The 72,089-nt window shown below is 39.8% G+C and overlaps 1 protein-coding gene across 1 annotated transcript; it reads right to left on the minus strand.

Moving 5' to 3' along the window:
* Window positions 1–5,844: 5,844 nt before the first annotated feature.
* On the minus strand, window positions 5,845–29,833 carry epb41a (erythrocyte membrane protein band 4.1a). Its single transcript, XM_028432900.1, has 19 exons — window positions 29,681–29,833; window positions 29,144–29,248; window positions 28,949–28,991; window positions 28,792–28,867; window positions 27,784–28,002; window positions 27,370–27,457; window positions 26,658–26,810; window positions 26,430–26,527; window positions 26,169–26,344; window positions 25,686–25,933; window positions 25,360–25,434; window positions 24,841–24,885; window positions 23,656–23,718; window positions 21,358–21,534; window positions 9,756–9,884; window positions 7,518–7,619; window positions 7,160–7,240; window positions 6,755–6,865; window positions 5,845–6,532 (listed from the first exon to the last, which is right to left on the minus strand). The coding sequence occupies exons 1-18, from the start codon at window positions 29,732–29,734 to the stop codon at window positions 6,770–6,772; spliced, it is 2,028 nt and encodes a 675-aa protein (XP_028288701.1). The 5' UTR covers window positions 29,735–29,833; the 3' UTR covers window positions 5,845–6,532; window positions 6,755–6,769.
* Between the last annotated feature and the right edge of the window lie 42,256 nt (window positions 29,834–72,089).

Raw genomic sequence — 72,089 nt, forward strand, 5'->3', positions numbered from 1 at the left:
CATAATAAAATCTCTGGAGAATCCAACTGCTGTGTAAGGTAAAGGGATGAGAGGATGAAAATCTGCTATGTGTAACAAAAATATATAAGACTGTAAATTGGGACTGTGAGAAAGCTCACCTGTCTGTAGTGAAAAGATGTCATTTGACATTAGATCCTGACTGATACTGTACCATACTGGAAGCAATTAATGAAGTTCTCACTGTTTTGCCCTGGGATTAAGTACAGAAAACCTTCTCAGGGTCAAACACAAAATGCCATTTAGGGTAAAGCTAGAGTATCAATAGGGAAGACTAGGCACGAACCAAGCAAACAAAAGAGCACAATCGGGGTTTGTTTCATTAAGGAGGTTCAACAAACTGAGTTTAAATGTGAACTCTGAGTTTACCCTGAGATGAAAAATGAAGGTCCTGGTTTCAGTACAGCTGATTTACATTAGTTCAATCAACTCTGACTCTTTCAGGCACATACACTTCAACATAAAAAAACCATCATCAATGGAGCCCCCAATACCATGATTCACCATGGCAACAGATGCAGAAACAAAGAGGCCTGCCTACTTTTCTCCTAAAATACAGTCATAAAGTGAGTTTGAACCACCGGTTAGCAGCTGTTTTACAAACACATAATGAGGGGAGAGAGAGATGGTGAGGGAGCACTTTTCTGTTCCTCTGAAAAATACCACAGGAAAAATACCACAGGTGAAAACAGGTGAAATATTGAACTTAAAATTAATTTTTTTATGTACATGCAGTTCCTGCAGGTGAAAGACAGACGTGAAGGAGCTGAAAGTGAAATATAAAAATTAAAAAGTAAATGTCACACATAATTGTCCTCATATATTATATTATAGATAAAGAAATTAATGAAAAAATGTTTTTGTACAAAAAAAACAAATCCAGTGGCAGCCTCAAATCTTAATGTGACATAAATGTGAACAAATTCAGCCTCTGCATTACAGTCTTTGATAAAAGAACATGTCAGCTGATCATTTCTCCATCAGACAGTCTCCATGAAATGTGTCCAAGTATATACTGAGAACTGAATGAATGAATGAATGAATGAGTGAAACAGTCTGTAAAGTGGAGGGGTCAGAGAGAAACTGAGGGTTTCGTGAAGAAAACCTGCTCCTGACCAGGTTACCGTGGTAACAGACTAAGTTTTAGTTACCCTGCCTAATGAAATGGGCTTATCATATTCCTCTATCTCTGCTTTAACTTACCTCCCTTATTAAAACAGCTGACATAAGGTTTCCCTCATTTCAGGTTTAATGTATTCAGAGTTTCCAATCAACCTGCTTTATGAAACAGGCCCCAGATAAGAACAAAGGGGACAATTATGAATTAGAAACAGGTCTGTACACGGCTCACAGGGTTAGGGATGAATGGGTTAACCTTCGGGCAGCTTGAGAAGCCCAGACAGGTGTAAGTGGCCACAACCAGGCCACTGGGCCTGCAGGCTTTTTAAACAGGCTTGCCCTGTGTGGTAACTCACGGAAGACTTCTTGTTGAACAGGGCAAGATTCATTTTAACCCCAGTGACACACGTCTCTTTTCAGCACACAACGCAGTGACTCTCAAGGAATGACTCGCTTCAGTTCTTCTTCTGTTTTGTTTACACCCAACAACTCTACCAAACGCCACCTAGTGGACAGGCAGGAAACTATACAGTTCTCCCAATTTCCACAGTTACTACACCCTATGTGACATTATTCACCAAGTTCTCTTTCATAGCATTCATTTCGTTTCTCACTATGGGAGAATGGCCCCTGCTTGATCCCGACAGAAGCTTTAATTACACTACACCAGGTATCAGTGACGTCTATGATCAGAGGGACCGGGACCCTCCCCCTATATAATAGGCTGACATAGCTTCAGTCGCTATTCATACACCTCTTCTCGCTTCTCACAGAAGCCTGATGACAACTGTGTTACTGGGTGCTAAGTTAAACTGTCCATTGATTCGAGTGCAAACACGGTCACCGGTCCCACACAACACGGTTGCTTCACAGCATAGAATAGTTAAAAAAACTCTATTCCACGCTATCATCGGTGAAAGTAGAAATACTCTTGCCTCAAGTAGCAATACTTGTCACAGCCAAAGTAGCGATACTTCTGCTAACAGCAGTTACGTTAGCATCATCTGTAGGTAGCAACACCACTATACAGCTCAAGCTATTAATACCTACAGCAGGTGCTGCGACAAAAAAAAAAAAACGCATGGTTCATGCGCACACACGGTCCTACCACGGCCTGAACGGACTCTGTATATTACGAGGCACCACCTAGTGGTTTGGAGGACCGCAAACAAGCAGGACTAAGCCGCAGACACATGTGATAGCCAGATTTGAAAATAGGTCTGAACGTATCCAGCTTAAAGGCTGGAAAAATCTGGATTCAATCCTACTCTAGCTAGATTGACTTTCTCTAGAGTGAACGGGGCCATAGACGACTGGCCTGTCACAGCCTCTACATCTGTGTGGCCCACCACCTCCTCCTTTTGTATTTGATGTCTTTGTCTACCAGCTTTCCCTGCCAATGCGTCTTGTGAGCTTGTGTATTAGCCTAGTATTGCTCTTTGCCTTTTGGATACTGTTGCCTTTAAACTTGCCTTCCTAGTTTTTTGACCAAGTTCTGGACTGGACCAGTTTTTGAATAACTCTTTGGTACTTTTGCCTGTCTTGGACTGACTACTGTGTAACAAACCTTTTTGTCAAATATTTGAGTCCAAGACTTTTGCAAACCTGACAAATTGTTGTTAATTTTTGCAACTAAAATAGTTTAAAGTCTCTTGTGGAACAGTAGTAACCAGCTATGCTCTCAGTGGAAGGGGGATATGCTGCCTATAAAATATAAAAAATTAATAAAAAAACAAATGATTTGGAAACATCTGTATTTTGTACTTGGAGTGAACCAGTTTATGTCTCAGTGTCATCATGAGTTTGATGGACCATCATCCCATTCCAAGCAAGCAGAGATCTTCTTCAGTATAGCTTGTCACATTCTTATCAGTTCCACATGCATGGATAACTGCAGAAACATGAGACCAGTGGGCCGAAACATACCTTCAGTCTACAATAAAGACCAAACTCAAATTCAAAATTTACATTTAATTATTTTATGTTTCTCCTTAACCCAATTAGGAGCATAATGTAATTAAACAAATGCCCTAATGGTTTTGAAAGCACAAATTACCACAAGCAATGAAGATCAACAGGAGTTTTTTAAACTGGTTGCACAGCAGGGACACAATAGATTGGAGCCTGTGCATGTGCAGGAGGTGGAGCGGTACCGACTACAGGTAGTCAGGCTTACCTCCTCACACAGCTTAGGCTCTGAAACCCAACTTCTTGAGGGAACTGAACTAACTTTATCGTCAGCGGCATGCAGTTTATACACTTACTTACCAGTTGCTCCAAGCAGTGGCGTTCAGAGCGACTTCATTGATATTTTACCAGCTTCTTTCTCTGCACTCTTCTGGGTGGCCCAACCAACATTCTACCTCACTACTACCCCTGCAAATTAAGAGTGTACTGCATCCTCAAACCCATGCTCATATAAAAATGATATATACGTATTCAAACACAATCATAAATCAGAAAGTTTAGATTAACAATCAAGCTGATCATTTTGTTATAAACACAAAAAATCTATTGAATAGCAGCTTTGTTTGACTTTATCCACTGCAGTAATACTGACAAAACAAATTATTAAGTTATTATAAGTTTAATTAAAATATAAAGAGGAACATGAGAAGAACATGGAACAAGGAAAAAATACATCTGTTTTAGTGTTTATTTTGTGCAGAGTGCTCTTTACATGTCTTCTTGTATTGTTCACAATTAAGAGAGAAGTTGGAAATGTAAGCTGTAGTTGGGGTAAACAGGGTGTCTGGTGATTCAGGTGGTAAACAGGAGTTTGTGTAATAATAATAATAATGTTAATAATAATTAAAAAAAACCCAGCACAAGCTTCAGCAGATGCAGAATTTTGAAGTCTGACTGCAAAATCACATGAAGAATGATACATAAATGACCCATTAACAACAAAATGCACATTTTCCAAATGAGTTTGTCCCTTTAGCATTATTCCAAATGCTAATAATTACGTAACAGTTAAAACGAGAAAAAGAATAGCACCCCCAGTCCTAAGAAAGCTAAACATTTTGGTAGTTGAATGGCTTTATAGTACAAAGTAAGCAGGAAGAAAAATAAATCAATAACAGGATACAGACCAAATAATTTATATAAAAAAAATTAATACAGAGATTATATTTGATTTGTTTTGAAGGAGCCTCCCTGGCCAACTTTCCATCATGAAGCCTTTAAAACATTCTGAATTTAGTTTCTCAGACTGTTCCAACAGATATCACAATTATTCATTTTTACTGGGGAACAAATACAAACAAAAAACCTTTATACACCATAATACTCAAAAATGCATTAATAAGGGGACAGGCTGCTAGTAAATAACAGATTTTCATGATGTATTTTGCTTACACGTCACAGCTTAAGTGGCAATAACTGATTCTAAACACAAATGCAGAGTGCAGAGTATTACTTTGTACAACTTAATAGGATAAATTGTTCAGCATGGAATTAAAGAATATTTTTAAATGTGCTAAAATGAGGCAATTCTATGTATGCAGACAATAACTAAAGCACTCAAATATAGCTATTTTGTAGAGGAAATAAAACAGACTGTTAGCTTAATTAAAAGAAGGATAATTCATTTAAAAACTAACAACATGATATGATCAGCGAGGCAAGTAAAAAATGTACCGTGGCATCTTTATCTGGGAGACGGTGAAGTCACCAGGTTGGTGGGTGTGGAAGTCTGATAGTAGGTGGAATTAGCTAGCAGCAGTGACAAACACAGGTTTGTACTGCCAGTGGATGTAGAAGTAAACTAGGACAGAAACTAGAACCATAGTTTGCCATAATGCTTGCGTTTGTAGTGACCACTGCGTAAAGTGAAATAATGTAATGTTTGCTAACTGTAGTCAGTGTTTTATTTCCTCTTAAAGGACCAAAAAATATGAAGACCTGTTGATAATTCTTTGTAGGACAGTTCAGTGAGCATATTTCACAGCTCAAAGTACTGTAGTAAATGCAACACACGCTGTGTTTGTTTTGCTATTGGCATATTTTTTTTTAATTTTAGGAATTGTGTGTTATTCTTAAGTTACTCTATTTTATAGCACTGCAAACAATATTTTGACCTGATTATGACAAATCATAACAAAGTTTAATTGGTGATAGATGGACAGACAGTTCAGGTTCACACTCACTGTAGGATCCATGTGTGACACACTACATTAACCAGATGATTGAGTGTGATTCATGTTTTAATTACAACCCTAACTCGGTTAGAATGAAATGACTAGTGTGAATGTTAAAAACTCGGATAGAGAGAGGCAGTGAATTCACAGCTTTTGCAGTTCAGTGAGGCAGCTATCAACCTGTACTTATCTGTTTACATTTAACACCCTCAGTATCAATCAGGCAGATGGCAACCTCAAGTGTCTGCAGTGTTTGTGAATCCCCTGCTGATACTCTTGAGTACATATTGCCCATTTGGTATAAAAGTAGAAATATAACACATTATGCAAGAATACTGTAGATGCTAATGTCATGCTCAGAGTCTGATGACTGAATGCTCCCAATACAAAAACATCATGTCACTGATACTGGTTATATCTAAAATGCATATGCACAAAAAGAAAACCAAGGTGGAAATAAATAAAGAACAATCATTTTCATACACCGTTACACAGCTAAAACAATCAAAAGATATGAAGATCACACAACAGAACATTAAATATAACGAAAGGATGAAATCCCGCCCCCTCAATAAATCAATCTTTTTTTTTCTACATATTGTTTTTATAAAATCACATTGACAGGGAAAATAAAATATTTACTGTACAAGAAATGTCACCAAACTGGTAAGGGAGGAGTTCCCGCATGTACAATCCCATGAAAAATTACCCACAATCCCTTTGTCGGTGCTGTTTGAAACAAACTGTTAAAAAACACTTGATTTCAAGTTATTAATAACCAATTCTAATGTTAGGAAAAGCTATAGAAAAATAAAGTACCAGTAATCTCAAGATTAAAAGACCACATGCCATTGTTGTTGTTTTTTCTTCTTCTTAAAATCTCCACACAAACTGGAGAGGAATAAATCCACAAATTCTGTACTTTATTTCCTTTTTCTTTTTTTTATCTTTAAAAACATTTGTCATTCTCTCCAGTAGTAGCTGCTGTTTTGGCAGCAAATAGAACAAGAAGGGGATTGTGGGGAATGCTGGGAGGGTTCTTGTGAATTTTCTGGTGACTCTCCTTCAGGCCAAATGGAGGTTTAGGGTCATGTTCTTACTGAAGCGTGTTCCCTCTGACGAGGTCTGGTGGTTCATGTTGAGGGTAGTGCAAGCTGGGTGTGACGCTGTGTTGCTGAGGTAAAGGGGTGTGATGCAGACACGAGTAAGAAAGGGGCACCTGAGAGGGCTGGTGTGAAGGAAAGATTGGCAGACTAACATAATAAAGAGATGGACAGAGAGACAAAGAAAGAGAGACATTTCATTGTGGAACAAAACTCCACATACACACCATATCATATGTGTAGCCTATATCACATAATTGTTAGATCACAGAGGAAGAACTAAACCACATAAATGTAACAAGGCCATCAAAAATAATCACACAAAAAATGCTAAGAATTATGGTATAGACCAGAGTCAAGGTGATCACTTACCTTAAGTGTGTTGTACTATGGGCTTATCTCTGTTTCCTGGTGCACAACCACTTTGGTAACAGACATATCTGGGTGCTGCTCTTTTGCCTCTTTAATAGCCTGAGCCAAAGCCTGAAGAGTGAACCAGAGAAAATAATCCAGGCATGGTCAAGAGAATTGATTTACTTGATAAACAGTATTGCTATGTGATGAAAATTAGCCTAAAAATGTCAAATATCTGGAACATAGAATAGAATAAGCTTTTATTGACACTGTAACATGCCACATGTACAACGAAATATGCATTTCAGACAGAAATTGATGATAATGCGTAAGTCAACACACGCTGAGCTCTGAAGAAAATGTTATTTGGTATCAAGACAGTAAAAGACTAATCCTCTCCTTTTCTTCATTGGTATTATTTACCTTGTCATGATCAATTTCTGTGTCTCCTGTGATGACAATTCTCTTCTCAATGCGGGTCTCAGAGATTCCTCCCTTCACCGTCTACAGACAGAGACACAAACTATAACTCAAGCTGGAAAAAACATCCTCTCTCACAGTGCACATTAGCAGGACGTCAGAGTTCAAAGACCAACTTGTAATACTGGTGTGGTGCCCCTTCTCTTACAGAGAGTTAAAAAGGTGGATCTTTGCAAAAATTTAGGAAATTGATATATGCTTTACTTTGAAACATGTGAGTAGCATTGGCCATGATGAAACATAAACACTGCTGTGTAAATGTATGCCTGTCAACTGTCAACTGTATCATGAGTGCACAGACCTTGGTTATCTGTGTTGTGGTGGTAGTGCTGATGGTCTCGGAGGTGATGGTCTGGGCACTCAACAGCACTCCAGAGTCCTTCTCTACCAGGCTGTCCACTGGCTGTGGAAAAAACACCTTCTAAGTATTACACAAGAATTTGTTAATACATTTAATCCTATTCAGTTCACTCCAATTGAACTTTTATTTACTGTATATTATTTGATGGTATTGTCAATATCATTTTAAGTGTTTTTTTTTCTTCATCAATCTACTTTTAACATCAAGTGAAAACATGTTATTGATTAAAAACTAAAATCTCTCATTTACAGGCCCCTGGCTGTGGCACAGGTGCATCCCATTATATCTGGTTTTGAGTCAATCTGTGGATAATTGTTTTGATATAATTTAAAGAAGCAAACACTCTGTGTCCAAAATCTGCACTACCCACAAGTCCAGAAAAACCAAGTCACACCCAGGTAAAGAACTGCCAAAGTTTTGAGTGTTCTTGCAGTTATTTCACCCATAACCCAAAATACAATGATAACAGGGGGAGGATCGGAGTTAAAAAAAAAAGGTAATCTGGTCTGATTAGACAAAAATCTTTGGGCAGAACTTAAAGTATTGTCTTGCAATCATGAGTTAGTGGTCACCACCTAAAAGCACCCCATGGTAGCAGCATAATGCAACAAGGGTAATAGTCAAGTACAGAAGTGTCTTTGAAAAAAATCAGTTCAAGACTGACCTGACACCATGGCAACAGTTTGAAACACAACAGGTGTAGGTCTTGTATCAACGGTTGTGTTCATAGTTTTTATGGACAGAATTCCTAGGCACAGTGATCCGGTTTAAAAAGGTGGCTTGTTCTCTCCAGGTTGGAGGAGAGCTCCTGCCCCAAGTGGAGGAGTCTGTGTATCTCAGGGTCTTGTTCACGAGTGAGGGAAGGATGAAACAGCAGGTTGACGAGGGGCTTCTGCAGTAATGCGGTTGATGTACCGGTCTGTTGTGGTGAAGAAGGAGCTGAGCCGAAAGGCAAAGCTCTGAATTAACCAGTCAATCTATGGTCCCACTCTCACCTATGGTCATGAGCTGTGGGTCATGACCAAAAGGACAGAATGTCGGATACAAGTGGCCTAAATGAGTTGCTGGTCCTTCATTCTAAGAGGAGCCAGCTGTTTTGCTTACCCCCTGGGCGCCTCCCTGGGGAAGTTTTCTGGTCATGTCCTATCAGGAGGACCTGAGTAAGACCTAAGACATGATGGAGAGACTGTCTCTCAGCTGGCCTGGGAAGAGCTGAGGAAAGTGTGAAAAGAGAGCAAAGTCTGGGTGTCCCTGCTTAGACTGCTGCCCCTTGCCGCCTGGCCCCGGATAAGTGGTTTGAAAATGGATGGATAGATGGATGAAGTTGCTTTAGGCAATGCCAATGAAACGGACACAGTAAAAAGCAAGAAAAACATCGATAACATAAAAAGATGATAAGTCAAGACACAGACTGAAGGAAAACAAGTCAATGAGATGCAAGTAACATGCACTCGCGGGCAGGCAATCACAAAGGTAGAAAACACTTGAAGACAACATAGAGTACTACAACAAGATGACAGGTGAGCACATAATAAAATAAGACATTCAAAAAACCAATACATGACAACACATGACATAAGGAGCCTTTGAGCACTGCAGTGACCTGAAACATACACACCAGAGTGAACAAGCTCCAACTAAAGCCTAGATCTGCATAATATCTGAGAAGAGGTATGAAGATGTGAGGTCAGCTTCCTCCAAATGGGAAATTATAACATCTGCCAAAGGAGCACAACATTTAATACTATGGTGAATGAGAGATTTTAGTTTCTTGATTAATAACGATGAATACACTCTACAATGAGGGATGCAATTTGTAGTTACTGCATCGTTATCTTAGGATTTGGCACTTATACTTATTTCCTGTTTATTAGCTATCCCTTTAAGTGAAGCAGCAAATCATTGTTATTATCTTTTCAATTATTTCCTCAACAGTACGTATTCAAATTACATACACCATGTTAACAATTTAAAGATCATAGTTTTGTAGTTTGTTACTAGATTTTGGGCTAACTTCCAATTCTACTTGAAAGCAGAGATGGATATTGAAACTGCTTTGTAGAAAGCTGTCATTTTTCTTTTTTTTTAATTATTTTTCCAAATTTTCTTCTCTGCAAATGTTTTGCAATAAATAAATAAATAAAAAAAATAGCGTGCAGTCCCCTGAACTCCCCTCACCTGTGCTGACTCATATGTGATGGTCTTGGTTTCAGTGTGAACTAAAGGGATGTCCTTGTAGGTCACAGTTCCTCTTAGGGAGTTGGTGACATCTGAAATGGTGATTGTCTGGGTCTTTAGCACAGGAGACTGCAAGGATCAGATGAAGAGCAACAAACGGTCTCAGGGCTTTATCAAGAACAAAAATCACATCTTAACCATCATGCATTATTTAAAAAAAGCTCACAGATGTATATGCTGACACTGTGTGTGTGTATAAAACATCTCAAAGGTCCTTTCCACCATTCTGTCTGTGTCAAAATACAATCTGCCAATGTGAGGAGGTAGATGAATGTTTGAAAAAAACTAGCACTGACTGAATCAACACATACGTTGTATGTGTACCTTACAAGAGTTTGAAACGGTAAGATAAAATCTGTTGTGTAGTTCAGAAATCAGATTGTTCAGTGGATGCTCAGCCTAAAAGAAACATCTGACAGCCTCACAAGATTATGTTTAAAATGTATGCTTCCATTATTATTTAAGGTAACAGGAGCTTTATGCCTCCCTGTATTATGCCACTGTATTGTTAGTACAGAGGTTATGACCTGTGTTAACACTGCTGGGCCAGCTTATCACATATATTGGATCTCAAGTAAAATACATAAGATGCTGTGTACATGTAAGTGTTAATGTAATATTCTAAAAAGGGAAACCCTGCAATCCACCTCCTGCATTCAGAAGATGGTCTTGTTGTTGTGACTGATGTCTTGCAAAGTGGGCAGGATAGTGTGTCTTACAGTATTAGTTGGAGTATTATCATGTCCAGTTTTGTTTCAGTTTCCTATTTTTTTTTGGTGCTACAAATGTTATTATTCTATTTTCAGTGTAAACGTCATATATAATTCAAAACAAAATAATTTAATGAACATGTCATTTTCATTTACGGTAAAGATGCAATGATATGACTGTGCAAGGTTTTTTATTGTTAAAACTGTAACAGAGAATATGTATAGCTAACAGGACCATACCAGATTGTAGCTTCTTACTAAGTGGTATGTGTTGTCCATCAGCAGGTCAAAGAAAGGAAACAACACAATAGCAAACAGCATGGAGTAGGACTAACATTTAACTGTACAATGCACAGAGCGAAAAAGGACACACACAACATTAAATATGAAATTGCACATTTAAAAAATGTGTCAAATTAAAGGAAGTTATGAAGACCGATAAGAAAAGATAAAGATAGTGTAGTGTAGTTTTAAAAGTAGGGAGAAGGCTTCAAGCGGTGGTAGTTTCATTTCACCGTTAGCCTGTGACATTTGGCAATCATGCAGTCTGCTCTGTGGTAGATGTCTGAAAGGATTCAGGATTCAATATTGACTCTTGGGCGTGGTGTTGCCTGATATTCATTTTTTCAGGTAAGCCACCAGCCAATCAAAGACCTTCACGAGTACAGATATCAAGGCAACAGGTCACTGTATGCATTTACATGCACATGAGCATTCCAATAGCTGTCTTAGGACTTTAGGACTTCTGATTCTAGCAATAAACTAGCAAAATAAAGTCTCTCCTGATTGAAATATCTTTAATGTTGTAAAATCATCTGATCAAAAAAATGTAACAAAAAACAAAGGAAATAGATGTTGGGAGACACAAACCCCAGCCCAGATGTGCTGTCCCAGCCACCCAGGGTAACTGTAACTATCTGTTGTTTCTGGGGTGGATGACTATTGACCAAATATGCCTTTGGTTTGTGTGGATGTGTTAGGAGTTCATAGGGTTTCAACAGCTGCCATCTCTCATGGTAGCTCATGATCACTTGGACTTTCCCACAGACAGGAGTTAGAGAATGAGGGAGGGAGAGGTTGAAGGGGGATGTCCACGGGTTCTTCTTTCCTGGCTGTGTGAGATGCTTTGGACCTAGTAAGTGCTGACAAGAGAATGCAGCAGCTGCCACGTCCCAGTCTTGTGGTACCTACCTTTTGCCCGTGTTGGTACAGTAATCTTATTCTCAAAGTCATTCCAGCTCAAGTTTCTCTCTGATTGTACTCAATGAAATTGCCATGCAACTGGTCATTGGGCTTGCTATGTGCATTTTTATGTTGTTTTGCCCACAGTCACTACATCAAAACTGCAAACCCCATACACACAATCCTTACAGAGTAGATTAGAACATGAAAATGCAATATATAAAAACAACTCTAAAGTAATTCAAACATGAAAAAAATAGAAACTTCAAGGAAGAGAAGGCTGCCATGTTGGGCTAACACTCACTGCTGCTTTGGATTTTGATGGACATAGAAGATAACACGACAACAAGCAAAATACCGAACTCATGTGCTCCATCATGTGACCTTGACACATTTTGTCTAAAGAGAATGACAGAATGAACAAGCAAAGTGATGGCCAAATGTCAGGCCTGTAAGGAATGTCAGGCTTTACCAAGCCTGATCCTTAACAGGCTAACTTAAACAGTGCAGCATAAAGATGTGTATTTTAATATAACTTAAAGCTAAAACAAACAGATTTCCCTGAGCTGAAAAGCTCTTTTGTGGATATGCCAGCTGGGACTCAGTCAGATCTCAGTCATTTTGGAGCATCCCAAAAGGAAGAATGAGATAAAAAGCACATACTGGTTGTTCTTTCTCTTCATATCTTCAAAGTGAAATTTCAAGGTGTTTACTACTGTTTCTGTTTTCTAAGTATCAAGTTAATTGGATTTTTTTTACACTTGATAGTAGTTGGCCACTTGAGGGCAGCAAAGTCGAATGTCACAGGAGCTCTGCACAAAATTCATGAACACTGATCACTGCAAACCTCTCTACAATAGTGACTCCATCACTGAATTTGAAACGGCTGCCCTGCTAATGTTCCTATGGCGCAGTCGTTGGACAGTCTATGTGTTTTGTTCATTTAAACAAAATACAGCAGCTCCCCTTCAAAGTTTAATAAGACAAATGCAATAAGTATAGTTTAAAAAGACCTATAATGTTATATACCCTTATGTTTACCTGTACTGGTTTAGAAGACCTGCCTAGGACATGAAAATGCCTTCACTATAAACCAGCTGGAACATCTACCTTCCAGGACCCTTAGGCAACAGAACCATCTGCCCATCATCAATCAGATGGACTGCTCTGTGATTGGATTCACCTGCCAGATTCATGTTTCCTGCAGTGTGAGCAGTGATGATTTTTATACGCTATAGCAAACATTCACAGTATCTTTGTGTAAAATCACTCCTAATATAAATTGGTATTTATCTTAGCTCTCCTCATAAACTCAAAGAGGAAAGAGTTAAATGAGCTCTGATGACAACGCCTGTGCCATCGGTAGGCTACATGTTATGTCTGAACATATCTGCTGTAGAGTACTGTGGCACTCTCAGGGTTTTCTATGGCTGCATTCACATTACAAGCCACAGTCAACATTTATGTGACATGACCAGAAGTCAGATATGATTTTGTGGCAACAATGTTTTAATAAGTTTATTAACTACGGTATGAATATTTGAAGATGTCTGAAATCAGCACAATGGTCAAAGAATCCTCACTGTCTAATAAATGATGTTAATAAAAATGTTTACTTTACAAAGCTGTATCCACCACAACCACATAGCTCAGCACAAGAACCAACACATTACAGAGTTATGTTTAGGTCATAAACATACTGTTGCTATTTGCCAAAGGATTATTATGTTTACTGTTGATGGTCCCTTGTTGATTTAAATCCCATATTTTTTTTTACTCTGTCTACACAAAGAGCTCCACAAATGCACACAAACCCTGCTCTATAATTCAGTCAGCTGTTGTTGGTCTGGGTTTTCTGGTGCATGCAGCTAAGGCCCCTGTGAACATATCCTCTGGACACAAAAAAAACTGGTTGGTCATCCATGTTCTTGATGAGATGATGATTCCTTTGAATCACTATGCACTCAGGAATGCTGAAAGTATAAACTTGCATGATGCACATGGCATGTTTTTTTGCTTCTTGTGTTTAGAACTGGTTAATGATAAAAGTTGGGCCTATTTCCTGACACTGAGCCACAGCTCTGTCATACTGCACTTACACAATACAGTCTGCCATCTGCCCATAATTCTGGAGAATATACTGCCCAAAAAATAAGGGGAACACAAACAACACAATGTAACTCCAAGTCAGTCACACTTCTATGAAATCAGCCTGTCCAGTTAGGATCAACACTGATTGTGAATCAGTTTCAGCTGCTGTTGTGCAAATGGAACAGACAACAGGTGGAAATGAGGCAATAATCAAGACAGCCCTATAAAGGAGAGGTTCTGCAGGTGCTGACCACAGACCATTTCTCTGCTCTCATCCTTTCTGCCTGATGTTTTGCTCACTTTTGCATTTTGTCAGTGCTCTCACCCCTAGAGGTAGCATGAGGCGGTGTCTGCAACCCACACAAGCTGCTCAGGTAGTGCAGCTCATCCAGGATGGCACATCAATGAGAGCTGTGGCAAGAAGGTTTGCTGTGTCTGTCAGCACAGTGTCCAGAGCATGAAGGAGATACCAGGAGACAGGCCAGTGCACCAGGAGATGTGGAGGGGGGCCGTAGGGAGGCAACAATCCAGCAGCAGGACCGCTACCTCCTCCTTTGTGCAAGGAGGAACAGGAGGAGCACTGCCAGAGCCCTGCAACATGACCTCCAGCAGGTCACTAATATGCATGTTTCTGCCCAAACTATCAGAAACAGACTCCATGAGGGTGGTGTGAGGGCCCAACGTTCACAAGTGGGGATTGTGCTTACAGCCCAACACCATGCAGGGTGATTGGCATTTGCCAGAGAACACCAATATTGGCAGATTCACCATTGGCGCCCTGTGCTCCTTATGGATGAGAGCAGGTTCACACTGAGCACAGGTTTTCAATGTATTCTACTATGTAATGAATGAAGATTTTCAACTGGAATATTTCATTCATTGAGATCTAGGATGTGTCATTTTAGTGTTCCCTTTATTTTTTGAGCAGTGTATATTTGTTTGACTTGATTCACCAAAATTGTTTGTGTTATTACACAGAATGCGCCTTATGATTTTATCCCAATATGCCAGTGCTGCAACTTCATCTTAACATCATTGGATCATCAATGGATCAATTGTAAATTGATATTTGTTGCACTATGTGTTGCTGTAAAAAGTATAAAACTATAAAAAAAAGGCAATACTGAGTCATTTATTTATTTATTAATTACACTTGGCCCTGATTGTCTGTTCTTACTTGGTCCAATATAAATACATCGTTAATGGTTGTCAGTCACAGCACTCTGCTCAGCTGCATACATTCTTAGTGTGAGAACTTTGCTTGACTAACTATAAATGTTTTTGTCACATAACTAAATGTTGACCGAAGGGCAGTGCTACTAAATTGTGTATGTTCTATGTATATTTTGCAAATTACAAAAAAACACACAATATTTCTACAATAAACCTTTTGAACAGCAGAAAAATGCAAATTCCAGCATACACAGTACACACATATATATGCTACGATCTACAGTGCCAGCAGAATGCTGTTTCATGCAGACTCCCAACATCAATATGTTTGCTTTATCATTTATTCATTCATTTTATGTATGAGAATGTGTAGAAACAAACCTTTTTCTAAAAAAAAATGTTGTTGTGACACCATTTTAGCATATACTGTAAGGCATGATTCTGATAAGCTGATGGGATAAATAAAGGAATTCTAAAATAAATAAAGGAATTCGGGTCTCAATAATGAATGACCACTGACATATTATATTGTAGCAGCCTGTGAAACATACTGTCTAAATATGTTTAATGTTTTGTATGTGTGCAATGCTTCTACTAAATGTGGTTGAAAGCTGAACAGGTGAGTGTGGAACATGCAGATCTAGCTTCACGTTTTATTATTATTATTATACATTATGTATGTATGTAGGCAAGTACACTGCCCATCCCCTGAGTTTTTTTATTTTTTCAGATTTGATATTCAACAACATTTAATTAATCTCCATCATAATTCTTCCTAAAAAATTTACCACTATCCTTCCATGTTTTTTTAAACCATTGTACAGTTGTTAGCTCACTTTAGTCATTTAACTTAGTTTTCTTTGCTTGATGCAGGCCAATAATTTGACCCTTCTGAAACAGTAACCACAACCACAGGGTGTGTATACACACGGTTGAGAATCTACTCACTGCATTGTAGATTCTCAAATAACATGTTGCCAGCTGAAACATATCAATCTCTTTCCGCTGGCTACACACTGGCTACCCCCCCAACCCTCTCAAGTGTTATAAAATTATTTTACTGCTTTGCCTCCCCAGTGTTAAATCAAATGTCAAATGTGCAAACTTGTATATTTACGACTCGCCGTTACCAATAAGACCAAGCGACCAGAAAGTGTCAACTACCAGATGCTGTGATTGCACAGCTCACAATCACAGCAGTGAACAAAAACAAAGCACAAAGATTACACAATCAGAGCCAGCTGACCATGTCAATCATCCTCCGTATCTGTCACATTTGATCATAAGAGTTTCTATGAGTCTATCAATGCAATTTCCCCATTGTGGGACTAATAAAGGTTTCTTGATCTTGATCATGTTTGGCAGAATAACCTCTTAGATGTGCACAGTCAGAGGATTGTTATGTTCAAAATCAGCCAAAACTGTGTTTATGTTATTAGATTATTATTTATTATTATTAAGGTCTGCTACCTTATTAAAATCAGTTAAGAGCGTGAAATGTATAGCGTGTAGCTAGCCTTTGTTAAATCAAGGTTTTTTCCATCAAAAGACAGCCAATCCTACAGTTCTCCTTAAAAAATATGCCACTGTCATTTTTATAAAGAGCCTGATTTAAGGAGCATCACTGACTAAGTGGGAGGGGGGGCTTGGTGAAGATCAGCTGTCACTCGCATGTGTCTTGCCTTTACAGGTTGAACTGAGGTGCGTGGTGGATCATTTTATGAATACAAGAGAGGCTACCACTGCAGTCCATGTAGAGAGACATAAATGGCACTTAAACCGAGCAGTCTCTGGGCTTCTTGGAGAATTGATTGTCCACGGATCTCTTTTTAAATGAAGACCAGCCACAGCATGGTGAGGGTAATTAGCAAAAGCCCTGACAGAAAAAAAGACATCTGGGATTGCCTGGCTGGATACAGCTCACATGGCTCAACAAAGATCCCCTCTTCTGGCTCACCGATAGCCACCTTAAGAGTATGACGATGTGTTTTTTCTTCTTCATACTCCTCCTCACCACTGCCATCTTCATCCACCCACTCAATCTCACTGGCCTTCCCATCTTCCAGTAGGCAGTCATGTTTGTATAGCGTTGCTCCCCCTGGTGCTGGGGAACAACTATTGGCTCTTACCTTGTGTCCAAATACAGACTTCCTCCCTCGCTGTGCTCAGCAGCAGCAGACCAGGAGAGACAGATAATAATGAAAAGACAAGTGGAATATGGTTCAACTGACAGGAGGAGAAAAGGTGGATAGGAAAAGAAAATGAAAGAAGGAAATATGTCTGTGGATGCTCTCATTCATCCAGGTCATATTATATCCAAGAGTTTAAATTGAGGCACTTGGATTTAGCTTTTTCTAAAGCCTGCCTCTTGCTTCTTTAGATCTGCTTCTGTGCCGGTGGGGACTAGAAACAAACAAAATCCCCTCTCTGAACAGAGGAGGAGGGCTGAGACATCAGCTCTCACCTGTCTACAACTGATCCCCAGCTCCTCTTCCTAGGAGGTTTCATTCCAGTTCAGAGTAGCGGTTTTAGGTCGTTAGCCAACTATTTACCAATAATAAGGACTTAGATTATGACGAGTTTCGCTAGGAATCAACCCACAGAGGTCTTAAGCAAATAAAAACATAGAATTCCCACTTGGGGGATTGGCAAAATGTCTTCAGAAAAAGTCCAGTTGCCCCATTTTAAACTCTTGGACAAGGAGGGGAATAGTGAATAGCAGGCTCAGCAAAAGGAAGCTGTGGAGAGCATGGAAGCCATGCAATTAACCTTCTACAACAATTCAAGCTTCAGATGCTGGACAGGCTACTGTCATATATCCCATAATTTCTTCTGTTTTTATAATAACTTAAGTACTCCAATTGAATTGATTATAAAATTGTGTTTTTCTGTCTTTATTGTCTTTTCATCGCCAGTGACAAAAGAATATAATTTCCTCCTAGAACAGCCACTGACATCGGCACAATTGGTTTTCTATTTACAGTGATGAAAGTTTTTATCATCTGCATTAATATAACCAGAAACAGGAGGTTACTGGATACAGTGTTTCCCCTATGTTTACAGCTCTGGCTAGCTTAGTGTAGTGTAGTCGATGGGGTTCAGTCTATCCAACAAGCATGTCATGAGCAACAGTGAGTAAAACGACACACGCTCTCTATCCGCTGGTGGGAGTGTGCTCACCTGTATGTTCGCACATAGTGTGTTTGTGTGCGCATGTGTCTGAGTCAGACTCAGACACATGTATTTGGTACAGGAACAGTATTTGGTGCCCAGTGATCAGTCTGTCATCAGTCATCAGTAAGTCAGCAATTGAGAGACTATTTTGATGCCTGTAAGTGACAAAAGTGATCTAATCGCACTGCACCTTTGACAAAGCAGCACCAGGTGAGAAGAAAGGAAAGGAAGAGGTGCAGAGGAGCGATGGGCATAGGAATGCACGAATGTGGGAATTTAACTAGCAGGCGATGATGCAACTAATGGCTATTTTTACCATTTTAAGTTTTTCATTGTATGTGTCAGCACAATTCAGGTGTTAGTAAAACTATCATATGCGCTTTCAGCAAAAAAAAAGTGCTGTGGCTAGATTTGTTAGAGAGGGAAAGGATCGTATCTGAGACTGAAACCGTCTTCAACTCGTGGGTAGCAGAGAGCAGAAGGCCTGATGCAAACACTAGAGGTCAATGGATTGAATGTCTTTTTGTGAACACACAGGATCGAATGGCTGAAGGTGTGGGGTAGATGATGGGATGGATGGGGATTTGACTAGGGAGGTAAGCCCAGTCTTCACAGGGAGACATAGAAAAACACACAAAAGACATGAAGACATCCAGGAGGGGTAGATACAGGAAGAAGAATTTGAGGGTGAGACAAAAGTCCTGTGCCTCAAAAATCATTGGTGTTTATCTACTGTTCCTGTGCTCTGTAGCTCCAAGTGTTACTGTTCATAGTACTATGAATCATGCAAATACATTCTTAGTGTTAAACCTGTCATGCAGTTAATTGGCAGATTGAGCAGGTTAACAAAGCTTGCAGGTGGAAGGCAGTGGTAACAAAACGGACACCAATATGCTTCAAACCTAGCAGTGAAAGATAAAGAAAAGACGAGTGAAGCCTACTCCCAAAGCACCAAGACTGAGCCAAAAATCATAGAACGAAGCAAAGACAAGTGAGAAGCCAAGACAATGGCTACATAGAAATACTCTACTGTAGCACTGCACTCAGTTTCACTCCGGAGGAAGAGCAAAAGGACCAACAGCAGCACGCAATATTTTGAAAAGAGCAAGTGAGTGGCATCGAACAGCTACACCAGGCAACATCTGCAAAGCTCTGGTTAAGTACACCTGCTGTGACATGTCGGGCTCCAACTGATCCCTGTAAGAGGATGAGTTCTAAAATTCTTCTGTAATATTGCCAGCTTTTACATTATAAATGAGGTTTATCACATGTATGCAGGCTTAAGTGCACATTATTCCCCAGTATGTTTCAGGATCCTCACGGTACCTTGTGTAGTCTATTCAAACGTTCCTGAGAATACTGAGGGTTCCCAGCTAGATCTCTTTTTGACAAAGATTCTATATCTTAAAGGGGGAAAAATTACCTTTTCCCATCATCATATTTATGATTGATCAGCACCAGCATTAGACAGCAGATTGATTATTGAAAAGCAAAGTATCCAGGGATAAAATTCCTGTTTCAATACAGTGAGCAAATTATTCAAACATTTTTTGTATATATATATATATATATATATTAAGTTAAATATCATAGGTACCGAATACCTAATGAATATTTAATTATTTTTTGGGCAAACTGGTTTGAAGCATGCTGATTTTTTTTGCAGCCAAGCACAGTATGGTGAAGCTGATTGGCCAGTGCCATAGCATTTAGGTGCCACTCCTATTCTTACAGAAAAATACTGGATAACATCTGCCAGAAAGCACAAGCTCATATAACATTGACCGTAACTCAAACACACCCCATGCTGCACACCCACACACCCACACACACATACTACTTTATTTCAGCAAATGTAAAGAAATCCTAAAGTGTCTCTATGACTGCAGTTACAGTCATGCTAAGCAGTGGAATGACATGGAGAAAATCAACACCACCACCAAGTGGAGCATCAGTGTTCTGCTCTACATTTTCTACATCTACTGTTTGACAGTAATTTATCACATTCCTCAACATGTATGTGACCATATTTAACTGCACATCTTGTTAAAATGATTAATTCAGACAAGCCATCTATTATTCTCAACATTGACATTAGTGAGTATGGTACAACTCCTCTAACATGTAGAGACTTGTGTTTGTGATGGTTGCTGTTGTGCATTCTACTGGCTAAATGCCTGACTGAAACCCAGTACAAGCTGTCCGTGCCACAGAATTTACTCTCCCTTGGAGATGGTGTGCAGGGTGGAGCAGCTCTTTCACACACATGCACTACAGCAGCAGCATGTGTCAGTATGTGTGTGTGTGATGAAATTAAACATACAAAAGTATAGTTACACTTAAATCACACTTATGCTGACAATGCTTGTCATAAGTCGAAGCACATGGCAATAAAGTAAACGTAGCCTCCTCTACAATGGGAGAGATAGGCCTTAACTTCAAAAGAGGTAAGCTAATTTGTATAATGTTTGTTATGTTTACATTGGTATGTTTTATCAGATGGAGGGCAAAACCAGCTACATCTGCTACAATAAACATATATCGGCCATCAGCTGCCCTGATTTCTAAAAATCTGCATCGGCCATAGAAAAATCCATGTCGCTCAAATTTTATTTTCTATTTTTGTATTTTAAAGCTTCAGTGCAGAACATTTTATAGATCCAAGCTAAGCTCTGCTAAATGAGTTTACATGATGCTGATAAAGCCCAACAGTGAGTTTTAAATCTGTGGTGCCATTCCTCTGCCATGGTGGCAAAAACTGGGTGGGGTAAACAAGTATGTATGTATGGCAGAGTGGCTGACTGTGCCCACATTTTCTCTTGTTAAAGGAGAGTTGTTCCTTGCCACTGTCACTTAAACTGTTAGCTGAGGGGTTAGGCATTCAAGTTCTGTAAAAGCATCTATTTATACAATTTATACAGCAAAACACCTTAATATCAAAGCTTGCTGAGACATGAGACTGATCTGAGGCATGTTCACCTACATACATATGTGTCAACAGGGTGTAAATAATACATTAACTGCTAGAGGGTGGAGACCAAAGTTCTGCACTGTAGCTTTAATGTCAGATCCCCTAAATCATTGTAGATTTATACCTGCATCTCCTAGAGCTAGACTATAAAGGGATGCGTTTCCTTTTTTTAACTCTACTTATAAATGTAATAAAATATAACACTGGGTGCCCCTGTTGAGGCATTTCTTGTCCTGATCACAAGACTTACCGCTGGTTGCATCCGATCATTGATGTTCATGCGGAAAGGCGAGTTGGTGGAGAGACGTTTGTCCCACTCACTGGGCTGAGGATCTGGGACTGACTCCATGAAGCTTCTCTTAAGCTCACTGATGCTCGTGTGATGACGCATGATCTCAGTTTGGGTCTTATCCACATCCTTTAAAAAGAATATTAAAGTCAGAAAAGATGAGCAGAAGCAGTATGAGAGGCAATAAAACCATTAAAATAAAAACCATTAAGATATGAAAAGAAGAAGCAAGGGTTGAAATGATGAAATGCAGTTTGAATTGAGCCTGCCTATTCTCAGTTGTTATGGTATTAGGGTGAATATTGTGGATCTTTTCCCACACAAACCACCCTGCAAGGAGTCCATATTTTAGAAATTAGAAGCCACTAAGTTTTAGTGTTTTGTTCTAGTCAGCTGTTCAATAAAAGCACCTCCTTTATCAGTTACTGCCTTGTTTCTTATGCAGCCAGTCACATCATAGAGGGAAATCTGATCATAAACTGTAATTTTATTCTATGTATATGTCATATCTGTATGTTGATAACGTGTTAGATATATGTACACATGTTAATAATACTCCTGTTCACCTCATATTTCCTCAACTTTTATATCCATCCCTGTTACTGAGAGCAATGTAAAACCATCTGATTTACTCTGCAATGTCCTAAACAGAGGTAATTTACAGTTTTATCTTTTATCTGACTTGAAGTGTGCTGAAAATGGACCTTGCAGAACATACTGGCAACTCCCTAATGAAACATGTCACTCTGGTCCAACAAGTCTGTAAATTTGTCACGTCCCTAATGCTTTTTGAAAAAGGTGCCAAAAGTCAACTGAAAGCTCAACAATGTTGAGAAATAGTTAATATAAAATTAGTATTTAAAATTTTTAAGGCAGGTGAAATTCAGAAAAGGCACACAGATAAGTACAAAACAGATGCATGATGTGATGGACATATTTGGACAAGTAATCATTTGGATCCAATAAAGGATCAAATGATTGAAACGTGAAAAAAGCAGGAACACAACGATCATAAGCTGCAAAGCACACGAAAGAGTCAAGCTAATAATTCTTTTAAATCCATTGAGAGTCCTCCAGGTGAGAAGTTCTGTGTCTATTACTTTCACACAGCAGACTTATCATTAGACATTTTATTATTAGTCACCATTTTAATAAGTTTATGGTTTGGGTTACTAGATCAGATATTTTCACAACGTTACATAACAAAAATGTCCTCTGCTTATTCACTCAACCACTGAAGACCGGTGATGTAAACATCAGATATTTACAGTCACAAACCACTGATGTTTTTCTGGTGAAGGTGGTTCTCGATGTCAGAGGTGTGAATGCGTATGATTTTATGTTGTGAGAGATTCCTACAAAATACCAGAATTAATGGTTTGAGTGCATCACCATAATTAATAGAATTGCTTGTCCAAAAACACTCACTAAAACCAAATAAGAACTGACTTTTTCCTAAATATAATGTACAGACACATAAAGAGAGATGTCACATAACCTGCAAGCTCAAGTTTTACTTTTTTACTTTACTCTCAGTGGCATGGGCACTGAGAAATGTCGCCTAATGTTCTCACCTAATGAGAACAATAACAGCAAAGTCCACAGTTTGTTAGTGACATCAGTGAGTCATACATATGGTTGGGATGGCGTTTTGCAGAGTCAAAGCAGGAAAAGCAAAGCATAGTTATTAACAGTAATAATACTGCATATATGAGCCAGTTTTAGCGCTATAGGGATATTGTGCTTATCCCCTGTCATGGCTTGCCGGGATTCATTCTTGATGGTATGTTTAAGGCATTTCCTGCTTTGCCAAAGGGTTTATATGAACATGGTCAATAAAAGAGATACAGCCATTGTAAAAATGTAATATTAGTATGTAATAGTAGTAGTATTTCCTTCATTTTGAGACCTGCTAAGGCCTAGATCCTTTTTATTATGTCCTAATACATAAAACCATCAAAGGGTGTACTTATTTTTTACTGTGACTGTATGAGTCATGAAATTAAACTCAGAAAGTGCAGACAATGACAAAGTGAAGTGCAGCTACTTGCATGAGAATCACAGAGAAAAATGGTGCATGCCAGCCCTTTAGGGTTAAGCTAAAGCAAAGCAAGAAAGAGGTAACAGGTGTCAAAGAAAAAAATAATTTTTACATAATGTTCATGCAGGCAAACAAATATAATAATAATAATTTTAAAAAAAATGGCGGCAAACAACCAGAAGAGACATTCAAAGGCTGAAAATACAAACCTCCAACATTAAATTGCTATGTCTGATATAAATAGTTTCACCCTCGAGTTTCTTTGCTCTTTTCTGTAAAAAAAAATGAGGAAAGGGAAAGCTGGTTGGAAATAATCCAGAGAGATCTGAATTTCATTTACACTGGTGTCCAGCAGCACTGAACTTGGCATGGTATGAATCACAAAACAGAAAAGAGCTGTAGTGCTTTTGGGAACACGGTGCAAGTTATAGCTGCCAGTATGCCGGCACAGTGTGGGAATGATAAGGAGCACACATGCACCAGTCCATGTCCAGAAGCCAGGCAGACGCACATTCAGCGATCACATGCTGTGCATGCAAAGGAGCGGCACTGCCTGTCAGCTCGATAACTTCTACAACTTGTAAATAAATAATAAACAAAAAACATTTATTTAACATTATTTGAACATGTCAGTGTTCTGGATTGATGTAAATTATTGACGAGTATTGAGAGTTTTTGCACACCTCAACTGTCACCAGAGGAACTGGAGTGCTACTGACTTACAGCATTATATCAAAATACTAAGTTTACAAGTGTAGCATAGGTAATGCTACCAAACATTACCATATACTCTATTTTTGGAAACTTAAAAAAAACAAACAAGGGCAGGCTGCTTTCTCCATAATGCTGTTTATCCATCTATCTTCTGAACCCATTTTGTCCTGTAGGGTCATGGGAGCTGAAGCCAATGCTGTTTATTTATTCTGATTTTACATTTCATTAGCATAGACATCCCTGGTCAGCTGAACGAGCTGTTCCTAATGCAGCATGCTCTGTGTTTTTACCATAGTATCTGCGACGAAAGCATAAGTGGCACAACCCTCTTCTGGAAAGTGGATGTAGTCAGCAGCTCAGTTGCATTTAAAGCTACAGACAATGACAGTCTCACAATGTGCTATTGATTGAGTGAAAGCTCATTCTGAAACACTACCATGCCAAAAGGTGTAGTTGCATAAAATAAAAGAGCTGCAAGAAATGACAGGGACCAAACACATTTGATCCAACAGACAGAAAGTCCCTGTACAAACCTTCACAGAAAGATAAACAGCCAGAAACGGTAAAACAATAAAGAGATTAAAGCACTGTGTTCATTTGCAATATAAAATAACATAAAAAGCCTCCTGATGTGCAACTGATGTAGGGATGGAAATTCAGCAACCCAGACACATGCTAACCTTCCTCCCTCGCACCATCTCCGTCTTTTTGTCCTGTAGTGAGAGCTGCTCTCCATCAGAGGAAAGACAGGAAAAGATCTCATTTCTATCTGAACAACACATCATTTTGAATACAGTAAAAATACTCCTTATTCACTAGTTTACTTGAAATACTCTTGCTTTAGTATCCCTGCCTGTAGTAGTTAATTGTTGGCAAGACCGCTAAACAAACTTAGCAAAAGATGTGGGCAATCTCATGTTTTAATATTAATATAATAATGTTGAGGTTTCACATATTAAATTAGTTGGATTTGTCAAAAGGTGATAACTAACTACATTTTTTAGGTTGTTTTGCATTTGAGTTTCAATTTCATCATATATGTGGCTCTTAATAACCTAAAAAACAGTATTTCTTTTTCTTTATTTTTTAAAATTTCTTACTATGTGGATTCAAACATTTCAACTTTTGCATTTTCACATACAACTGGGTTAACTTCAGGTGTAGTAGGTTCAGTCTGATCATGCACCAAGCAGACAAACCTGGTTCTTTGTCTGCCTTTCCCCATTGGTGAGGGCCATGGAGGGGGAGTGCCTCCTCTCTCTCCTGTCCACTGTCTGGTAGCACAGACACATATTGAGGCAAAAACATGGCTGCAATTTTTATAGGCATAATAAAATTGCTTTCCTTCTTGTCAAAATTTTTACCTTTTATTGCAATTTGCGTACAATAAAAGCACTGACATATCTCTGGAGTACCTCACAAATTTTATTTGACTGACTAAATAGCTCTCTGGTGTTACCACTAATTTCTAACAATGTTTCACTTTCTCTTCAATGATGAATGAAGTATTTTAGAAGAGTACTACCTTGATTTCTGGGGTGACCTGCGGTTTGGGGCTGTGGCTCTTAGTGCGCTCAGCTCGCTGACTTTCCCCCTTTAATCCTGCCTTCCTGTCTGCGGTGCGGTGACCTTTGGGGGTGGAGCCATCACGGTGGGCAGAGCAAGGCAGGGTGGGAAGTAAGGGAGATGGGGTTGCATCCCCGGGAGACACTGGTGACATAACAGGGGCGCTGACCGGACGAGTGGATTTGCTGTCAGGAGTGGAAGCCATTGCTGGAGTGGACAGAGAGAGACGCATAGATAATTCTGTTGCTGTCTGATAATGCTGCATTTATGTATTAAACTTAAAAAACAGCTGGAAGCAGCAGACAACAGCAACTCATGTTTAGTCAACATCAACTGCCTTGACAGAGAACAACACTGTTGTCACGGCAGTGGGTGCTTTTTCCCTAGTGAAAGCGCACCAATTTAGTAGAACACAGTAAAATAGTGTGTGTGAGTGACATACCTCCATCCAGACTGCGTGAGTTCCTTTTGCTGGAGGAGCGTTGGAACAGAGGAGCTGGTCTGTCAATCAGAGAGCTTGCCTGTCTGGTCTGAGCCTGAGTCCGCCCACTGTACCGAAACTTAGAGCCCAGTGCTAAGAACTTCCTCGGAGTGGTGACCATCTCAGAGGAGGTCAGCCTGCACACAAAGAATACAGGTATTGATCTGCTGATCTGAGGCTGGATCAGGAAGATAGCAAGGAAGAGGAGGAACAACACCCAACCTGAAAAAGGTGTGATGTTCTACACACACTTTCCACAGCTTCTTGGCTGCCTTGTAATTGGGTAGTTTGAAGCCAATTGCACTTTCGTACTGTTCCACCTGATTGTGAAAAAGTAAAGGCACAACAAAGGTCAGAAAGTCAATGGAAACGAACTGTTTTTTTCTTTATTTGTTAGAGTAAGGTCAGTGTTAAACATTGTGTTAAACCAACTATCATATAGGTGTGTACCTCAGATGGTCTTATCTTTATGAAGAAGCTGCTGCGCTTGTATGACACCTTCAAGACTTTGGGCCAGGGAAAACGGTTGATCCTCAGTTTATCTTTATAAACCATCAAACCACTGGAACAAACCCCCAGCATGATGTCCACACCATCAAGATCCTGACAGAGAAATCCAGAATGACAGAAAGGCCTCAATTAACCATTGACAAAAGCTGCAGATTAAAAAAGCTAAGAGTGATTGTTAACAATCAGTTTAGTCTTAGCTTTTTTAGTAAAGAAAAGCTCCTTTATAAGTGACAAGTGAACTAAAACTCCAAATAGGTTTTTACAGTTACTGTTATTGTACAATACAATACAATACTTGATGTGTTTTTTCAAACATGTTTATATAATTTGAAGGTGTACTCCCCACTATCATCCACAGGAGGGCACTATAATCTTGAATATATTCCTCCTTTAATAAGTATTCAAAATCCCTACTCTGACCCAATTTTTGATAATTGAAAAAAAAAATCTGAGTCATAAGGTCTTCCAGCTGTTTGGCCAAGTAATGTCATCACATTAAAAACACATGGGCATGTTGTCATACATCACATTCAGAACCACATTAACTATATTTTTATTTAATACTATTTATTTATTACTTAATATTTAATCACTTATTCAAGGGACAGCTGACCAGCAGAACACTGCAGATGAAGTGATCTCCCATGCTCACCTTGGCCTGGTGGAGGTCCACTCCATACATGGAGAGCTTCTTTGCATTCTCCAGGAACATCAGGTCAGATTGGGCTGGACTCATTGACCTGCATACAAATACGCATTGCTTAAAACTGCACATGGATCAAAGTTCATATGCACACCTGCTGATTCAAGGATTTTTTAAATTGTAACTACTTTCATAGAACAATACTGAACTTAATGGGTTTGAGGAAAATCAGTGCAGTGTTAATATACATGTATTCATTATGATTACAAAACTCTAGACCCATCCAAGGACCTGAGACCAAACCCAAAACCTTTCTCTTCAGCCTTGCCTGAGAATTGCTTTTCAGCATTATTCATCTTTAACTGTTGTCGAACCTCATTGATACCTTAACTTAGCTTATAAATTAAAAGCTTGTAGTCTAACCTGTATGTGTGGTGCAGCTCCATCATTTTATCCTCCAGCTCTTTGGTCTGACCCTGGACCATCTTCAAGTCCTTAACATATTCATTGCCATGTACCTCAGGGTCATACTCGCCCAGCTCTGACTGTAGGGCATAGGATCCTAGAAGAGCCAGGGTGACAAAGGAACAGGGAAGGCGGCCCTGCAGAATGTCCTTCCGCAGCTGCAGACACAGGTAGTACCTACACAAGACAACCAGCATTTACTTTGTTACTCGAATGTTTCTGCTAGACTTTATGTTTCTTCTGACACACACACACACACACACATTAGTGATGTTCACCCGGCTTAAAAAGGGTTAAAAACAACATTTGCACCTCTTCCTTATTACAACAACGTGAAATGGAAGGCATTTACTTACTGTATTGGTAAAAGGAAAGTCTAATTCTTATCATTTCAGGCACAGCTTGATTCAGGGTTCCTACACATTTCTTATTTAAAATTTCCAGATCCAAATTAAATGGACATCAGACCTTATTTGATATTAAATGCAATTATGTGGATGTTTATTATGTAAATAAATGTTTAAAACCCCAATTATTATCATATGCAAGTAAGTTTACAAGCAAGAAAACTAACAGGTTACCCTTGTACACATGTCTTGTACACATGTCTACATCTGAATTGTGAGTTACAGTGATAATTCAGTTGAATGAGGCTAATGCATATGATCAAGTTATCACTGTGCACGCGCAATTGACAGAATGATCCTTGTGTGTGTGAGCATCCAAGTAAAATTTGGAAACTGAACTATAGATATTTCTAGTTTTTTGTACATATTTGTTTAGACCAGGGATTTATTGCAGTCAAATGCTATACTTTTTCATACTGCTTATAAAAACTAAATTATAGATCCAATGTAAAACAAATGAATGAATGAATAACAGAAGATATTCTGCTCATACTTTATTTTTTTTAACAGGAATAGAATTATATGTAGTGACAAAAATGCTTGAAAACCATGGTTTTACCTGGTTATGTCTTCTGACAGCTGGGCTGGGTCCGGTGGATAGAATTTCACATTGAATGTGAAATTATAGTTAACACCTTCAGGAAGAAAAGAAGCAAGTGATAATTATATATTAAAGGGCGTTTGGAACAGAAAAAGAGGTGGATTTGTGAGCTTACCTTGTACCTGTCTGCGGATCTCCTTGGTCAGGTCCATCCAAGTCTGATCGAGAGAATGAAGGGAATAGGATCATCATTTAGCATATTTATAAACATTTAGCTGTGTTCTTCTTGTCTTTAAGAAAGATTGAGCTAGTGATTGTAAATTCATTTGGGATTAGATAGTAAAAGTTGACCATTTGAATGTTAGCGAACCTTCATGGTCGGTGTCTCCCAGATGGCCAGGCCATAGTAGTCTTTCTCCAGGAGGTTGAGGTGGTCACACACCCCCATAAACAGGTCTTGGCCTTTAGCATGTTTCTAACACACACACAAAGGGCACAAAACAAGAGTAATAAAATATAAACCTGCTATGCACTTCCTTTTCATTGAATAAGCCGAACATGAGCAGACAGCAAGAACAGTGTAGAAGCTCTGAAAGAGCAGTAACCTCAACCAAAGGACTGCAGCAGGGACTCAGAAGAAAAGAAAAGGTTGGCTCTGGATTGACTGGGGCCACTGTGGCCTTTCTTTTCAATATAGCTTTGTCTACTGGCTGGCTATTTGTGTAAATAGTTTTTCTAGCAGGATGGTTAGAAAATTCCACACAGAGTGCACAGACCAAGGAGTAGCTAAGAACTGTGTAAAGTCCTAGTATGGGTATGCATAAACAATTGCATGAACTCATTGAGCATTAACCAACAGTATACAGTAACTTGCATGATATATAAAAAAGCGAAAAGATGCTCTTACTTCTAACTCACACTCAAACAGAGTGTCATCCAGCAGGGTGACTTTGACCTGCATAGTCTTGGGTCGACGTGGAGCTCTGGGAGCTTTGGCCTCGTCCTCTGTTGTCTTTTCCTCCTTTTCTCCCTTACTCTCTCTATCAGGGCCAGACTCCTCTTTCTCCTCTTTCTCCTCCTTCTCCTCTTTCTCATCTTCCTCTTCCTGCTCCTCCTCCTTCTTCTCCTTGTCCTGTTCCTTCTCCAGGGCAACCTCCTCTCCTTTCTCCTCGTTCTCCTTTTCCTCCACAGCTCCTTTCTTCTCTACCTGGACACACTGAGAAGAGATCCCTTTTAATGATGACGAGTTAACACTTTCCTAATAATCTGCAACTTTCTGACAGTTGACTCACAGCAGGCACATGAATGTGTTTACAATAAGGTTACTCGCCAAGTGGCATGGGAGGCATTGTGAAAAATCACATTCATAAATGTATGTACTCAGACCCTTTGTGTTGTTGTTTACCATAGGGCTATGCTTCAAGGAACAGTTCCATTTCAAAATGATTGATGCCCCTCTGCTTCTAACTGATGTACCAGTTGATTTGTTTTTCATAGAACAATCCGGAAAGCTGCACTTAGAGACTGTTTACAAAGAACCAGCATGTTAAGAAAAACACTTGTCAGCAGGGACTATGACACAGACTATGTATTTTGCTGTTGTCACTAAACCTACAATACAACTATAATTGCTGGAACTACATTGCATTGTGCTGGAGGTTTCTTGTTCAGTGTTATTTGGGCCCAGGCATAGGCTCTATATCAAGTGTCAGTAATTAACTCAGCTTATCTGAAAGTATAACAGCTGTGGCTTTGATTAATGATTTGGTAGTATTTAAAATACAAGTCAAAAGTTGACCTTTAAATGTTATTGCCATCCCGACAGTAAACACAGACATGTACGCAGGCTAACCTGTACCTCAGCACTGCTTACTGAGTGCTGGTCCAGAGCGACTTCTCCCTCTGTCCTCAGCTCAGGTTCAGGGTCAGCGATGGGAGCTTTAGCTTCTTCTTCTTCTTCTTTGTCAGCCTTCTCCATCCCCTTGCTCTCATACTGCGATCTCCTTTTCAGGAATGAGGAGAAGAGGCGTGACAGGCCGCTGCCAGCGGAGTTACGGTTTTGAGGCCGGAGCTGCTCATCCTCTGGGGAAGGCGACCTGGCATCCTGGCTAGCTTCCTCCTGCTGCCTTGGCTTTTTCTGGTGACTTTCTGCCTCGTCTGTTGTCATGATAGCAACTAAGACAGAAAAACAAGAAACACAGAAAGACAGTTTTTTTTGTTGATATTTACTTAAGTATGTAGTTGCCTGCTATAAAAAGTATTCAAACCCCTTTACTGCTTTTATGAAGAGAATTGTAATTTGGCTTTTAACAAGAATTTACAAAAGAAACTATTTAAATGTCAAACTGAATATAGATATTTACAAAGTAAATAAAAATACATGATACACAAGGAGGGAACACATAAACATTACAACCTACTGTATACTGAACAGAAGTCCATTCAACTGGTAGTAGTCTCATAATAAGTGAAAGGGAAGTGACCTGAGGGCAGTCAGTGTGTGTTAAGTGTATTGTACACCTCTGTCTTGAATTTCCAGTGACTACAAAATGCCTTCTAACTCAGGACAGTTGAGCAATGCACTACCAACGAGATAAAGAGCAGATTCTCTGGGTTGCTGAAATGGGCCTGGGGACAATTTTAATAGTGAAATATGCTATATTATACGGTAGTAAATATGTTCTTCTTTACATACAACTCAGGGATTAAATGCTACTTAGATATTTATTATATATTTCAATTCCATCTTAGATTTTTTATTGTTGGTTGGATCTGCATGTCTGTAATTTCCCCTTAAATAAAGGAATTTTTATTCTGATTCTGATAACCTAAACTGGTATAACCTACATGCCCCCAGTTCTGCTCAAACACCACCTCTGCCTGTATTTGGATTAACCATTAAAGTTTAAACAGTTCCCTCTGTGGCCTCTGTGGGCTGGATCCACAAGTGACTCAATTCCTACAGACCTCAATGATAAAACAATCTTTACATCTAAAATTAACATACAGTATGTGGGAACTCACACCACACGCTTCCTGCTTACACAGCTGCCAGCTCACCTCACATAAAAAAATCCATGTTTTATGAGCTTATGAGTTGCTTTATATTTTACACTCTCTCAGTCAGAGGCTCCCAAACCACTAAATTATGTAAATGGTCTGTACTATGCTGTTCTACCAACCCAAACGTACTCAGGGTGCTTTATACTATTTCTTCACATGTACCTTTCTCACACACCAATTCAAACACAAATGGTTAAATGTCTTGCCCAAGGACAAATCAGCATGAGGACAACTTAATATCACTTTCAATATAACAATAAGGAAAATACTTTTTAACACTTTCTGTAAAATATAATTTTACAAAACTTTCACAATTTCTGGTGAGGAATAAACTAGCACATCCCCACATTTATTCCCCAATTAACATGGCTAAAATCAAAGTGTATCACATTGGGTGCACATGATTAGAACATAGTTACTCAGCAGTGTGAAGGAGGCCTGCCCTAAACCTCAGACATTAAGTATGTTGTGCTCCTGACTGTTAAAGTGAGATGAATGAGCTGTCTGAGGCCCTTAGAATTGAGATTGTAGCAGCTTAAGAGTCTAGTAAGGGATTTAATAAGATCTTAAAAGAATTCGAAAATGTTTTACTGTGTGGAAAATAGTTTACAAGTGGTGGACATTCAAAACAGTGTTGGTAAATCCGGATCTTTTTGTGAATTCGGCTTCTTCCGATTCACTCACTAAACTGATCTGGGTCAGTGAGTCATATGAGTTACTTGAATCAGTGTTGACCAATTGCTAGTTAGCATATGCTAGGTTGTCATGAACTTTGTCTCATGCTCAAACCACAGGTCTGTTGATCTGAGATGTAATCGGGACCACCCAACAGTTAAGTACCAAGTATGTGCTGCCTGACAGCTCTGACTCCCTGTGAATCCAATGAGCCATGAGTCTGCATAATCTATATGACTTGAGTCTGATTTGTGCTCGATATCCTGTGTGAAGTAAATCAGGATGTTTTTAATTTTTTTTAATAAAAACAAGATTAGACATGGATATGTGAACACTTAATAAAGAACTGGATATTAAATGGGGTGTACTAATATTTTCACATGACTCCATGTGTACGTGTGTATATATATATATATATATATATATATATATATATATATATATATATATATATATATATATAAATAAATAAAACTGGATTGAAACCACCTGCATTTCTTTCTGTGATCATATGCTGACATAGAGTCTGCTGATTTTAATCACTTTCACTCTCAACTTTTAATTATTCTTTTGTTTCAACATTACCATCAAAGGTAGTGCCTTGACTTCACAAAGCTTATGTTGGATTCCCTCGTTGTCCTCTTATTGCTGTCTGCACAAACATTAAAAAACAGAGAAAAATAAGTCAGCAGTCATGCATGGGGCCCATTTATATACATACTGTAGGTCTTTCAAAAGAAGCAGCGATGGTGGGTGGCTGCACGAGCTGCATCAGCTAGCATCTGAACCAGAATAGTCAGACATGTTGTTGCTGTGGCAACAACAACCATGTCAGACAGGAAGAGAATAGACGGAGTGTGGGACAGAAAATAAATTACATTAATCAATTGTCTCATCTTTTACTCTATTGTGACAATTTGTGACCATCTAGGCTGGTTTTACATAAGAGACTCATGGTGAGGAAGTATTGAGTGTTATGTCATTACATAGCTGGAAAGAAACACTGAGCTTGCTCTGCATTGGTATACGATTAAATAAAGAGGCTGGACTATTCTTTCTCTAGTTTTATCTTCATAACAGGAATTGTTATCAATATTGGCTCATACTGCAGAAAACAGTACATTCTCACAATTAAATAAACCATTTGTTAGATAATTTCATCAGATACAGCACATAGGGTGACCAGAATGGAACATACACTACCGTTCAAAGTTTGGGGTCACTTGGGGGGAAATGTCTTTATTTTATTTAAAACAAATGTTTTTTTTCAATGAACATTAAAGTAATCAGACATACAGTCTAGACATTGTTAATGTGGTAAACGACTATTCTAGTTAGAAAAGGCAGATTTTTAATGAAATATATAAAAGGCACTTTTCCAGCAACCATCATTTCTATGTTCTAATGATACATTGTGTTAGCCAGTCATGTTAAAAAGGCTAATTGCTGATTAGAACATTCCTGTGATATTATGTTAGCACAGCAGAATTGTTGTGCTAATCAGAAAAGGTATAGAACTGGCCTGGTGACCCCAAACTTTTGAATGGTAGTGTAGATGTATTGTGTATTAGAGTTAGGCATTAAAAACTACTGAAGAAAAAAAGATGTTTACAGGTAAAACATGCACACACAGCATTCCTTCTGCCATCACCATTTTCAGCCATGTTATGGAGTCCTGCCCCAAACAACTAACACAACTCTTGACAGTTCATGTTTCGGATAAAAGTTGTTATGCTACAATGACATTTGTACTGCAAAGATTATTTGATTCTCTGCCTCTCTATAATGCTGTGTGCCCAGACCCCTGCCTCCAAGGCTACTTTGATTCATGATTTGGAATGATTTGGAAAACAGTATGAGTATGATTAGATAGTCATTATTTTTAAAGGGATATAAGGTAATACTAACATGTTAAAGTGGTGAGTAAAGTGTAATGTATTACTGATTGATTCACAGTTCCCAATGCAAATACATGCCATGGTCATCAAAATAAAAACTTACATAGAGTACATAGAGGTGCTGTTTGAAATTTGAGGTAGTATTTATGGAACAACAGACTGGACCACTGCAGTAATTGCAGACTATTTTGTGGTTTCCATGTGTTGTGTGAAGCATCTCACAAAAATGAACTGGCACCGATGTCCTTTTACGTGTGTTATTATTTTGCATATTGCTTTCGTGGCCTCACTGTCGAATTTTTTTAGTGCAATTTTGCATGCTTTTGTATTTAATTATTTATTTTTTTACATCGCATTATGTTCTGTGTCCCAATTGATTGACAATGGTCTACAGCCAATCTCCTCCGTGCTGTCTCTCCTGTACAGTACAGAATACTGAACACAGGTTTTAAACAAAAGAAAGAAGTGTGAAAATATTAATGCAAAGGTGCATAAAGTGTGTAGTGAGGGGCTTTACAGCCTTAAAACATCTATAATAATTGTAAAAAATAAAGATGACTACTTAGCGAATTGCGCCTATTGCGGGTTATTTTCAGAACGTAACCCCTGCGATAAACGAGGGTCCACTGTACTCCAAACAAAATGACCTAAATGTTTGGACAACCGTTGTGAAGACTTGGATACAGCAAGGTATTCTGGGAAATGAAGTGCTGTCCTATTATTTTCCACACTTTTAACGTTAGTAGTTACGATCTGTTTTATAGAGTATGTTGTTAATGTTCATTTGTGGTTAAAAAAAAAAAATAGGCCTATTCACTATAATAAAGTATTGTGTACATAAAGTCCAAACAATAATACCTGTATGAAATTCACGTTGTAATCATATGTAATATATACTGTAAAGCTTCATTGTTCAATATACCTAATTATGTATGTAATAGAATTTCAATTCTGCTTCCTGCAATTTGAATTGCAATTCCGCCTCCTGTTTGCAATCTCAATTCAAATTCAAATTGCAATTCAGGAATCATAATAGTAATATTGCATTGGTCTTATATTGCGTTTTTCTGCTCTCTCTTGGGCAGGCACTCAAAGCGCTTACATTGAGATGCATTATTCATTCACACCACAATCACGCAGTGACAGTGGTAAGCTACCAGTGGTAGCCACAGCTCCCCTGGGGGAGACTGACAAAGACGTGGCTGCCAAGCTGTGCCTACGGCCTCTCCGACCACCACCGATTCATTCATACGCATCCATACACCAGTGAGTGCCTTGCCCAAGGACACACAACAATGACTAGGGAGGAGCTGGGCTCTAACCGCCGACCTTCCGGTTATTGGACAACCCTGCTTTACCACTGCCACGCCAAATTTAATTGCAATTTAATTCAATTCAGGAATTTACTTGAAATTTAGGGGTCATTCTCAATTCGATTCTGAATTTTGTACAACCCTGTTAGGAATAAAGCTTTATAAAATTGAAATGCACTTAAGAAAAGTAAAAACATACTTAACCCTATCTGCATTTCTGCCTGCATGCTAGCTTGTGTCAGTATGCTAAAAGTGAGTTTAAGCTCTAAAAGCGGCTTTAATATTAATCCGTCCCTGTGTGGGATTAAAGGTTGTTGTGTGCTGATGTGGAGGCCAGAACAAGCTGGATGTCTGTCAGTCACTGTTGGATGTCCCTCCCTCCTCTCGCATCCCATGATCCACTGTGCCACATGCTCTGACACACGCCTATGTAAAAAAAAAAAAACAACTGAGAATCGATCTGACCCAGATGAATTGAAAACTTAAACAAAAAACATACAAGCAGCTAGGGGTCTGCGTGGCAGAGAGAGGGCAGTATAGAGGTCACAGTGACACAAGCGGTCACACAATACCTGAAATACGTGGTACCACTACCATTAGAATTATATGAACTCCTTAATTAAAAATATTTGAACATGCATTTTTACCATGTGCAGATTGCTGTGCCTGTGCCTACTGCCTAACATACGTATTATATAATAAAGGGTGAAGCTAGTAAAAATATTACACAGTTAGAAAGAAAGGCCTGCAGCCTGTAGTTTGGTAGTATCTCACAAATCAAGCTGCATCACACCAGCACAGTGACCAAAGGTATCCTGTCATGTTCTTCATCTTATGTGTGAGCCAGGTACAGGACCATCCATCCATCATCTCTTAACCCGCTTCGTTCTCAGTGCAGGGGCATGGAGGGCTGGAGCCTATCCCAGCTAACTTCGGGTGAGAGGGCACAGGGCAACACACAGACAAACAGCCATTCACACTCACACTCACACCTACAGGGAATTTAGAGTGACCAATTGACCTAAGCACATCTTTAGAACGTAGGATGTTAAAATGTAACCACAGAATTATAATAAGTTGCTTCTAACAATATGTTCCCGATTCTCGATCCTCTCTCCTACATGTCAGTAACATTTATTCATTTGTATCACCACTGGACTTATCGGGAGTGTTTGTGTTAAAATGCATACCGTAATTAATCTCTATTGCTCTAAGTTTTCCAAACAAAGAGTGAGAGGGGACAAACACTCACGGGTGCACTCAGACACACCTTTGCTTTTGCATTTATAACTCAATACAATACAATAAGCGATGCAAAGGTGAACATAAAGTACCTGTGGTTCACTTCTGGTGTTCCTGTAGCTTTCTATACCATAAAGCAGCACTACTGGTGTGGATAAATGTGCAGTGTGTACACGTCTGCACAATTGACCTCGGCTGCAGCCCCCTCTCAGCTCTGTTATCTTGCTCATCTAGTCCAGCTCAGCGCTGCTGCACTGGCATTAAGAAATGATTGCATAATGACAGAAATACACTGCATGTCAGCGTTTATCAGAGGAGCGGACACAGATGCAGAACGCAGAGCGGTTAAAAGTTAAAAAACAGTCTTTTATTTCAAGCCAGGAGGGCAAAACAATACAAAAACCAAAAACCAAAAATCACGATAGCGTGGAAAAACTACATAAGGGCACAGGGCGTAAAAAGGCAGGAACAAAACAACAAGAGCAAAGCAACTACCTGGAGCACCCGAGGTCAGGCAGCAGTACATGGCATGGTAGGTGAGGATCAAGGCATGGCATGGACGAGACGAGAACAGAAACAAACCCCACACCGGACGAGACGAACTAGCAAAGACAGAGGGGAAGACACAGACTATATACAAAGGGACCAGGGAAGACAATGAGGCACAGGTGATACACATGAGGGCAGGGCAGGTAATCAACAAGGAGGGAAAACACAGGAAGTAAAACACAAGACAATGCACAGGGGGGACAGGACTACCAAAGTAAAACACAACACAAGACAAGACTAGACAACTAAACACAAACCCAGGGAAACAAAACACCAGGACTACAGGAAAATAACAATAACTAAACACAGATTGAACTAAAAACCCAAAACAAGGAAAACAAAACCATAAATACACCAGGTCGTGACACTGCAGGCAGCACTGAGAATGTAGTTTCTACACTGTCTATGGTACTATTGTGATTTTAAAAATCACCATAAAAGGTAAGGTACCATAAGCAGTTGTTCTAATAATATCTCTACACAGATACAGCATCAGCATACATGCTGGCCATTATGTTGTAACAGCCAGAGTCCCAGAATGTGTGATAGATGCTATTCGACAGCTTGAAGCAGGGCAACAGGACTTGTAGAGTTTCCCTGAAGCAGTTTCCCCTTTTCAAGCTCTTAAGTGAAAATGACCTGAGTGAGCTAGTTATGTACTAGAAGTCACTCTGTGCTGCTGCAACACAGGCTCATTTGGTGATGAAGGTTGTGCTGGTAACACTCTACAGCAGGGGGTGTCCAAACATTTTTTCGGGGAGGGCCAGATTTGATAATGCGAGAGTCTCTGAGGGCCAACAGTCCCCGATGACATTATTGTAACAATAAAAGATGTGTATGCTGTGATATATTTCATTAACAACAACATTTATAACAACATTTAGCATTCAGGTGAACAGACTAGAACATGTTATCTGAATTTACAGCATAAACTTAAAAACATTCAGAAACTGTGTGATTTGTGATAATTAGTAAAGTGCCGCATCTCATACACTGTGTACAGCTGGCAGTTTAACTTAAGAATGTTAAGAAAGACGGACTGCTCATTGCTACATCAATGAAACATCACAGTTTTTAACAGTCTGCTCACATGAGACAAACTAATTCATGTTTTACAAATGTTCGTATTTCTGGAAAGTTTCTTTTATCCAGCGTCGATAAAAAGGCACAGAGGTTGTGCACAAACAACCAAGCCCTACAGCACCGTGTGATGCACGATGATGACACAGACAGCAAGCTGACAATTTTCTGCTCAGAACATCATGCAAATGCTACACAATAAGTTAAAAAATTAAGAATTGCCTGTTGATTTACTCTGTTTAGCTGGCAGGCAAAAAATAGTGCAGCTCTCAGCGTAAGTTCAGTCATGAAGACTCACATCATCCACCACATATCTCTATCCGCTTCCCTCTCCCTCTTCACCATCCTCGCACTCTCGCTTTCACTGCACTGCACTCCCTCTAGTGACCTCCCACATAGTCAGGTGTTTAATAGATGGCACCTCCCTCACCAATCAGCTGTCGATCCGTCCCTCTCCTGCCCAATTATAGCGTAGCACGAATTTTAAAAAGCCTCTGTCTCTTCTCCAGCTGCCTCCTGATCGAATCCTGCAACCCTCCTCCACCCCAAGCACCTCCCGATCCATGCAGTTCAAGGCCTCCTCTCTCCTGCTCCCCTGCTTCTACACCAGGTCTAGACCCGGGGGGGGGGGGGTCTTCTGATCAGCGACTTCTCCGCTCAAGCTTTCCCCCCTTTCGGACGTGGTCCTCACGACGGGGTCTAGGACGCCAATGCACATTCACATTTATTGTATTAATCTTTCTCATTCGGTTCGCTGAGTCTCTCATGATTGGAATGCATTTTAAAACAGAAGCTGCAGACCATATAGTTTGGACACCCCTGCACTATAGTATATGAGGTAGAAGTATCACTGCTAACATTGGTGAAGCAACAAAATACCAGTCTGAGAAACATGTATTTTCCTGTAAACATTACAGGAAAATACATGTTTATACATATAGGTAAAATACAAGTTTCTCAGTCTCAGTACTTAGACCAAATCTGGTCTATATTAATGCTACCACTTGCCTCTTAGCCTACATGTACAACATGCATTTCTGATTTTTTTTATTTTTACATAACATAAATCCTAACTATTCTTCTGTTTTGTTTTTGTAATGCAGATGGTTGTGTTTACTATTAATAAACAAACACAGTATTGTCAAAAACCTAGCTTGGCCTTATCTGCTGGCAGCAGAGGACACCCTTGACCTTTTCCTTAGTAGTACACTGAGCTTATTTGCTATAAGTCAAACACAGAGGGTGTCCTGTCAGACTTGTTGGTACTATGAGTCAACAGTGTGCCACAAAAATCATCCCCTCCACATTATGCTTGTTCCCACAGTGGTCACTTTAAATGCTAGCATTTCAGCGAACAAGAGGGTTATCTTGTTACATCACTACAAGCCAAAGCTGCTACCCACTCCTCACTAAGAGACAAAGCATGAATTTATCTTTTTCTAGTTGCTGACTCATGTGAAAATTCTTTACTATAAACTAGGGTTGGGTGATATTGGCAAAAAAATTAATCACGATTAATTGTGGCATTTAGCCGATAATGATTAATTTGACGATTAATTGATGACAATTGCACTTACATGTTTTTGACTCTAAATCGGCACAGTGTTCTAGCATGACACCGACAAATCATCAGTCAAGTTAACTACTTCATTCTGACAGGTTAACCTGGTAAGTAGTGATTAGGCACAAACCAGCCATGGAAATATGTATTGATAACAGATGCACAAACTGCTTCAAAATAATAATGAAGCAAACATTTAAAGTAACTTTGTCCTTCAAATGTTCTTATCTTAAGGTCACAAAGCAGTGCATATCAACATTAAAACTAAACAGGACAAATAAGTTCAGAAAAGTCACATCAGTGATTATTAAAGTTAAAAAATGTCTGTGCAAATGAACCTGTAGATTCTTATCTTGCTGTGGAGTCTATAAATAAAGATCGGAGTTCATTCTTTTGATACGAGCAAAAATCCAGTTACTATGGCAACAACCAACGCTTCACCTAATGCATGTCGCGGCACTATATACAGCTGTAGCCGGCGTTGTGTCCTCATTGCGCTTTCTTCGGCTTTCTTCGTGCTCCGGTTTATGGTGACAGACGTTGAACTTATGTTAGGAACGTGCTGCTCCGCATCATTTAACTGAATACCACTGCCTTCCGCCATTATTGTTATTGTGGGCTCACATGTGCGCAGGTGATGGTGAGAGTACGCCGCACACAAAATGCGTCATCATGACCAAGCACTAATCGCCGCAATCGATATGTGGCAAATATTACTCGATGACAGTTTTTCTGACGATTAATTGCACACGATTCGATTTTGCACAAGCCTACTATAAACATCAGCTTTTTATCTTTCTAGCTTATTAGTCATTGTCAAAGTTGTCACTGCAGGTTATCTAAACTAGCTTGTCAGTGACAAACTCATTTTTGTCTGCATGCATTGTCTTGGACTGGGCCACCACTAGCTTAGCCTAGCTTTGTCAATGGATATGAGCTAGCCTTGTTAAGAGTTGGGCAAAGAGAGAAGGTGAGGAAGATGTGAGAGAAGAGAAGATATTGTATAAAAATGCTGTGCTGTATAAAACACAGAAAACTGGCAGCAACACTTCTCGCTTCCATGACCAAGGGTGGCATGGTGGTGGATTAGTTAGCACTGTTGTCTTTCTGTGTGGCTATCGGGCCTTTCCTCTCTGTGCCTCTGTGGGTTTTCTCCAGGTACTCTGACTCCCTCCCTCATTCTAAAGGCGTGCTTGTTAGGACAATTGGCAAAGCTAAATTGCAATTAGGTGTAAGTGTGAGTGTAAATGGTTTGTCGGTGTATGTTGCCCTGGGGTGGACTGACAACTACTCCAGGGTGTAGCCAGCCTCTCGCCCATAGAGAGCAGTGACAGGCTCACAGGGAGCCTGTCACTTCTCATTTGTTTGTGTATGTGCCACTTTGTTATGCTATGTTATCATTTCAGTACAATGAGGAAATAACGAGATTTCATACAATTATTTTAACTTGTGTGATTTTATGAAATTTTTACAGCACTTAAAAATATAGGGATAATACTGAAAACCTGTGTTTATTTGTCCACAATTTGTTTTTATTTTAACGTCCTCTTTGACTATTTTCCTAGCTGGATGTGTCCCATTATCAGTATAATTATTGGCTTATCAATCATCTATGAATTGCAATCAAATGCACAAAAAGTAGTTTGATTGATAGAATGGATGAATGAATGAATGAACGACAGGTTTGTACAGTTTAAGACGGCTCCAGTAGTTGCTTGTAGTCTACTGGAAGTCTGACACTTTCATTATGTTCTCCATTACCGTTACTAACATTCGCACTGCTGTCTTCCTGCAACAACTCACTCCCTATGACATGACACAGTGGGATCTCTAACCCCCCCCCCCCAGGGTAAATCCATTAGTCACACTGTCTGAGTTTGCTCAAGCCAACAGTAATATTTTATATACTTTGATTGAATGTTTGCTATAAACATATCAAAGTAATAATTCCACTTTTTTTTTACACCATAACAACTATAGGGACATTAAAATGTGCAATTTCACTTTAAACGTACAAACAGGCAATGGTGGGGGCGCTCCTGACGTGGTGTATGTGCATCATAATAAAGAGAGAATTCAGCAGCATGTAATAATACATGTAAGTACTGCCATAAAGAATAAAATGACATCACATCACATCCTGAACTGAAGTGAGTTGTTTTCTTGCAAAGGAACCAACTAAAACACCGACTCAACACGGTTAATCTCCATTACAATAAGCTCATAGCCTGCTGGAAATACAGTTGATATACTATCGCCTGCTCCACATAATACGCAGGCAGTGATGTAGGCCTGGCATTAAGGGAACGCGATGGTGTTCATGATGACTGATTTATTTCTAATCATTCCAAAACACCAAGTTTATAGTCTAAAGGCGTTAAAAACCCGAGAACTGGGCCCTACTGTTTACATAAAGTACTACATGTGCTTCCATTCATACTACTAGTCTACAAAAAGACATTGTTTAATTTTAAGAATTAACGTTTTTAAAATTATATCAATTCAAATATTCCAGGTTAATCTTGTGGTTATTTTTTCAAAATCAATGTACAGCGGCTGAGAGTGTGGGGGGGGGGGGGCAACAAAAGGGGCGTAGGGTAGGCTAGGTGTACCTGTCTGCAAATGGCGCTGAATGTGATAAATGTCAACAAATTCTCTTCCAGCAGCTGCTGGGATTGCTCATAATAATCGCTTACCGCTCGGTTCAGATCATCCAGTGGACGGAGATATCCAACGTGAAAGTATACTGTGTCCTCACCGCGCGGTGATCCTCACCAGCATCGGATGGAGAAAGCAGGAATTCATCAGCGCAATCAAAGCGCCTTTTAACAATGTGTTTGGGTACCAGGAGCAAAAGCGTTTGTGTCATGTATCTTTGCCCTCATTGTTGTCTGACAGGCGGCTAGATAAGTCCTGTCTACTCACACACACAAACACAGAGAGAGAGAGAGGGAGAGGGCAGACAGAGAGGAATGACACATTTGCATATTTATTTTGCTGATTTTTCTTTTAAAAGAAACTCACCATATAATGAGAGCACACATATTTCAACAATTATTACATACAATATATCTCTCGTACTCACATAATATATCTCTAGTAGGAATTAAAACCGCACCTAACAGATGCGCTGACATGTTCCAGCCTGTAAGACCACGCATTGGACTTACGTACCCAAATACGCTCCCTTCTGCGCGAGCGAGGGGGGTTGAGCCTTGTATGTAATAAGAAGAGCGTATTTATGGAAGTAACCAATGAAAGCAGCACATAAAACAGGCTGCTCCAATCACATGTGAGAGAGCTGCTGTTCCTGGCAGAGCTCCCCGTCAGTAACCAGGGTTCCCTCTATCATAAGATTCAATGCATCCATTTTCCACAGCAGTAGGAGACTGTTTCAATGGACACTTTAAATTTCATTCAAAGCTTGTAAATCCAGATTTTGATTTCATTTGTGATATAGCTGAAACCCAAAGGTCCGGAAGCACTGAACTGCCACACTAGAATAATAATAATAAAAAAAACATCATCATGTTATAATATGAAACGGGTTTTTGTTGAAACAAGATGTTTTTTACGCTATAATGTATAATGTTTTCACATTATTACAACATAGAAACCTATCATGTTATAACAATAAACTGTTTCCCATTATAACATGGTAGCCTATTTTATGGTTATAACATTAAATGTTTTAAGACATGGTGAGATTCTGTTGTTATAGTGCACAGTGGATGATATTGTGATGTTGACACTAAGAAGGATTTAAAAAGGAGACAATCCTCTGCTTCACCATGATTTCTCAGAAATCTCCACAGTGGGGCATCCGTGTGTTGTGCCATTGTGATGCCGGTTCAGAACCGAAGTGTCCATGTGATACTGCCAGAGTTACTGTGTACAGGAAATGTAGAAGAAGAATTCACAGTTTGAGCAACAGCTGTGCAGCCTGCCTAATACTTTTACAGCAACATTGATGGTAAATGAAAAATGAGCTTTGGAAACAGTCTAGACAGAGGACAGATGGCACTTTCACTTTACACTGCTAGACTTTTCTAGTGATATGAAGCTGCTTCAAAGTCTTCATTGTCCTGTGTAACACATGTTTGCACCTTGAGAAAATCTAAAATAAGGCAGATGGATGGAATGGGTATAAAAAGCTAGATATTATGTCCAAGTAATATGTCAAACTATAGGCACATAGAGACCTTGATGACCAATAATTGTTCTTTACTGCACATAATTATCAAGTCTCTAAAACATTGCCCAGCATGTCTGCCTGTAGGCTGGACTATTGTACTTATTGTACAATAACTGTGAGAAATCTGCAGCTGATCCAAAATACTGCAGTGAGACTAATGACAAGAATCAGCAACAGAAATTATATTTGTCCTGTTGCAGCTTCTTTTCATCGGCTCCTAAAAAAAAAAAATCCAGAACCCACTTCTTCTCCTTACATAGGCTACAAGGCCAATATCCGTTATACCAGCAGGACCTAACAAAGCCATACTTTCCAATAGGATGCAACACTCTGAGAGTAGGTTTACTTGTGGTTCCTAAAATCTTTAAAAGGAAAATGAGAGACTGAGATCAGGCACCTCTCTGGAACCAGGAAAAAGATTAAAGATTGGTTGTAGCTACAGTCACCACTCCACCGCTGGACTTATAAAAATGCTTTGAATTGAATTATTGTAATATTTACAGTTACATCTAAGATATGGGTCTACCCGAACCCCCCTGTAATACAACCCTTGTCCCATCATATATGTTTATAGACAAACACAGCTTCTAGTCACATGGCTGCACAGTAAGTCTCTACAGCATGCTTAAAATTGGCATGTCTAATCCATTTTCATTGCTTTGTCTGAGATGTGGTCTGCTCAGCATAAAGCTCTCAGCACTCTTAAAGGTTAGAAAAAAGATCTTCTCACACACTTATAGACAATCCCTCCACCATCACTACACAAGACGCAGCCCCCTCCTCCCTCCACTAGCGTCTTCTGACCTCCCTTCTCCTTTGTTGGAAGCAGGTGTTAAGCCAGATTGTCTGCTGAAGCAAGGCAACACAATGGTGTGCACAGTGGTTCCCCAGAGGGCTGTACACAAAACACAACAACCCCCCCCCCCCATACACACACTGTTGTCTGCAGACTAGAACATTTTAAACATCTCAGCAAGGAAAATAGTAACTACTACAAGATCCTAAAGTTTTTAAATATTATTTCACAGTTGTACATTTAGTTATGTAGTGTGCTCTCTCTTCATCACACATTGACACAGTGGCAGAAAAAATTGATTTATTATAGTTTTTCATTTTACTCACCTGCAAAAACTACCAGTCTGTGGTCAAAATACAACAAAAAGGAGGAAGAGAAGGGGAAAAAAACTTTCAAACAGAGCCTCGATAAACCTGATCCATCTACTCAAACAGTTGGCCAGAAGAGTTGGATAGAGATGGAGGTATGTGCAGTAAAGCAGCACTGGGTATGAATGTGTGTGGATGAAGGGAGTAAGGGAGCTGTGCTATGTAACATTGGACAAAGCGTGTGTGAAGTTGCTTCAGAGACATTAAATTAAATTAAATTTAAGGGAGGCTTCAACTGTTTTCATGTTAGCAGCACAACACTCTGTCCAAACTTCCAATACAGGCAATGAGAGCAGGTGGAACAGGGGTGTGCATGCAGTCTCAGATGCACGAGGCCCTGAGTTCGTACTGGCTTGTCACTCAAAATGGTGACCTAGATCATTCTGAGAAAGTTTTTATATAATTGAAATGTGTGGGTTGTATAAATTTCCCCCTGAGGCTGCTTGGGAACTGTCAGATGCATTTTAAAAGAAGACCCAAATACAGACTACATAAAAACTAATGTTGAACAAAAGGTGAGCTCTCCACTTAATTATTTCAGGGACAGTGCAGTGCCAGAGTTAGTAGGCCCCAGACAGATGTTAAAAATGATCCTAAAACAAAACAAAAGTAAAATGATAAAATCGTACAAATTACAACATTTCATAAAGTTCTAAATAGAACATCATGGACAGATATATACAGACAAGAAGGAGCAATATGACAGCAGGGGGCAGCAAGAGCAGCTTTCAATAAGCCATTTCTTTAACTGCACCTTAAAAATACTGTATGCATTAAGGTTTTTATTCAGGTCCCTTGGTTATGGGGGTAAGATTCCATTCAGCAGCAGCTTGAACAGAAAAAGCTGATGACCAGAACAGACTCACAAGAGAGAACCTTCCTCCTCACAGATAGACATGATACATCACAAGGTCAAACATGATGGGTTGTTATAATAGAAATACTGAGGAACTATGTATATGTATATCTGTGGATGCTCTCAATCATCCAGGTCATAGTCATTTCCAAGAGTTTAAATCGAGGCAACTGGACTCAAGGATTGTTTTTGAAGACGTTTTTCCACTCCCCCAGATGGCTTCTTCAGTTCTTATACTATTCTGGTTGGGAATCTGAGTTTTATGTGTTCAGGACCTCTGTGGGTGGATCTTGCAGGAACTCACATGACTAAGATCCCTATAGTTGGTTAATTGTCAGTTAACAACCAGAAACTGTGTCTGGGCCATGTGCAGGACTAGTTGATGGCCCATCGTTAGAGTTTGAATGGGAGTGAAGCTTGCTAGGAAGGGATGTCTAGCAAGGAGTCTCTAATGTCTGTCTTCATAGGGTGGGAGAGATTATAGAGGAAGCTGAAAGGGAGAGTGCCACCAAAAAGGAGATCAGTTGAATATAATAGGGATTGATAAGTCCTTACTAAAAACTCCACTATGGTCATGATAAATAAGGGGAACGTCAGACAGGCCTAGTGTGGCAGGACTGGAAGATTTGGAGACACCTAAAGCAGGAGGAAAGACAAAACTGACTCCAGCTTCTGGGGAAGCCTGTGTCATAGGGTCCTTAAGAAGAACAATCTCTGCTGGTGATGATGATAAAAAGAACAAATAATATAGGCGGTGAGACCCTCTCCACCTCCTCCATTGATGCACGGATCCTTATGATGCGTGTGTGTGAGTTTTTTCTTTGTTGTTTTTCCTTTTGCTTTTCCTGAAGAAGAATCATGACTTCTTTGTTTTCTTAATGTTTAGGAAAAGGTGTTTTTTGTAGTTTGTTTGTAGTAATGGCTGAGGTTAGGGTATGGGGATTATGGTGGCAGTTTTCAGACAGGTGGGGACAGTGGGTGGCTTGCGGTAATGAGAAGTTGAATATTCACACACAAAATATTGTAGCAAGCTGGTCAGCGCTTGCCTTCAGAACATTGCCTGAACTCAGGCTCATTAGTTTTATTGCAGTTAACACACCCCTCTCCTCATTCATGGGCAGGTCTGTTGGTCTTTGCTCAGTCTCCAGCAGAACGGAAGTAAGTGTATTGCCAAAAAGACAGTGCCATTAGTTTTAAAAGGGTTACTGAGCTTTGGTTTGGCTAACCAGCAGCTCCTCCTCCACTGGCAAGCCTATAGGCTTTTGGCCAGCGAGGCCAGGTGGTGATGTAATATCCCATCATTCACAGTATAGGCACTCTTTAACTGCCATACACTGTTGCTGCTGAGATGTAGGGATTGAAGGGTAAATTTGTCAGGGCTGCAGAAAACTGGGGGCCCAGGGAACTGAAGGAGATGAAGATCAATGATGGGCTAGTCTTCTTGCGTTCTCTCATTTTTTTTGTCTATTCTAACTGATAATGTAATGAGTTTCAAAGAATTCGGCCAATTCATCCCTGATTTAATTATTGAGGCCGCAAAGAAATGCTCCCCTGGGGGCCATATGATCCCACCTGCTATTAGCCACTTTAATCAATGGAAAAGTCTGCTACACCAAGAGTGTCCTGATCTAGGTCAAGCATCTTGCTTGCTGCTTCCCTCCCGTTAATTCTCCTGTGAACGGCTTTTTGGAGAAACACTGTCTAATACTGCACGGTAGGCTTGTGCAAAATCGTATCGTGTGCAATTAATCGTCAGAAAAACTGTAATCGATTAATATTTGCCACTTATCGATTACGGCGATTAGTGCCTCGTCATGATGACGCATTTTTGTGTGCGGCGTAGTCTCACCATCACCCGCGCACATGTGAGCCCACAATAACAATAAAAAGGCAGTGGTGTTCAGTTAAATAATGCGGAGCAGCACGTTTCTAACATAAGTTCAACGTCTGTCACCATAAGCCCGAGCACGAAGAAAGCGCAACGAGGACACAACACTACACTACAGCTGTATATAGTGCCGCGACATGCATTAGGTGACGCGTGTAGCGTTGGTTGTTGCTATAGTAACTGAATTTTTGCTCGTATCAAATGAATAAACTCCGATCTTTATTTACGGACTCCACAGCAACATAGGAAACATTACAACAGCGAAGTCTCCTCCAGCAGATATTGGAAAGAATTCCACTCAGCCGAGAATCCGCGATACGTTTAGTCATTGTGCTCCTTACGACCAAACGAAGCGCTGGAAGAACGTAACGTAGGTTGATTTGCACAGACACACATTTAAATGTGAAATTGTCCGGTTTGTTTGTTTGTTTGTTTTTTCTGCTGCTGTTCTACAGTCTGAGTGAAAACATGCACTAGTGTGGGACATATTCCAGTCACAGGTTCATTTGCGCAGACACATTTTTTAACTTGAAATAATCACTGATGTGACTTTTCTGAACTTTGTTTGTCTATTTGTCTGTTTAATTTTAATGTTGACATGCTTTGTGACCTTAAGATAAAAACATTTGAAGGACAAAGTTACTTTAAATGTTTGCTTCATTATTATTTTGAAGCAGTTTGTGCCTCAATATTATCAATACATATTTCCATGGCTGGTTGGTGCCTACTCACCAGCTTAGCCTGTTGTGAATGAAGTAGTTAACTTGACTGATGATTTGTCGGTATCATGCTAGAACACTGTGCCAATTTAGAGTCAAAAACATGTAAGTGCAACTGTCATCAATTAATCGTCAAATTAATCGTTATCGGCTAAATGCCACAATTAATCGTGATTAATTTTTTTGCCAATATCGCCCAACCCTACTCAACACACAGGGCAGCTGCTCACCTTCCACTCTGAGAACAGCCGCTGCTTCTCTCCCTGTCTTTTCCTTTCTGATGTTGTCTGTATAAAAGCATGTTCTATCATATAAAAAGCCGTTTCCCTACTTTTCAAACGGAATCTCTCCTCGTACATGGCTGTGCCTGTGTTTCTCTGCCGGTAGCGATGTTAAATCAGCGTGAGTTCAGTCTGACAGCGTTTTATTTTGAAAATCCACCGGAAACGCTTTTATTCTGGTGCCTGACTTCCTGTCTGCTCGATGTAGTTGGTGCAGACAGAAAAAAAGGTTCGATCACCACAATCAAAACATACACTTATAAATATAAATAGCGTTACTCCTCCGCTTTGCTAGCCTCAGCTAAGAAGCTAACGCGAACGATGGCTAATGCTAATAGCAGCTACGCTAGCTTACGCAAATAACATCAAAGGCTCCAACAGATGCGTGGTAGAAGGGGGCGTTTTCCTGGTTACCACAGCGCTGCAATACCGTTACTATAGTAACAGACCTAACAAAGCCAGTGGGTTTTTCGAGCGAGCGTAAAACACCGTAAAGAGAACCGTCGGTGCTGGTCGAAGCTGGAGGAGGTAACGTAAGTCCAGCTCATGCTAAAGCCTTACTGTTTGTCACATGGCCCCAGGTGAGGTTAGGCTGATGTTAAATCAACTTAGAAAAGTTGGGAGGAAGCTACTGTTTACTTTCAGTTACAGTAGACGGTATTATTTGTCTGAAGACATGTTGTTGCCTTTTCTGCTGCCTCCCCACACACAATGGACATGAGGAGATTCCTAACAAAGACACGGAGAGTTAGAGTTGTTTTCAGCATTAACCCATGTTGTAATAAGGGCCAGGTTAGCTCCTGTTAGCCTGCTAGCTTCAGCCTCGCCTAGCCAGTGCACATAGCCACCTGCTCCTATTCTTATCAGCAAGAATAAAACACATGTGATGGACCGTCAGGACACAGTGGAGCATTATATGAACAGGGACACACTGATGTAGCAGATGAGGCAGCGCATCATTATAAACACATCCACAAGGTTTGTTGTGAATTGAGCTGTTTTATAAGCAAATAAAAATAAAGACATGCATCTTTTTGTAAGTTAGTATTTTTAGTGTTTCAGTATTATCTGCATTAAGCAGTTTGGTTCATTTTTCTATGGGATTTGCCAGTTTTTTGTCTCTGTAAATGAGAGAAGGCCTCAGATATGGAGGCTGTTAGTGTAGTAGCACCAGTATGTTTGACAAAACTGTTGTTTCACTTGGAATTAGTTAGTTTGATTGCTGCAAAGCAATCAAACTATTGTTATTCTACGTCTTTATTAGTTTGATTGCCATGGCAATCAAACTCTTGTTCTTCTACGTCTTTATTAGTTTGATTGCCGTTGCTAGGCAATCAAACAATCAAACACTTTGTTAGCTAACAAAGCCCCGTTACTATGGTAACGGTGCTAACAAAGCCAGTGGCTTTCTTCGGGCGAGCGTGGTCAAAGCTGGAGGAAGTAACGTTATTGTAAGTGTCCAACTCATGCTAAAGCCTTACTGTTTTCAGTGTTTCTGTATTATCTGCATTAAGCAGAGTTTGGTTCATGGCCCAACAACTTTTTGAAACTCAGATGATGAGAGGACCACTGTGTTCAAACAAAATATACTGATGTTATTTCATTGATGATATATATATTTTAAAGCTCACTTATATTGGTTGTTAATTGAAAAGTAATGCACAATCTCTCCATCTCCATCTATATTTGAGGTTAGTACTGAGAGTGAGCCAGAGGCAGGGCCATCACGTAGGTCCAGTGAAGGAAGTTCTATTGCTAAGGTGAGTGATGACGGGAAAACTATCAGGTGAACAATTTTTTGTCTCTGTAAATGAGAGAAGGCGGCAGATATGGAGGTTTTGTATAATCTGTTAGTGTAGTAGCACCAGTATGGTTGACAAAACTGTTGTCTCACTTGGAATTAGTTTCTGTATGTCACCGTATTTTAAAGGTAGGGTAGGAGATTTCATTCTGATGCACTTTTTGTTAAATTAGTGTAACTTCTCTTTACAATCCGATAGCAACCGATTAGTTCGGCAATTTAGCTTTAAAACGAAGAATATTGATCATCTGTGGAAGCTATAAAACACTAAAAACATCAGCCAATCTTACAAGGCGCACCTGCGCGTATAGTTGGCTGGTTGTCACTCTCTTCCTGCTCTGCGCGTGCATGATGGCCGAAGTGACTGGTTGGGAGGCGTGGCTTCAGGGTGAGCTCCACAGCGCTGCAATATGCAATACTATAGTAACGGTAGCTCTGTTACTATAGTTACTATAGTACTATAGTTACTATAGTAACGGTGCTAACAAAGCCACTTTGTTAGCTAACAAAGCCCCGTTACTATGGTAACGGTGCTAACAAAGCCAGTGGCTTTCTTCGGGCGAGCGTGGTCAAAGCTGGAGGAAGTAACGTTATTGTAAGTGTCCAACTCATGCTAAAGCCTTACTGTTTTCAGTGTTTCTGTATTATCTGCATTAAGCAGAGTTTGGTTCATGGCCCAACAACTTTTTGAAACTCAGATGATGAGAGGACCACTGTGTTCAAACAAAATATACTGATGTTATTTCATTGATGATATATATATTTTAAAGCTCACTTATATTGGTTGTTAATTGAAAAGTAATGCACAATCTCTCCATCTCCATCTATATTTGAGGTTAGTACTGAGAGTGAGCCAGAGGCAGGGCCATCACGTAGGTCCAGTGAAGGAAGTTCTATTGCTAAGGTGAGTGATGACGGGAAAACTATCAGGTGAACAATTTTTTGTCTCTGTAAATGAGAGAAGGCGGCAGATATGGAGGTTTTGTATAATCTGTTAGTGTAGTAGCACCAGTATGGTTGACAAAACTGTTGTCTCACTTGGAATTAGTTTCTGTATGTCACCGTGTTTTAAAGGTAGGGTAGGAGATTTCATTCTGATGCACTTTTTGTTAAATTAGTGTAACTTCTCTTTACAATCCGATAGCAACCGATTAGTTCGGCAATTTAGCTTTAAAACGAAGAATATTGATCATCTGTGGAAGCTATAAAACACTAAAAACATCAGCCAATCTTACAAGGCGCACCTGCGCGTATAGTTGGCTGGTTGTCACTCTCTTCCTGCTCTGCGCGTGCATGATGGCCGAAGTGACTGGTTGGGAGGCGTGGCTTCAGGGTGAGCTCCACAGCGCTGCAATACGCAATACTATAGTAACGGTAGCTCTGTTACTATAGTTACTATAGTACTATAGTTACTATAGTTACTATAGTAACGGTGCTAACAAAGCCACTTTGTTAGCTAACAAAGCCCCGTTACTATGGTAACGGTGCTAACAAAGCCAGTGGCTTTCTTCGGGCGAGCGTGGTCAAAGCTGGAGGAAGTAACGTTATTGTAAGTGTCCAACTCATGCTAAAGCCTTACTGTTTTCAGTGTTTCTGTATTATCTGCATTAAGCAGAGTTTGGTTCATGGCCCAACAACTTTTTGAAACTCAGATGATGAGAGGACCACTGTGTTCAAACAAAATATACTGATGTTATTATGGTTGACAAAACTGTTGTCTCACTTGGAATTAGTTTCTGTATGTCACCGTGTTTTAAAGGTAGGGTAGGAGATTTCATTCTGATGCACTTTTTGTTAAATTAGTGTAACTTCTCTTTACAATCCGATAGCAACTAATTAGTTCGGCAGTTTCACTTTAAAACGAAGAATATGAATCATCAGTGGAAGCTATAAAATGCTAAAAATAATCAGCCAATCCTCCGAGACGACCCTGCACGGAGTATTGGTTGGTTGTCACTCTCTTCCTGCTCTTCCTGCGCACCAGAGAGGTACGTGCATGATGGCCGAAGTCACAGACAGCAGCTCGTCTTCAGGTAATGCGCGTCCATGTGATTGGGAGGCATGGCTTCGGGGTGAACTCCGAGAGAAAGGGGCGTGTGTTTACTTTCGAAATCTGGCTGACTCACTGAGTTTTCAAAGTCTCCTACCCTACCTTTAAAATCAATGAGTTTTTGTTTAATCTATTTCTGAAATAGTCATTAAGTGAAGTGTTTACTTCTGTAGGTAAAATAGTTTAACAACCTGTTAAAATCCGCAGGAAATCGCAACTACTTCATATAATTATATTATATTTCATAATTTTTAATGCTCCCTACGCCACTGGCTGTTACCATGGTGACAGGCTGACACACAGAGTCATACACAGAGGCATAAAAAGCTCTGAATTGCTCTGATTCTCCAGCAATTTAGAGCAATCCTTCAATTCACATCAGCATTCAAAACAATGCTTCAGCTGCAGCAATCAAACTTGCATTTTCTTCAGGAAATGCCCTTTTCTAGTTATTAGTTTGATTGCCATGGCAATCAAACTCTTGTTCTTCTACGTCTTTATTAGTTTGATTGCCGTTGCTAGGCAATCAAACTCTTGTTCTTCTACGTCTTTATTATTAGTTTGATTGCCATGGCAATCAAACTCTTGTTCTTCTACGTCTTTATTATTATTAGTTTGATTGCAGAGCAATCAAACTTTAGTTCTTCTACTTCTTTATTTTTATTATTAGTTTGATTGCAGAGCAATCAAACTTTAGTTATTCTACTTCTTTATTATTAGTTTGATTGCAGAGCAATCAAACTTTAGTTCTTCTACTTCTTTATTAGTTTGATTGCAGAGCAATCAAACTTTAGTTCTTCTACTTCTTTATTAGTTTGATTGCAGAGCAATCAAACTTTAGTTCTTCTACTTCTTTATTAGTTTGATTGCAGAGCAATCAAACTTTAGTTCTTCTACTTCTTTATTTTTATTATATTTTCTTCCGTACACTTTTTGGCTCAGCGTATCTTGGGCATACTTTGTGCTATTGAAACCGTTCAAATGTCAAAATGTTCAGCTTATTGAGGACATGATGGGTCAACTTTTAGTTTTTTTCAGCTATTTATAGTTTTTAAAATATTAAGCATTTTATAAAATTAATTTAACATTGAAGTCTATGAGAGAGCCCTTCAGAGTCTTCAACTTTTAAAAGTTTTCAGCGCCTGCATACTTTCAGCTACAGAAACCATTCAAAGATCAAAATGTTCAGCTTCTTCTGCTCTTTTCAGCTATTACTTTTCAGAGTTCTCCTGTTTCTAGTTTTCAAATGGTTAACAGTTTTATACCAAGTGGTTTTGAGGTCTCCTCTGAGTTTAACATTAGTGTGTATTGCGTGGAGACTTCAAAGGCAGAGTGGGTGATGTCATCGCTCAGAGTGCGGGAGGGAAAAAAATTAAACCAGTTTCTGCGTTTCTATCCTGCTGCCATGTCTGCACCTTTTATCTGACAGGGATAATTTGGCCACCAGTTCGAAGGAAAAATGGTTTGGGTTCTGATGGTGTCACTCTTAAAACTCAACACCAAACAGTTTTGCCTGTAGATCGAGCTGTTCGGGGGGAGTGCCGGTCATTCTTCCATTAAGACATAATGTAAAACCAAAAACAGAGAAGCAGAGCTGCCATATTTTCTAACTCGCCGCCATCTCCACATCTTCGACATCCCAGACATAAAAATCGTACCAGTTGTAGAGCAACTTCTTGGGATTCTGACGGTGTTCTTATTTTTTGTCTAAAGTCTTCGGTTTGGAGAATACGAGACGTTGTTCGGAGGGTGCAACCCCCATTAAAATACATGGGATCTGCCTGAGAGGAGTAAAAGGAGAACCACACAGGTGTCTTAAATAGGGCTTAATTAGGTAGGCAGGGCTGTTACCATGGTGACAGGCTGACACACAGAACTGGCATACAAAGCAGCCATATTTGTAGTCTTTATCCATCATTACGCATGATATGTGCCATATTCATTGCTATGGAGCTGTTTGCTATATATCTACATCAAAATCATTTATTCTCCCTAAGCCTAAGCTATTATTCCAAGATCAGACAATTCACCTGCTGTTCAAAGCAATTATTCAGCTCCTGTTCAGATTAATTCAGCTGTTTTATGACTGCTTCAGATATTATTTAGATTAATTCAGCTGTTACATGCAGATTTCATATTCTCAAAGAGTTCAAAGCAATCGTTCAAATAAGCGTTCAAAGCAATGCTTCAGCTTCTGCAATCAAACTTGCATTTTCTTCAGGAAATGCTTTTTCTAGTTAGTTTGATTGCAGAGCAATCAAACTTTAGTTCTTCTACTTCTTTATTTTTATTATATTTTCTTCCGTACACTTTTTGGCTCAGCGTATCTTGGGCATACTTTGCTATTGAAACCGTTCAAATGTCAAAATGTTCAGCTTATTGAGGACATGATGGGTCAACTTTTAGTTTTTTTCAGCTATTTATAGTTTTTAAAATATTAAGCGTTTTATAAAATTAATTTAACATTGAAGTCTATGAGAGATTTTTCAACTTTTAAAAGCTTTCAGCGTTGGCATACTTTCAGCTACAGAAACCATTCAAAGATCAAAATGTTCAGCTTTTTCAGGTCTTTTCAGCTATTACTTTTCAGAGTTCAGCTATTTATAGTTTTTAAAATATTAAGCGTTTTATAAAATTAATTTAACATTGAAGTCTATGAGAGAGCCCTTCAGAGTCTTCAACTTTTAAAAGTTTTCAGCGCCTGCATACTTTCAGCTACAGAAACCATTCAAAGATCAAAATGTTCAGCTTCTTCTGCTCTTTTCAGCTATTACTTTTCAGAGTTCTCCTGTTTCTAGTTTTCAAATGGTTAACAGTTTTATACCAAGTGGTTTTGAGGTCTCCTCTGAGTTTAACATTAGTGTGTATTGCGTGGAGACTTCAAAGGCAGAGTGGGTGATGTCATCGCTCAGAGTGCGGGAGGGAAAAAAATTAAACCAGTTTCTGCGTTTCTATCCTGCTGCTATGTCTGCACCTTTTATCTGACAGGGATAATTTGTCCACCAGTTCGAAGGAAAAATGGTTTGGGTTCTGATGGTGTCACTCTTAAAACTCAACACCAAACAGTTTTGCCTGTAGATCGAGCTGTTCGGGGAGAGTGCCGGTCATTCTTCCATTAAGACATAATGTAAAACCAAAAACAGAGAAGCAGAGCTGCCATATTTTCTAACTCGCCGCCATCTCCACATCTTCGACATCCCAGACATAAAAATCGTACCAGTTGTAGAGCAACTTCTTGGAATTCTGACGGTGTTCTTATTTTTTGTCTAAAGTCTTCGGTTTGGAGACACCGAGGCGTTGTTCGGAGGGTGCAACCCCCATTAAAATACATGGGATCTGCCTGAGAGGAGTAAAAGGAGAACCACACAGGTGTCGTAAAGAGGGCTTAATTAGGCAGGCAGGGCTGTTACCATGGTGACAGGCTGACACACAGAACTGGCATACAAAGCAGCCATATTTGTAGTCTTTATCCATCATTATGCATGATATGTGCCATATTCATTGCTATGGAGCTGTTTGCTACATATCTACATCAAAATCATTTAGTCTCCCTAAGCCTCAGCTATTATTCCAAGATCAGACAATTCATCTGCTGTTCAAAGCAATTATTCAGCTCCTATTCAGATTAATTCAGCTGTTTTATGACTGCTTCAGATATTATTTAGATTAATTCAGCTGTTACATGCAGATTTCTTATTCTCAAAGAGTTCAAAGCAATCGTTCAAATAAGCGTTCAAAGCAATGCTTCAGCTGCAATCAAACTTGCATTTTCTTCAGGAAATGCTTTTTCTAGTTAGTTTGATTGCAGAGCAATCAAACTTTAGTTCTTCTACTTCTTTATTTTTATTATATTTTCTTCCGTACACTTTTTGGCTCAGCGTATCTTGGGCATACTTTGTGCTATTGAAACCGTTCAAATGTCAAAATGTTCAGCTTATTGAGGACATGATGGGTCAACTTTTAGTTTTTTTCAGCTATTTATAGTTTTTAAAATATTAAGCATTTTATAAAATTAATTTAACATTGAAGTCTATGAGAGAGCCCTTCAGAGTCTTCAACTTTTAAAAGTTTTCAGCGCCTGCATACTTTCAGCTACAGAAACCATTCAAAGATCAAAATGTTCAGCTTCTTCTGCTCTTTTCAGCTATTACTTTTCAGAGTTCTCCTGTTTCTAGTTTTCAAATGGTTAACAGTTTTATACCAAGTGGTTTTGAGGTCTCCTCTGAGTTTAACATTAGTGTGTATTGCGTGGAGACTTCAAAGGCAGAGTGGGTGATGTCATCGCTCAGAGTGCGGGAGGGAAAAAAATTAAACCAGTTTCTGCGTTTCTATCCTGCTGCCATGTCTGCACCTTTTATCTGACAGGGATAATTTGGCCACCAGTTCGAAGGAAAAATGGTTTGGGTTCTGATGGTGTCACTCTTAAAACTCAACACCAAACAGTTTTGCCTGTAGATCGAGCTGTTCGGGGGGAGTGCCGGTCATTCTTCCATTAAGACATAATGTAAAACCAAAAACAGAGAAGCAGAGCTGCCATATTTTCTAACTCGCCGCCATCTCCACATCTTCGACATCCCAGACATAAAAATCGTACCAGTTGTAGAGCAACTTCTTGGGATTCTGACGGTGTTCTTATTTTTTGTCTAAAGTCTTCGGTTTGGAGAATACGAGACGTTGTTCGGAGGGTGCAACCCCCATTAAAATACATGGGATCTGCCTGAGAGGAGTAAAAGGAGAACCACACAGGTGTCTTAAATAGGGCTTAATTAGGTAGGCAGGGCTGTTACCATGGTGACAGGCTGACACACAGAACTGGCATACAAAGCAGCCATATTTGTAGTCTTTATCCATCATTACGCATGATATGTGCCATATTCATTGCTATGGAGCTGTTTGCTACATATCTACATCAAAATCATTTAGTCTCCCTAAGCCTCAGCTATTATTCCAAGATCAGACAATTCATCTGCTGTTCAAAGCAATTATTCAGCTCCTATTCAGATTAATTCAGCTGTTTTATGACTGCTTCAGATATTATTTAGATTAATTCAGCTGTTACATGCAGATTTCTTATTCTCAAAGAGTTCAAAGCAATCGTTCAAATAAGCGTTCAAAGCAATGCTTCAGCTTCTGCAATCAAACTTGCATTTTCTTCAGGAAATGCTTTTTCTAGTTTTTATTATTATTATATTTTCTTCCGTACACTTTTTGGCTCAGCGTATCTTGGGCATACTTTGTGCTATTGAAACCGTTCAAATGTCAAAATGTTCAGCTTATTGAGGACATGATGGGTCAACTTTTAGTTTTTTTCAGCTATTTATAGTTTTTAAAATATTAAGCGTTTTATAAAATTAATTTAACATTGAAGTCTATGAGAGATTTTTCAACTTTTAAAAGCTTTCAGCTAGGGATGGGGCCGATCCGATCCAGTATCGGTATCGGGTTCCGATACCAGCTTAATTAACGGATCGGAAATTTCCGATCCAACCTGGAGAAATTTCCGATCCAGAGTTAATGACTCACACGTGATCCCGGGCTAGGTGACGTGTCTGTGCTCCAATGAGACACTGACAGAGATGACACGCCTCCTTTAAGGAAATCCTCTGCAGTTTGCAAGTAGCAGTTTAAGCATTGAGCGCCATACAACATGTCCGCTGTGTGGAAATATTTTACGGTCGAAACGCCACAAAGTAAGACAGCAACGTGCAATGTTTGCAAAGCCATCGTTCCGAGAGGTGGAACCTCCGTTGCGACGTTCAACACTACAAATATAATTAAACACCTGAAAAAGCACCACTCGAGAGAGCACGAGGACTTTTTAACCAGGGGGCAGAAAGAAGAGAAGAGCCGCCAAGAATCACTTCTGGAATCATTCAAAAGGCAAAATAAACTTCCAGCAGACAACGTAAAAGCCAAAGGGATTACAGAGAAGTTGCTCAACTTCATCGTACTTGATGACCAACCCTTATCAGTGGTGGAAAACGAGGGGTTTCGCAGCCTGATTGAACACTTGCAGCCCAGGTATAGTTTACCGTCCAGGAGATATTTGTCAGAGACGGCGCTACCTGAACTGTACAACAGAGTGTCAACCAAGTTAGCCGATAAGCTAAAAGGAGTTCCAGCCCTGAGCTTTACCACAGATATTTGGACTTCAGATGTCTGCCCAATGTCACTGATAAGTCTCACAGTGCATTGGGTTGATTCAGATACACATAGAATTTAAATAAATATCCATTTAAACCCTTAAAGTTGCATATTTGTTTTCAGGATGGGATTTCTGCCGTTTTCTAACCTCATACTTACCTCAAGTTGCTTTTTGGAGAGAAGTTTATTACAGCCTCGTAAAATCAACAATAATGATAATAATCATAGTGATATAAAAGCAAATAGAGCTATGGTATCGGAATACTATCGGTATCGGCAGATATCCAAATTCAGGTATCGGAATCGGATCGAAAGTGAAAAAATGTGGATCGGTGCATCCCTACTTTCAGCGTTGGCATACTTTCAGCTACAGAAACCATTCAAAGATCAAAATGTTCAGCTTTTTCAGGTCTTTTCAGCTATTACTTTTCAGAGTTCAGCTATTTATAGTTTTTAAAATATTAAGCGTTTTATAAAATTAATTTAACATTGAAGTCTATGAGAGAGCCCTTCAGAGTCTTCAACTTTTAAAAGTTTTCAGCGCCTGCATACTTTCAGCTACAGAAACCATTCAAAGATCAAAATGTTCAGCTTCTTCTGCTCTTTTCAGCTATTACTTTTCAGAGTTCTCCTGTTTCTAGTTTTCAAATGGTTAACAGTTTTATACCAAGTGGTTTTGAGGTCTCCTCTGAGTTTAACATTAGTGTGTATTGCGTGGAGACTTCAAAGGCAGAGTGGGTGATGTCATCGCTTAGAGTGCGGGAGGGAAAAAAATTAAACCAGTTTCTGCGTTTCTATCCTGCTGCTATGTCTGCACCTTTTATCTGACAGGGATAATTTGTCCACCAGTTCGAAGGAAAAATGGTTTGGGTTCTGATGGTGTCACTCTTAAAACTCAACACCAAACAGTTTTGCCTGTAGATCGAGCTGTTCGGGGGGAGTGCCGGTCATTCTTCCATTAAGACATAATGTAAAACCAAAAACAGAGAAGCAGAGCTGCCATATTTTCTAACTCGCCGCCATCTCCACATCTTCGACATCCCAGACATAAAAATCGTACCAGTTGTAGAGCAACTTCTTGGAATTCTGACGGTGTTCTTATTTTTTGTCTAAAGTCTTCGGTTTGGAGACACCGAGGCGTTGTTCGGAGGGTGCAACCCCCATTAAAATACATGGGATCTGCCTGAGAGGAGTAAAAGGAGAACCACACAGGTGTCGTAAAGAGGGCTTAATTAGGCAGGCAGGGCTGTTACCATGGTGACAGGCTGACACACAGAACTGGCATACAAAGCAGCCATATTTGTAGTCTTTATCCATCATTACGCATGATATGTGCCATATTCATTGCTATGGAGCTGTTTGCTACATATCTACATCAAAATCATTTAGTCTCCCTAAGCCTCAGCTATTATTCCAAGATCAGACAATTCATCTGCTGTTCAAAGCAATTATTCAGCTCCTGTTCAAATTAATTCAGCTGTTTTATGACTGCTTCAGCTAATATTCAGATTCATTCAGCTGTTACATGCAGATTTCATATTCTCAAAGAGATTCAAAGCAATCGTTCAAATAAGCGTTCAAAGCAATGCTTCAGCTTCTGCAATCAAACTTGCATTTTCTTCAGGAAATGCTTTTTCTAGTTTTTATTATATTTTCTTCCGTACACTTTTTGGCTCAGCGTATCTTGGGCATACTTTGTGCTATTGAAACCGTTCAAATGTCAAAATGTTCAGCTTATTGAGGACATGATGGGTCAACTTTTAGTTTTTTTCAGCTATTTATAGTTTTTAAAATATTAAGCGTTTTATAAAATTAATTTAACATTGAAGTCTATGAGAGATTTTTCAACTTTTAAAAGCTTTCAGCGTTGGCATACTTTCAGCTACAGAAACCATTCAAAGATCAAAATGTTCAGCTTTTTCAGGTCTTTTCAGCTATTACTTTTCAGAGTTCAGCTATTTATAGTTTTTAAAATATTAAGCGTTTTATAAAATTAATTTAACATTGAAGTCTATGAGAGAGCCCTTCAGAGTCTTCAACTTTTAAAAGTTTTCAGCGCCTGCATACTTTCAGCTACAGAAACCATTCAAAGATCAAAATGTTCAGCTTCTTCTGCTCTTTTCAGCTATTACTTTTCAGAGTTCTCCTGTTTCTAGTTTTCAAATGGTTAACAGTTTTATACCAAGTGGTTTTGAGGTCTCCTCTGAGTTTAACATTAGTGTGTATTGCGTGGAGACTTCAAAGGCAGAGTGGGTGATGTCATCGCTCAGAGTGCGGGAGGGAAAAAAATTAAACCAGTTTCTGCGTTTCTATCCTGCTGCTATGTCTGCACCTTTTATCTGACAGGGATAATTTGTCCACCAGTTCGAAGGAAAAATGGTTTGGGTTCTGATGGTGTCACTCTTAAAACTCAACACCAAACAGTTTTGCCTGTAGATCGAGCTGTTCGGGGGGAGTGCCGGTCATTCTTCCATTAAGACATAATGTAAAACCAAAAACAGAGAAGCAGAGCTGCCATATTTTCTAACTCGCCGCCATCTCCACATCTTCGACATCCCAGACATAAAAATCGTACCAGTTGTAGAGCAACTTCTTGGAATTCTGACGGTGTTCTTATTTTTTGTCTAAAGTCTTCGGTTTGGAGACACCGAGGCGTTGTTCGGAGGGTGCAACCCCCATTAAAATACATGGGATCTGCCTGAGAGGAGTAAAAGGAGAACCACACAGGTGTCTTAAAGAGGGCTTAATTAGGCAGGCAGGGCTGTTACCATGGTGACAGGCTGACACACAGAATTGGCATACAAAGCAGCCATATTTGTAGTCTTTATCCATCATTACGCATGATATGTGCCATATTCATTGCTATGGAGCTGTTTGCTACATATCTACATCAAAATCATTTAGTCTCCCTAAGCCTCAGCTATTATTCCAAGATCAGACAATTCATCTGCTGTTCAAAGCAATTATTCAGCTCCTGTTCAGATTAATTCAGCTGTTTTATGACTGCTTCAGATATTATTTAGATTAATTCAGCTGTTACATGCAGATTTCTTATTCTCAAAGAGTTCAAAGCAATCGTTCAAATAAGCGTTCAAAGCAATGCTTCAGCTTCTGCAATCAAACTTGCATTTTCTTCAGGAAATGCTTTTTCTAGTTAGTTTGATTGCAGAGCAATCAAACTTTAGTTCTTCTACTTCTTTATTTTTATTATTATTATTATATTTTCTTCCGTACACTTTTTGGCTCAGCGTATCTTGGGCATACTTTGTGCTATTGAAACCGTTCAAATGTCAAAATGTTCAGCTTATTGAGGACATGATGGGTCAACTTTTAGTTTTTTTCAGCTATTTATAGTTTTTAAAATATTAAGCGTTTTATAAAATTAATTTAACATTGAAGTCTATGAGAGATTTTTCAACTTTTAAAAGCTTTCAGCGTTAGCATACTTTCAGCTACAGAAACCATTCAAAGATCAAAATGTTCAGCTTTTTCAGGTCTTTTCAGCTATTACTTTTCAGAGTTCAGCTATTTATAGTTTTTAAAATATTAAGCGTTTTATAAAATTAATTTAACATTGAAGTCTATGAGAGAGCCCTTCAGAGTCTTCAACTTTTAAAAGTTTTCAGCGCCTGCATACTTTCAGCTACAGAAACCATTCAAAGATCAAAATGTTCAGCTTCTTCTGCTCTTTTCAGCTATTACTTTTCAGAGTTCTCCTGTTTCTAGTTTTCAAATGGTTAACAGTTTTATACCAAGTGGTTTTGAGGTCTCCTCTGAGTTTAACATTAGTGTGTATTGCGTGGAGACTTCAAAGGCAGAGTGGGTGATGTCATCGCTTTGAGTGCGGGAGGGAAAAAAATTAAACCAGTTTCTGCGTTTCTATCCTGCTGCTATGTCTGCACCTTTTATCTGACAGGGATAATTTGTCCACCAGTTCGAAGGAAAAATGGTTTGGGTTCTGATGGTGTCACTCTTAAAACTCAACACCAAACAGTTTTGCCTGTAGATCGAGCTGTTCGGGGGGAGTGCCGGTCATTCTTCCATTAAGACATAATGTAAAACCAAAAACAGAGAAGCAGAGCTGCCATATTTTCTAACTCGCCGCCATCTCCACATCTTCGACATCCCAGACATAAAAATCGTACCAGTTGTAGAGCAACTTCTTGGAATTCTGACGGTGTTCTTATTTTTTGTCTAAAGTCTTCGGTTTGGAGACACCGAGACGTTGTTCGGAGGGTGCAACCCCCATTAAAATACATGGGATCTGCCTGAGAGGAGTAAAAGGAGAACCACACAGGTGTCTTAAAGAGGGCTTAATTAGGCAGGCAGGGCTGTTACCATGGTGACAGGCTGACACACAGAACTGGCATACAAAGCAGCCATATTTGTAGTCTTTATCCATCATTACGCATGATATGTGCCATATTCATTGCTATGGAGCTGTTTGCTATATATCTACATCAAAATCATTTAGTCTCCCTAAGCCTCAGCTATTATTCCAAGATCAGACAATTCATCTGCTGTTCAAAGCAATTATTCAGCTCCTATTCAGATTAATTCAGCTGTTTTATGACTGCTTCAGATATTATTTAGATTAATTCAGCTGTTACATGCAGATTTCTTATTCTCAAAGAGTTCAAAGCAATCGTTCAAATAAGCGTTCAAAGCAATGCTTCAGCTTCTGCAATCAAACTTGCATTTTCTTCAGGAAATGCTTTTTCTAGTTTTTATTATTATTATATTTTCTTCCGTACACTTTTTGGCTCAGCGTATCTTGGGCATACTTTGTGCTATTGAAACCGTTCAAATGTCAAAATGTTCAGCTTATTGAGGACATGATGGGTCAACTTTTAGTTTTTTTCAGCTATTTATAGTTTTTAAAATATTAAGCGTTTTATAAAATTAATTTAACATTGAAGTCTATGAGAGATTTTTCAACTTTTAAAAGCTTTCAGCGTTGGCATACTTTCAGCTACAGAAACCATTCAAAGATCAAAATGTTCAGCTTTTTCAGGTCTTTTCAGCTATTACTTTTCAGAGTTCAGCTATTTATAGTTTTTAAAATATTAAGCGTTTTATAAAATTAATTTAACATTGAAGTCTATGAGAGAGCCCTTCAGAGTCTTCAACTTTTAAAAGTTTTCAGCGCCTGCATACTTTCAGCTACAGAAACCATTCAAAGATCAAAATGTTCAGCTTCTTCTGCTCTTTTCAGCTATTACTTTTCAGAGTTCTCCTGTTTCTAGTTTTCAAATGGTTAACAGTTTTATACCAAGTGGTTTTGAGGTCTCCTCTGAGTTTAACATTAGTGTGTATTGCGTGGAGACTTCAAAGGCAGAGTGGGTGATGTCATCGCTTAGAGTGCGGGAGGGAAAAAAATTAAACCAGTTTCTGCGTTTCTATCCTGCTGCTATGTCTGCACCTTTTATCTGACAGGGATAATTTGTCCACCAGTTCGAAGGAAAAATGGTTTGGGTTCTGATGGTGTCACTCTTAAAACTCAACACCAAACAGTTTTGCCTGTAGCTCGAGCTGTTCGGGGAGAGTGCTGGTCATTCTTCCATTAAGACATAATGTAAAACCAAAAACAGAGAAGCAGAGCTGCCATATTTTCTAACTCGCCGCCATCTCCACATCTTCGACATCCCAGACATAAAAATCGTACCAGTTGTACAGCAACTTCTTGGAATTCTGACGGTGTTCTTATTTTTTGTCTAAAGTCTTCGGTTTGGAGACACCGAGGCGTTGTTCGGAGGGTGCAACCCCCATTAAAATACATGGGATCTGCCTGAGAGGAGTAAAAGGAGAACCACACAGGTGTCTTAAAGAGGGCTTAATTAGGCAGGCAGGGCTGTTACCATGGTGACAGGCTGACACACAGAACTGGCATACAAAGCAGCCATATTTGTAGTCTTTATCCATCATTACGCATGATATGTGCCATATTCATTGCTATGGAGCTGTTTGCTATATATCTACATCAAAATCATTTAGTCTCCCTAAGCCTCAGCTATTATTCCAAGATCAGACAATTCACCTGCTGTTCAAAGCAATTATTCAGCTCCTCTTCAGATTAATTCAGCTGTTTTATGACTGCTTCAGATATTATTTAGATTAATTCAGCTGTTACATGCAGATTTCATATTCTCAAAGAGTTCAAAGCAATCGTTCAAATAAGCGTTCAAAGCAATGCTTCAGCTTCTGCAATCAAACTTGCATTTTCTTCAGGAAATGCTTTTTCTAGTTTTTATTATTATATTTTCTTCCGTACACTTTTTGGCTCAGCGTATCTTGGGCATACTTTGTGCTATTGAAACCGTTCAAATGTCAAAATGTTCAGCTTATTGAGGACATGATGGGTCAACTTTTAGTTTTTTTCAGCTATTTATAGTTTTTAAAATATTAAGCGTTTTATAAAATTAATTTAACATTGAAGTCTATGAGAGATTTTTCAACTTTTAAAAGCTTTCAGCGTTGGCATACTTTCAGCTACAGAAACCATTCAAAGATCAAAATGTTCAGCTTTTTCAGGTCTTTTCAGCTATTACTTTTCAGAGTTCAGCTATTTATAGTTTTTAAAATATTAAGCGTTTTATAAAATTAATTTAACATTGAAGTCTATGAGAGAGCCCTTCAGAGTCTTCAACTTTTAAAAGTTTTCAGCGCCTGCATACTTTCAGCTACAGAAACCATTCAAAGATCAAAATGTTCAGCTTCTTCTGCTCTTTTCAGCTATTACTTTTCAGAGTTCTCCTGTTTCTAGTTTTCAAATGGTTAACAGTTTTATACCAAGTGGTTTTGAGGTCTCCTCTGAGTTTAACATTAGTGTGTATTGCGTGGAGACTTCAAGGCAGAGTGGGTGATGTCATCGCTCAGAGTGCGGGAGGGAAAAAAATTAAACCAGTTTCTATCCTGCTGCCATGTCTGCACCTTTTATCTGACAGGGATAATTTGGCCACCAGTTCGAAGGAAAAATGGTTTGGGTTCTGTTGGTGTCGGTCTTAAAACTCAACACCAAACAGTTTTGCCTGTAAATTGAGCTGTTCGGGGGGAGTGCCGGTCATTCTTCCATTAAGACATAATGTAAAACCAAAAACAGAGAAGCAGAGCTGCCATATTTTCTAACTCGCCGCCATCTCCACATCTTCGACATCCCAGACATAAAAATCGTACCAGTTGTAGAGCAACTTCTTGGGATTCTGACGGTGTTCTTATTTTTCGTCTAAAGTCTTCGGTTTGGAGAATATGAGACGTTGTTCGGAGGATGGTTTTACATAGGAAATGCATTAGGAGGGGGAAAGAGAGCTGCAGTTAGGGGCAGCTCATAAACATTCCGGTTGCCATGGATGCAGGCAGGCAGGGCCGTTACCATGGTGACAGACTGACTCACTAGAAGCATACAAAGCAGCCATATTTGTAGTCTTTGTCAGACTTTAAGCATTATATCTGTCATATTGATCATCCTTCAGCTGTATACTACTTTTCCACATTCAAATCACACAGCCTGAGCTTCTTATAGTCTTATGGTATTATTCCACCCTCAGACCTTTCATATGGTATATTCACAGGCTATTCTTTCAGGTCGTGACTTCATACTGTTCTTGTCTTCAGCTGTTTCTCTTTCATATCTTCATAATATTAAAACATTTTCTACTTTTCCAGATAAGAGCTTCATCTTTCTAAATTCTTAACTGTGTTTCAGCAAATTAAGTTCAGATTGCAGTTTCTCCAGCAATTCAGAGCAATCGTTCACATCAGCATTCAAAGCAATGCTTCAGCTGCGGCAATCAAACTTGCATTTTCTTCAGGAAATGCTTTTCTAGTTCTTATTATTCTTCCGTACGTTTTTTGGCTCAGCACATCTTCAGAATGCATGGGCCGATTCAAACCATTCAAACATCAAAAGATTCAGCTCATTCAGGACATTCCCGGAAACCTTCAATAATAATTACAAATATTATAATATTAAAAATATTAAACATTTTCCACCCTCAAATTAACATTGGAGTCAATGGGAGAGCCCTTCAAACCATGCCTTTTGCAAAATGCTACTGCTCCTACAAATATTAAGTTAGAGAAACCATTCGAGGCTTAAAATACTTCCAACGTCTTGGTCTTCAAAAGTTGTATTCAGAATTTGGAAGTTCAGCTCCGTCTTCAAATGATAGGGGATTAAAGATGAAGTGGTTTTTGAGGTCTCTTCTGAGTTTAACATTAGTGTGTATTGCGTGGAATGTTGGGAGCTAGAGTGGGTGAGTCATCGCTCAGAGTGCGGGAGGGAAAAAAATTAAACCAGTTTCTGCGTTTCTATCCTGCTGTCACGTCTGCACCTTTTATCTGACAGGGATAGTTTGGCCACCAGATCGAAGGAAAAATGGTCTGGGTTCTGTTGGTGTCGGTCTTAAAACTCAACACCAAACAGTTTTGCCTGTAGATCGAGCTGTTCGGGGAGAGTGCCGGTCATTCCTCCATTAAGACATAATGTAAAACCAAAAACAGAGAAGCAGAGCTGCCATATTTTCTAACTCGCCGCCATCTCCACATCTTCGACATCCCAGACATAAAAATCGTACCAGGTGTAGAGCAACTTCTTGGGATTCTGACGGTGTTCTTATTTTTTATCTAAAGTCTTCAGTTTGGAGAATATGAGACGTTGTTCGGAGGGTGGTTTTACATAGGAAATGCATTAGGAGGGGGAAAGAGAGAGCTGCAGTTAGGGGCAGCTGATAAACATTCCGGTTGCCATGGATGCAGGCAGGCAGGGCCGTTACCATGGTGACAGACTGACTCACTAGAAGCATACAAAGCAGCCATATTTGTAGTCTTTATCAGACTTTAAGCATTATATCTGTCATATTGATCATCCTTCAGCTGTATACTACTTTTCCACATTCAAATCACACAGCCTGAGCTTCTTATAGTCTTATGGTATTATTCCACCCTCGGACCTTTCATATGGTATATTCACAGGCTATTCTTTAAGGTCGTGACTTCATACTGTTCTTGTCTTCAGCTGTTTCTCTTTCATATCTTCATAATATTAAAACATTTTCTACTTTTCCAGATAAGAGCTTCATGTTTCTAAATTCTTAACTGTGTTTCAGCAAATTAAGTTCAGATTGCAGATTCTCCAGCAATTTAGAGCAATCCTTCACATCAGTGTTCAAAGCAATGCTTCAGCTGCGGCAATCAAACTTGCATTTTCTTCAGGAAATGCTTTTCTAGTTTCTGTTTGTCACCGAGTTTTTGTTGAATCTGTCTCTGAAATAGTCATTAAGTGTTTACTTCTGTAGGTAAAATAGTTTAACACTGTTAAAATCACTGTTAAAATCCACAGGAAATCGCAACTACTTCATATTATTATATTTCATAATATACTTATGTACTTTTTTTCACCACCCACCCACAGAAGGTGTCCCCCGCACATTTTTAATGCTTCCTACGCCACTGGAAGGACCGAGACTTGCAGTCACAGACAAAAGGCTTGAGAGCATGCAGCAGTTCGTTAAAGACGTCAGAGAGATGAAGCTCCTGGAAGAAAAACTCAGCGAGCCTCAGATGTCCAAGAAGGAGCAAAAAAATGCAGAAAAGAAGTTGCAGAAAGAACGTGAGGAGAGGGAGAAACAGGAGAAGAAGGATCGCAAGAAGAGTGAGAAACAGGAAAAGAAAGAACGTGAGGAAAGGGAGAAACAGGAGAAGAAGGATCGCAAGGAGAGGGAGAAACAAGAGAAGAAGGATCGTAAGGAGAGGGAGAAACAGGAAAAGAAAGAACGTGAGGAAAGGGAGAAACAGGAGAAGAAGGATCACAAGGAGAGGGAGAAAGTGGAAAAGAAGCAACGTAAGGAGGCAGCAAAAAATCCTTCCAGATATGAGGAGCTGGTCTCTAACCTTAGCTCAGTCCAAAGCCAGCTAGAAACTGAGAAGCAGACTGTCCTGGAAAGAGACGGTCTGATCCACAAGCTGGCAGAAGAGAAGTGTTCCCTGCAAGAGGAGCTGGACCAGGCCAACCAGACTGTCCTGGAAAGAGACGGTCTGATCCACAAGCTGGCAGAAGAGAAGTGTTCCCTGCAAGAGGAGCTGGACCAGGCCAACCAGACTGTCCTGGAAAGAGACGGTCTGATCCACAAGCTGGCGGAAGAGAAGTGTTCCCTGCAAGAGGAGCTGGACCAGGCCAACCAGACTGTCCTGGAAAGAGACGGTCTGATCCACAAGCTGGCGGAAGAGAAGTGTTCCCTGCAAGAGGAGCTGGACCAGGCCAACCAGACTGTCCTGGAAAGAGACGGTCTGGTCCACAAGCTGGCGGAAGAGAAGTGTTCCCTGCAAGAGGAGCTGGACCAGGCCAACCAGACTGTCCTGGAAAGAGACGGTCTGATCCACAAGCTGGCGGAAGAGAAGTGTTCCCTGCAAGAGGAGCTGGACAAGGCCAACCAGACTGTCCTGGAAAGAGACGGTCTGATCCACAAGCTGGCGGAAGAGAACTGTTCCCTGCAAGAGGAGCTGGACCAGGCCAACCAGACTGTCCTGGAAAGAGACGGTCTGATCCACAAGCTGGCGGAAGAGAATCGTTCCCTGCAAGAGGAGCTGGACCAGGCCAACCAGACTGTCCTGGAAAGAGACGGTCTGATCCACAAGCTGGCGGAAGAGAAGTGTTCCCTGCAAGAGGAGCTGGACCAGGCCAACCAGACTGTCCTGGAAAGAGACGGTCTGATCCACAAGCTGGCGGAAGAGAAGTGTTCCCTGCTAGAGGAGCTGGACCAGTCCATCGCTGAAACTGAAGACGTCAGCAAGGAACTGGACCAATGCACTAAAAAATGTGTGGAGTCATTAAATATGCTATGCATTCTGCAAGCTGACCTGGACAAGGCCAACCAGACTGTCCTGGAAAGAGACGGTTTGATCCACAAGCTGGCGGAAGAGAAGTGTTCCCTGCAAGAGGAGCTGGACCAGGCCAACCAGACTGTCCTGGAAAGAGACGGTCTGATCCACAAGCTGGCGGAAGAGAAGTGTTCCCTGCAAGAGGAGCTGGACCAGGCCAACCAGACTGTCCTGGAAAGAGACGGTCTGATCCACAAGCTGGCGGAAGAGAAGTGTTCCCTGCAAGAGGAGGTGGACCAGGCCAACCAGACTGTCCTGGAAAGAGACGGTCTGATCCACAAGCTGGCGGAAGAGAAGTGTTCCCTGCAAGAGGAGCTGGACCAGGCCAACCAGACTGTCCTGGAAAGAGACGGTCTGATCCACAAGCTGGCAGAAGAGAAGTGTTCCCTGCAAGAGGAGCTGGACCAGGCCAACCAGACTGTCCTGGAAAGAGACGGTCTGATCCACAAGCTGGCGGAAGAGAAGTGTTCCCTGCAAGAGGAGCTGGACCAGGCCAACCAGACTGTCCTGGAAAGAGACGGTCTGATCCACAAGCTGGCGGAAGAGAAGTGTTCCCTGCAAGAGGAGCTGGACCAGGCCAACCAGACTGTCCTGGAAAGAGACGGTCTGATCCACAAGCTGGCAGAAGAGAATCGTTCCCTGCTAGAGGAGCTGGACCAGTCCATCGCTGACACTGAAGACGTCAGCAAGGTACTGGACCAACGCACTAAAAAATGTGTGGAGTCATTAAAAATGCTATCCATTCTGCAAGCTGACCTGGACCAGGCCAACCAGACTGTCCTGGAAAGAGATGGTCTGATCCAAAAACTGGCGGAAGAGAAGTGTTTCTTAGAGGAGGAGCTGAAAAGGAGGCTGCAGAAAGAAAAGAGAGAACAGGAGGAGGCAGCTGAGGCGGATAAGAGAGGACGGGAGGAAACACAGAAACTTCAAAAGGAGAGAGAAGACCTTCAGAACAAGCTGTCAGAGAGGGAAGCAGACATCATCTGTCTGCAGCAGTCTCTGGAACTCCAGCAGAAACAGACTGAAACATTAACACAACAGTTTCAGGCACACTTGGACCAGGCCAACCAGACTGTCCTGCAAAAAGACGGTCTGAGCCATAACCTGGTGGAGGAGAAGTCTTCCCTGGAAGAGGAGCTGAAACTTGAGCAGCAGGCTATAAAAGAAAGCCTAGAGAAGGTTCAGCCTCTTCCTCATGAGCAAGAGGAACAGTTAACTCTGCTCAAGGACAGTAATGAAGAGCTCTCTTTAAAGGTTTCTGAACAGCAGAACCCCATCAACTCCCTGCCGGCTGAAAACGCAGTTCTCCATGAACAAGTGAAGGAGAGCGAAGCCAGGCTCAGACAGAAGGAGGTCCAAAAGGAGGAGGACGCAACATCTGAACTCCTCACAAACATCTGACAGTTGTGCAAAAAAATCTCAGATTTTTACTTGTTTTTTTCCAGAATTCGACAATTCTGAGGGAAAAAAGTCTCAGTAAATTCTTAGATTTAAGTCCACCTCCAAGAAGAAGCCCTCTTGTCTCTCTCTCACACACACACTTTAAAAAAATAAAAAATAGCCTATAAGTGTCATTTTGTTAAATATTTAATAAGATATAACAATATAAATAATAACAGGTGGTGGTTCTGGTGTATTTACCATATGAGTGGTTCAAGCGCAGAACCTAATTAATGCTGACTGTGGTGTTAGGTAGAGATGGGGACTCGCAGTTTATTCATTAGGACTCGGGTCACACTTAATTTGACGCTCCTCGATTATAGCCAGGACTAGTGATGGCCAAATGAAGCAATCCATCTTCACTCACTGTTCTGCAGTAAGTCTGGATGGAATCTTGTGTTGTGTGAAATATCTTCCAGGTTCAAGCCTCAAGTCACTGACGGCAAGTCTAAGTCAAGTCTCTTAATGTTCAGTGTTCGTGTTTAACCCTTTAAACCCTAGCCATACTAAGGGAAAAAAACG

The sequence above is a fragment of the Parambassis ranga genome, chromosome 2 (genome assembly GCF_900634625.1).
Source record: "Parambassis ranga chromosome 2, fParRan2.1, whole genome shotgun sequence".
Lineage (NCBI taxonomy): Eukaryota > Metazoa > Chordata > Actinopteri > Ambassidae > Parambassis > Parambassis ranga.

Excerpts from the sequence above, each read along its gene's own strand:
- epb41a (XM_028432900.1), bottom strand. The coding sequence starts at position 29,734 with ATGCAGGTCAAAGTCACCCTGCTGGATGACACTCTGTTTGAGTGTGAG. Across the intron at positions 24,886-25,359 it reads AAAGGCAGACAAAGAACCAG|CTCTCACTACAGGACAAAAA; the intron begins GTTTGTCTGCTT and ends GATGGAGAGCAG. Across the intron at positions 7,241-7,517 it reads CCACAACACAGATAACCAAG|ACGGTGAAGGGAGGAATCTC; the intron begins GTCTGTGCACTC and ends CTCTGTCTGTAG.